The sequence below is a fragment of the Bidens hawaiensis genome, unplaced genomic scaffold, assembly GCF_021521415.1.
Source record: "Bidens hawaiensis isolate Kalapana, Puna unplaced genomic scaffold, B.hawaiensis_p1.1 tig00016121_1, whole genome shotgun sequence".
Lineage (NCBI taxonomy): Eukaryota > Viridiplantae > Streptophyta > Magnoliopsida > Asterales > Asteraceae > Bidens > Bidens hawaiensis.
The window spans coordinates 139,297-211,385 of record NW_027492466.1 but is presented as its reverse complement, the minus strand read 5'-3'; the positions used below and the strand labels follow the sequence as shown (position 1 = coordinate 211,385).

General features: G+C 36.0%; 5 protein-coding genes across 5 annotated transcripts; all 5 read left to right on the top strand.

Annotated features, from left to right (window-relative positions):
- Nucleotides 1-29,515: 29,515 nt before the first annotated feature.
- Nucleotides 29,516-30,296, top strand: LOC143550634 (non-specific lipid-transfer protein AP10-like). Its single transcript, XM_077041251.1, has 2 exons — nt 29,516-30,102; nt 30,235-30,296. The coding sequence occupies exons 1-2, from the start codon at nt 29,768-29,770 to the stop codon at nt 30,245-30,247; spliced, it is 348 nt and encodes a 115-aa protein (XP_076897366.1). The 5' UTR covers nt 29,516-29,767; the 3' UTR covers nt 30,248-30,296.
- Nucleotides 30,297-32,014: 1,718 nt separating this feature from the next.
- Nucleotides 32,015-35,009, top strand: LOC143550646 (putative F-box/LRR-repeat protein 22). The gene is made up of 2 exons (XM_077041260.1): nt 32,015-32,179; nt 34,620-35,009. The coding sequence occupies exons 1-2, from the start codon at nt 32,015-32,017 to the stop codon at nt 35,007-35,009; spliced, it is 555 nt and encodes a 184-aa protein (XP_076897375.1).
- Nucleotides 35,010-38,852: 3,843 nt separating this feature from the next.
- On the top strand, nt 38,853-40,142 carry LOC143550645 (putative F-box/LRR-repeat protein 9). The gene is made up of 2 exons (XM_077041259.1): nt 38,853-39,178; nt 39,278-40,142. The coding sequence occupies exons 1-2, from the start codon at nt 38,853-38,855 to the stop codon at nt 39,906-39,908; spliced, it is 957 nt and encodes a 318-aa protein (XP_076897374.1). The 3' UTR covers nt 39,909-40,142.
- Nucleotides 40,143-48,564: 8,422 nt separating this feature from the next.
- On the top strand, nt 48,565-49,755 carry LOC143550644 (putative F-box/LRR-repeat protein 9). The gene is made up of 2 exons (XM_077041258.1): nt 48,565-48,920; nt 49,047-49,755. The coding sequence occupies exons 1-2, from the start codon at nt 48,565-48,567 to the stop codon at nt 49,753-49,755; spliced, it is 1,065 nt and encodes a 354-aa protein (XP_076897373.1).
- A 12,492-nt stretch (nt 49,756-62,247) lies between these two features.
- Nucleotides 62,248-63,362, top strand: LOC143550633 (putative F-box/LRR-repeat protein 9). The gene is made up of 2 exons (XM_077041250.1): nt 62,248-62,714; nt 62,793-63,362. Exons 1-2 carry the CDS (start codon nt 62,272-62,274, stop codon nt 63,313-63,315), a joined length of 966 nt encoding a protein of 321 aa, XP_076897365.1. The 5' UTR covers nt 62,248-62,271; the 3' UTR covers nt 63,316-63,362.
- The last annotated feature ends 8,727 nt before the right edge of the window (nt 63,363-72,089 follow it).

The following is a 72,089-nucleotide window of genomic DNA, read 5'->3' as shown; positions in this document are numbered from 1 at the left end:
TATTATTAATATTAACCTAGAACCCTAATCTCTTTCTCTCCTCTCCCTCACAATTGACGGCAGCCCCCCTTGCTCTCCCTTGGATCGGCTCACACACACACACTTATCTCTTGGTTTTTGATCTTGTTTTTCACAATTGAAGCATCCTACACCCGATTCTAGTCATCTTCTACCTTCCCCTTGCTTATTTTTGTGCCCTTGAAGGTATAATTATAAACCCTAGAATCTGGAAATTATATATATGATGTTCATATGACTTGTTTTGATTAGATGATGATTGAAAGATGTATTGATTGTTGAATTGATAAATAGTATTGATGTTATTGCATGTTAATCGTTTGTTTCTTTGATTTTAGTTCAAGCAAAACCCTAATCATGTATGTGATGTGTAATTGATGTGCATGGATAGTGATTATGGTGTCTAGAATGTCATATGAATGAATTATGGTCCATAGATAGTTAATATGTTGAGTTTTGTTGCAAACAGTTTCTGGACAGATTGTGTTGTTGATGTTCAATTGACTGTAACGGGGTGTAAATTTGAAAATTGGTTGAGATTATTGATACTACTGTAAACTAGGTTGAGTCTAGTTTCTAAAGAATATAAATTTGCAATTTTTGGACGTGTAAAAGTTAACCTTTATGATTTTACAAAAACATTGTGCAAAGCTGAGTTGTTAGACCTGCTGTTAGGTTGTTTTGTAAATGTTATATCTCATGAACCACGAGACCAATTGGGTTGGTTCTACTTCTAGAAGTTGACTTGTTGAGTTAGGAACCTAACCCAAGTGGTCTTGAATTTGTTGGATTTTTCATTTAACGGGAATTTCAAATAACATTCTGTTGCGCATAAATTTGACTGTTGTGAGTTTACTGTGGTAAATTGGTCATTGTGAGAAATGTATATGGAATAAAAATACAACAAAATATGTTCTGGAAACCTAACACATATATGCTTTTGTGATGATTTTTGGTAAATTAATTGAGATGCTATGATCGGTGGAATAGACTAGTTTTACAAGTAGAATTCTGTCGTTAAGAAACTAGCTGCTGAATTTTGTGAAAATGCATGAAACATGATACTTGCTATATAATTGTAATGTTTTGACCAAATTGCCCCTGTGGGGAATACTTGCTAAATAGTTGTCGTGTTTTGACCAAATTGCCCTTGCGGGGATTAATTGCTAGTTATGTATATTATTAATACATGACACGTAAATAATTGTTCACACATGTATTGTATCACGAATGTACTTGTTAAAGTCACACATAATTCACAAACGAAACACGAAACACATTGTGTGCGTAGGTATTATGTGCCGAGTCTAGAGACTCGATAATAGTTCCGACACTTAGAAAAAAAATCTCTTTGTTGTTTTAGAACGCTAGAGAGAGTTTTTCTGTGACGCGCATCCTTTGGTGATTTATTTTGGGAATTCTTCGCAAACAGTGAGTTTCACTTACCCCTCTAAACTATTTTCAAACGCTTTTCACTTGGGGAGATAACATACTCCGAAAATGCATTTAAGATTTTGTTAATATAAATTATATATCACTTGTAAAGACTAAGTGACAAACGCAATAACTAAAGTCCTTCATTCACATCGAACCGTTTAGTATTGGATAATAGCAAGTCATTGTTGAGTAGTACTACTGCGTTTGACAAACCCCACCCAACGCTAAACTCGACTGGAGGTCGAGTGGGTGTAATCTTGGCTAAACACATACCATGGTCAGGATAGACCTGGTGGCAAGGCAAATGATAAACAGTCAGCTTCGGTGTCGAACACTTAGTAATACTTGTTTTATAGGCTAGCTACCTATAGATATATAATTGACATAACATTATATATCACTTGTAAGACTAAGTGACAAACGCAATAACTAAAGTCCTTCATTCATATCGAACCGTTTAGTATTGGATAATAGCGAGTCATTGTTGAGTAGTACTACTGGGTTTGACAAACCCCACCCAAAACTAAACTCGACTGGTGGTCGAGTGGGTGTAATCTTGGCTAAACACATACCATGGTCGAGATAGACCTGGTGGCAAGGCAAATGATAAACAGTCAGCTTCGGTGTCGAACACTTAGTAATACTTGTTTTATAGGCTAGCTACCTGTAGATATATAATTGACATAACATTATCTGGTAACGCAAAACGCTGAACGCAAACGCTAAACGCTTTATTTTATATAAACTTGTGAACTCACCAACCTCGTGTTGACACTTTTAGTACTTTATTCTCAGGTAGCCGAGGCGGGCGCGCGGTATAGGATCATGCATTGTTTGAAACGCTTTTGTTTATACAACCTGATTTTAAACTGTTATTATGGGGTTTTGAGTCGTCCTGCGTGACGCAACTTTTATCTTTTGGTTTTTACGCTTCCGCACTTAATTTCATTTAAACGTTTTTATGGTTTGATTATAACTAATGATTCCGATCCTGTTAGTTCACACCCTCTGACGGTAAAACTCCGTTAGTGGATTTTGAGGGTGTGACAGATTGGTATCAGAGCCAGGTTAGTTATAGCGAACTAGAAATTGCATGCATACTAGACTATAACCGCGACGACCCATTAGTTATAATGATACGCACTGCATATGTTTGTGTAGTCTTTGTTATCTTATCTCTTTACCTCTTTCACTCATACGCGCGCGCATACACGGCTTACCTGTGGGGATGTCGACGCCACCATCATCATCATCATCCGATCCGATGACTCATGCTCATGGGAAGGAACCGCAGTTACCCACCTCATCGCCACCTCGTGTAGTCCCGGAACTCGAAGCTCCCGCACCGAAGAGGTACCGCTTATCCGGAGGCATGTACGAAAACAAAGTTAGTTGGGATTGGTACCCTAATATGATCAGACGTATGGTCTACCGTGAACAAGTTCCCCCGCTACCTCACCCGAGCCATCCTGCTTACCCCAACACCCTACCACCTATAACCGAACCTGTAGAGCGTGTGCTCGCAGCTGTTGTTTCTTGTTTGGAGCGTGATGTTGGTTACATGCGCTATACGAGAGCGAACGTTTCCGGACTGTTAAAAGATGGAACCGAAACTAAGGAGGAAATTTCCCGCATGACAGCGACCATGAAGGAGATGCAAGAGGCTAGCGACCAACAGATGAAAATTATGAGAAGGATGCAAGCCGAGATGATAGAATTGCAAGAGCAACTCCAAGTAGCAAGGACCCGAACAGAAATAGCACTAGCAACGTTTTCTTATCATCCAGCCGCTTCATGATCCATACCAACCGGCGGTCACCATCATCCACCCGGTCAAGCAGTCATTGTTTCAAGATATATGAGATATCTAGGATTATGTTCCCTTTCTACTAGGTGGATGCTACTGTTTTACATGGTGTACGACTCCAAAGGCTAGTGAAGATGCTACCGATGGACTAGACTACTTTCATAAAATCTTATACACATGCAAGGTTGCAAAGATCGGTAAGCGAATCCTAGGCGACCGACAGAGGAGTTGAGTGTACTTGGAGCAGCCGGAAAGTACTCGGACAAGGAAATGGCAGGAGGAAATGCTGGACACGGACGTGGTAACATCAACTTGACTGCAGCAGAACTCCAAACTCTGCTGAACGACCATGCGGCGGCCGCTCTAGCCGCACATGTCCAGAACCAAGCTGGAGGTCCAATAGGAACGTGTACCTTCAAGAATTACCTTGACTGCAAACCCAATTCATTTAAGGGCACTGAGGGAGCTATAGGCTTCCTGCGTTGGGCTGAGAAGGCCGAATCGGCATTTGAAATGTGTAATTGCCCCCCTGCCAGTAGGGTCAAATTTGCTGCTGGAACACTTGAAGATTCTTCTCTCACTTGGTGGAATTCGAACGTACAGATTCTTGGATTGGAACTGGCTAACACGATGAACTGGGAGGAGTTCAAGAATATGATGCGTGAAGAGTATTTTCCTCGAGAGGAGATTGCAAAGTTGGAATCCGAGTTTTGGTCGTTGAAGATGGTGGGTTCCGAAATTGAAGCCTACACCACCCGTTCTCACGAGTTAGCCGTGATGTGTCCACGGATGGTAGACCCACCGAGTAAGAGGATTGAAATGTATATTGATGGGTTGGCACCGCAAATTCAGGGCATGGTGACGTCTTCCAGACCAGCCACGATTCAACAAGCGATTCGGTTAGCTCACAAACTAATGGATCAAGCAGTGACCCAAGGTGCGCTACCACCTAGGGGTTCAACCACTAAAGCCCGTGACAACCCGAACACTGACAACAACAGCAACAACAACCCGAGCAGCGGAAAGAGAAAGTTTGACAATACCAGATCCTCATCCTCGAACCCCCCACAGCAGCAACACTACCGAAAGCCCGAATTCACCCGGATCTTCAACAATCAGAGCCACAACAACAATAACAACGGTAGCGGGCAGGGTTCGAGCGGCTATGCTGGGAAATATCCGAAGAGCAACAGGTGCAACTATCATCATGCTGGGCCGTGTGACCGTTGTCAAGTGTCAGAGATGCGGAAAGATGGGTCACCAGGCAAAGGAATGTAGAGGATACCTTGCGGCAAAGGGTGCTCCTAAACCACCTATGACGACTAAGGGATGTTTTGAGTGTGGTCAAGAGGGCCATTTTAAGAAAGACTGCCCTAAGCTGAAACAGAAAGACAACAATGGAGGTAATGGAAGTGGCAGTGGTGGTGGAAAAAATGGTAAAGGAAGAGCTTTTGTTATTGGGTCGGGTCAAGCCCGCAATGATCCGTACGTGGTGACTGGTAAGTTCCCTGTGAACGATTGTTTTGCTTCTGTATTGTTTGACACTGGAGCTGATAGGAGTTTTGTGTCGAAAGTCTTTAGTCAACTCTTAGACCTAACTCCAACCCCGTTAGATGCTAAGTTTCCTGTTGAATTAGCTGACTGTAAGACTATAGTAACGACTCATGTACTTGCGGGATGTAAGTTAAAACTGTCGGGTCATATTTTTGATATCGACCTCATACCTTTTACGCTTGGTAGCTTCGATGTCGTGGTCGGCATGGACTGGTTATCCGAGAACCGAGCGGAGATTATATGTCACGACAAGATAGTCCACATTACTACCCCTTCCGGCGAGATCATTTCGATCCGAGGTGAGAGAAGCGGCATGACCACCAGCGTCATTACCCTCATGAAGGCGCAGAAATATCTACGAAAGGGTCATCCGGCAATTTTGGCGCATATTGTTGAGAAACCCGCGGAGGAGAAGCGAATTGAAGATATACCGATTGTGCGAGATTTTCCGGAAGTTTTCCCGGAGGATTTGCCTGGACTCCCTCCTATTCGTCAAGTCGAATTCCAAATCGAGTTGACACCCGGTGCAGCACCCATAGCACGAGCCCCGTATCGGCTCGCACCGGCGGAGCTTCAGGAACTGTCCACTCAGTTGCAATATTTATTGGATAAAGGTTTTATCCGACCTAGCTCATCGCCATGGGGAGCCCCCGTCTTATTTGTCCGAAAAAAGGACGGGACTTTCCGCATGTGTATCGACTACCGGGAGTTGAACAAGGTGACAATCAAAAACCGTTATCCTTTACCCCAAATTGATGATCTGTTTGACCAGCTCCAAGGATCGAGTTACTACTCGAAGATCGATCTGCGGTATGGTTACCATCAACTAAGAGTGCGTGAGGAAGATATTCCAAAGACGGCTTTCAGAACACGGTATGGTCACTACGAGTTTTCGGTTATGCCTTTTGGCCTAACCAACGCACCAGCCGTATTTATGGATCTCATGAATCGAGTATGCAAGGCGTACCTCGACAAGTTTGTGATTGTTTTCATTGATGATATTCTCGTCTACTCCAAGGACGAAGCTGACCATGAAGAACACTTGAGGATAATTCTGGAATTATTGAAGAAGGAACAACTGTACGCTAAACTCTCGAAATGCGAATTTTGGCTTCGCGAGGTTCACTTTTTAGGACATGTGATCAACGAGAACGGTATCCATGTCGATCCCGGTAAGGTAGAGGCCATCAAAAACTGGGAAGCACCTAAGACTCCGACTGAGGTGCAGCAATTCCTAGGACTGGCCGGCTACTACCGGCGTTTCATCGAAGGATTTTCAAAGATTGCTCAACCCCTCACCGCTTTGACTCACAAGGGTACTAAGTACAATTGGGGAGACGCGCAAGAATCCGCTTTCCAACTGTTGAAAACCAAACTCTGTAGCGCCCCTATTTTAGCCCTCCCCGAGGGAACAGAGAATTTTGAGGTACATTGTGACACATCGATTCAAGGTCTCGGTTGTGTGCTGATGCAACTCGAGAAGGTTATAGCCTATGCCTCTCGACAACTACGGGTTCACGAGAAGAACTACACGACCCATGATTTGGAACTCGGAGCTGTGGTGTTTGCCCTCAAGATATGGAGGCATTACTTGTACGGTACCAAGTTTACCATTTACACCGACCACAAGAGTCTCCAGCATATCTACGATCAGTAGGAGCTGAACATACGACAGCGTCGTTGGGTCGAGCTGCTTAAAGATTATGATTGTGCCATCAAGTACCACCCTGGCAAGGCCAATGTAGTGGCCGATGCCCTCAGCAGAAAAGAAACCGATAAACCCAGGCGAGTGCGAGCACTGCAACTCACGATTCATGCCAACTTACCCGATCAGATTCGCGATGCGCAACTCGAAGCCTTGAAGGATGATAACCTTCCATCAGAACTCATGCGGGGCACGAACAAGCAACTTGGAACCAAATCGGACGGGGTCCGATATTTTGAGAACCGGATTTTGGTTCCACGGTACGGAGAGTTGAGAACTCTGGTGATGGATGTAGTACACAAGTCCCGATATTCTATCCACCCTGGCTCAGATAAAATGTATCATGATTTAAAGGCACTTTACTGGTGGCCGAACATGAAAGCCGACATTGCCACCTACGTGAGCAAATGCTTGACTTGTGCCAGAGTCAAAATAGAATACCAGAAACTGTCTGGCCTGCTACAGCAACCGGAACTTCCAATGTGGAAATGGGAACACATTTCAATGGATTTTATCATGGGTTTACCTAAAACACCGACGGGATGCGATACCATCTGGGTGATCGTTGACCGGTTGACTAAGTCGGCACACTTCTTAGCGATTAAGAAATCGGACAAAATGGAAAGATTGACTCGCGTCTACATGAAAGAAGTGGTGTCTAGACACGGAGTGCCTGTCTAAATCATTTCTGATCGAGATTCCCGTTTCACTTCGCACTTTTGGAAGTCACTACAAAGCGCACTAGGCACCCGTCTTGATATGAGCACAGCATACCATCCTCATACGGATGGGCAAAGTTAACGAACTATTCAGACCTTAGAGGACATGTTGCGTGCATGTGTGTTGGATTTCGGAAAAAGTTGGGAACCTCACTTACCTTTGGTAGAGTTTTCGTATAATAACAGCTACCACGCAAGTATTAAAGCAGCGCCGTTTGAAGCACTGTACGGACGGAAGTGTCGATCACCTCTCTGCTGGGCAGAGGTGGGTGACAGCCAAATCACTGGTCCAGAACTGGTACTCGAAACCTCGGAAAAGATTGTTCAAATCCGAAACCGCATGGCAGCAGCACGAGATCGTCAAAAGAGTTACGCCGACAAGCGCCGAAAACCTCTCGAATTTCAAGTGAACGATCAAGTGTTACTCAAAGTCTCACCTTGGAAAGGTGTGGTTCGCTTTGGGAAGTGAAACAAACTCAACCCACGATACGTTGGCCCTTATCGAATAAATGAGCGCATTGGTCCGGTGGCGTACCGACTGGACCTACCAACGGAACTCAGCGGCGTACACAATGTATTCCACGTATCCAATTTGAAGAAATGCCTATCTGATGAAACCCAAGTAGTCCCTTTGGACGAACTGCAAGTTGATGAACAGCTACGCTTCATTGAAGAACCAGTTGAAGTTTTGGATTGGGAAACCAAAACACTCAAGCACAGCAAAATTCCAATCGTTAAGGTTCGTTGGAACTCAAGACGTGGACCGGAGTTCACGTGGGAACGCGAGGATCAAATGATGAAAAAGTGTCCTCACCTTTTTGAAGGGCTGACCAAACACAGAAAACCGCGAAACCCGACAAACCGTCAGAAATCACCGGAGGTATGAACTAAATTTCGGGACGAAATTTCTTTCTACTAGGGGATGATATGACAAACTGAAAATTTTTCTTACTTTTCAGACACTCATCACGACTTGACTCAAATTTTCGGGACGAAAATTCTTTAACATGGGAATGATGTGACAATCGTCAATTTCAGGTTAACTCCGTTATCTCAACTCCATCAATTCAAACTTAAAGATCATTGAATCTATAACGCACACCTCATTACATTTAAACTAGGGTTTAAATGACGCTTGACAATTACTACATGTGTAGTCTTTCGGGAATTGCACCGAAACGCAAACGAGTTGACGCAAACAATTGATGAATAAACGAAAAACGTCAAAACAATAATTATGTGATAATTATGTGTTAGACATATGTGATACTAAATTATATTATGTGTGATGCTAGACAAGAAACAAGAACTAGTTAATTAAGCTAGAAAAGTAACAATTAAAAGTTGAGGGACTAAAGTGTAACATCTTGTTATTATTAATATTAACCTAGAACCCTAATCTCTTTCTCTCCTCTCCCTCACAATTGACAGCAGCCCCCCCCCTTGCTCTCCCTTGGATCGGCTCACACACACACACACTTATCTCTTGGTTTTTGATCTTGTTTTTCACAATTGAAGCATCCTACACCCGATTCTAGTCATCTTCTACCTTCCCCTTGCTTATTTTTGTGCCCTTGAAGGTATAATTATAAACCCTAGAATCTGGAAATTATATATATGATGTTCATATGACTTGTTTTGAGTAGATGATGATTGAAAGATGTATTGATTGTTGAATTGATAACTAGTATTGATGTTATACATGTTAATCGTTTGTTTCTTTGATTTTATTTCAAGCAAAACCCTAATCATGTATGTGATGTGTAATTGATGTGCATGGATAGTGATTATGGTGTCTAGAATGTCATATGAATGAATTATGGTCCATAGATAGTTAATATGTTGAGTTTTGTTGCAAACAGTTTCTGGACAGATTGTGTTGTTGATATTCAATTGACTGTAACCGGGTGTAAATGTGAAAATTGGTTGAGATTATTGATACTACTGTAAACTAGGTTGAGTCTAGTTTCTAAAGAATATAAATTTGCAATTTTTGGACGTGTAAAAGTTAACCTTTATGATTTTACAAAAACATTGTGCAAAGCTGAGTTGTTAGACCTGCTGTTAGGTTGTTTTGTAAATGTTATATCTCATGAACCACGAGACCAATTGGGTTGGTTCCACTTCTGGAAGTTGACTTGTTGAGTTAGGAACCTAACCCAAGTGGTCTTTCATTTGTTGGATTTTTCATTTAACGGGAATTTCAAATAACATTCTGTTGCGCATAAATTTGACTGTTGTGAGTTTACTGTGGTAAATTGGTCATTGTGAGAAATGTATATGGAATAAAAATACAACAAAATATGTTCTGGAAACCTAACACATATATGCTTTTGTGATGATTTTTGGTAAATTAATTGAGATGCTATGATCGGTGGAATAGACTAGTTTTACAAGTAGAATTTTGTCGTTAAGAAACTAGCTGCTGAATTTTGTGAAAATGCATGAAACATGATACTTGCTATATAATTGTTATGTTTTGACCAAATTGCCACTGTGGGGAATACTTGCTAAATAGTTGTCGTGTTTTGACCAAATTGCCCTTGCGGGGAATAATTGCTAGTTATGTACATTATTAATACATGACACGTAAATAATTGTTCACACATGTATTGTAGCACGAATGTACTTGTTAAAGTCACACATGATTCACAAACGAAACACGAAACACATTGTGTGCGTAGGTATTATGTGCCGAGTCTAGAGACTCGATAATAGTTCCGACACTTAGAAAAAAAATCTATTTGTTGTTTTAGAACGCTAGAGAGAGTTTTTCTGTGACGCGCATCCTTTGGTGATTTATTTTGGGAATTCTTCGCAAACAGTGAGTTTCACTTACCCCTCTAAACTATTTTCAAACGCTTTTCACTTGGGGAGTTAACATACTCCGAAAACGCATTTAAGATTTTGTTAATATAAATTATATATCACTTGTAAAGACTAAGTGACAAACGCAATAACTAAAGTCCTTCATTCACATCGAACCGTTTAGTATTGGATAATAGCGAGTCATTGTTGAGTAGTACTACTGGGTTTGACAAACCCCACCCAACGCTAAACTCGACTGGAGGTCGAGTGGGTGTAATCTTGGCTAAACACATACCATGGTCGGGATAGACCTGGTGGCAAGGCAAATGATAAACAGTCAGCTTCGGTGTCGAACACTTAGTAATACTTGTTTTATAGGCTAGCTACCTATAGATATATAATTGACATAACACTATCTGTTAACGCAAAACGCTGAACGCAAAACGCTGAACGTAAACGCTAAACGCTTTATTTTATATAAACTTGTGAACTCACCAACCTCGTGTTGACACTTTTAGTACGTTATTCTCAGGTAGCCGAGGCGGGCGCGCGGTATAGGATCATGTATTGTTTGAAACGCTTTTGTTTATACATCCTGATTTTAAACTGTTATTATGGGGTTTTGAGTCGTCCTGCGTGACGCAACTTTTATCTTTTGGTTTTTACGCTTCTGCACTTAATTTCATTTAAACGTTTTTATGGTTTGATTATAACTCATGATTCTGATCCTGTTAGTTCACACCCTCTGACGGTAAAACTCCGTTAGTGGATTTTGAGGGTGTGACAAATACCATAAGTCTCAATGATTTTTTGATATTCAGACTTGTCCCACTGAACCTCCACTTCATCTATTTCAGACTGAATACTCATCATTACAGTAATATCCGATGAAATATTGAGTGGTTTCAAGAAAAAATTGGATGGTTAAATAAAAAATTTTAGAGAAAAAAGAGAGAAGATCACTACAAAAAAGTGGCTATTAGAGACTAAAATATCTGCGACTGATATATCAGTCTCGTATACATAATATCTGGGACTAAACTTTCAGCTACTAATAGCATTAGGGACTGATTTTTATGTAATGTATGTTAGTGACTCATAATCAGTCACTGATACATTGACACCGTATTTGAGACTGAATTTCAGTAACAAATATGTATATACAATATAAGTTTTAGGTGGGAAACTTATTTCTAACTGAATTTTTGTCGCAAATATGTAAGTGCAATAAAAGGTTTTGGTGGGGACTTATTTGTAACTGAATTTCAGTCACAAATATGTATGCGCAACATAGATTTTGGTGGGAAACTTATTTGTAACTGAAATTTTGTTTCAAATACATTAATAAAAAAATAAAGCAAATATACGGGTGACTGATTTTTAGTCTCTCAGAATTAGAAAGCCTATTAGAGACTAAAAATCGGTTTTTAATATTTCCAAAACAGATCTATTAAGGACTAATAACTAGTCTTGAATGCCTTCTGTATATTAATAGATCAGGGGCTGACTTTCAGTCTTCAGTTATTGGTGCGAATTCTTTCATATTAATGATAATATCTAAGGTTGAATATTTATTTTATTGTTCACATATTTCAATTTACTAAAAACCAAATATAACTAGATTTATGTTATATTTGGTTTTTAGTCAATTTATAATGTTTTGAGTATATCATTTAGACGTGCTTATTTTTTTTTCTATGTGTTCACATAAATTTTACTTAATATCGTGTCGGGTCAATATTTATTGAACATTTGATATAAATTGGCCTCGACAAGATTTTGAACGAAGTTTTTGTCAACTCATCTTAACGATATATTCGAAAAATTATATAACGCTGTATTTGAGAAATTCTAAAAGAAAAATCAAATATAAGTGAAATTAATTATTATAATATAATACTAAGGAAAAAAATAAAAGGTCAAACAAGTCACTAAAGTTGTGTTTGAAAAAAAACTGTCAAACACGCTGTGAAAATAAAAAATAGCCGACGCGACTAGTTTGTTGGTGGACGCTACCATAATTTGAAATTTTGAGGGATATTTTGGGAACTTTTTTCTTCGTGATATTTGAACCATCTTTGCCAATGACAACCAACCTCATTTATAATTTTTTTGAACGGCCAACCAATCTTCCATATGGGCTACTAACGAAATTCACCACATCGGAATGCACTCGCTTTTCAAATCGGCGAAACCCCTCACCTAAGGCCGGTGCCCGTGAACAATCGCCCAAAGGCACTACAATGCGGTGAGATAAAACTCGTTTAGTTTAATGATCGAACTAGTGATCGCCTAGTCTCCCATCTTTACCCGGTGCCACTAAAACTAAACGTTGGGAGCATGAATTAAACTTGCGTTACATGAAACACAATGTCTCTCTCCTACCACTTCACCACCATCTCATTGACAACCTTATTTTTACTATTAATTGATTGTTAGTTGAACTAATTTAATTCAAATTTTTAAATATCAAATTATCATGATATTTAATTGTATGCAGTATATGTTCATTTATGTTAAAGAATCAAAACAAAAATTAGTTCCCGCTTCAAAAAAAAAAAAAAGTCCCGCTCCCTCTATACTTCTCCCAACCTAATCAGAAGTTTTCTTTCTACAAATTAATGATCCTCGTAGAATCGATGTAGCTTCGGCGGAAATTAATCTTTACAAAATCAGGCGTTGGTGGAAATCAATCATTACATTTGATTTCCAAAATTTGTGGCCGAATTGAAGAATCTGCGAGAGTGCCGAATTTGTATAGATCTGAGGTGCAAGTTAAAATCGCAAGCAGCAGTTCGGTAGGTTTTCTCATTTGAACCTTAAATTGAAATTAAGTTTTGTTTTTTAATCGGAGTACTAGATTGGTTGAGTTTTAGGGCCACCGGGATTCCAGGAACTGTATATTCATGTTGATTCAACCGAGGAAGTGATAAGCTTCATTGTGTTTGAATTGATTTTTGATGTTTCAACACTACTGTTTGATTTAGGATAAGAAAAGATTAAACAAAGGTTGGGATATGAGTTTAAGAAATTCAGACGTTATTTTTTATGTAAACTTAAGTTCAATTTAATACAATTGCATTTTAGCTAGTGATTGGAGTCATGATTTCTACTAATGTACTATTAAGTGAAGAGAAAATAAAAAGAAAAATTTATATAGTTGTTGAATGACAATTTTCCGAGCTTCCTTTAGAAAAGGCAATACAAGGAATAACTAAAATTTTTGTGATTTCTTATGAAGTGTCGGATAAATTTAGCATATATTCATTGGTGTGGAAAAATTGAGTTATTATGTTGATTATAGTTTCACTCCATTTTACTTGTGTATTGGTAGCTCGATAGAAAGTTAAACTCCGCTATTTATACCCATCGCAATTAATGCGATGGGATATGAACAGTGGAGAGAGAAGAGATCACCCAATAGACAGGTGTCACGTCACGCGAGAAATTTGTAAAAGAGAAAAAGTTATACAGTCGGGTACAGTGACAGCCGTCATACACGTCTTGTCACTTACCCACGCGCCTGCGATAGGCCAACTTGTCCTTTTTCATAATTATCCACAGCAATAGAAGATATTTTCTACTAACTAACAAGAATAAAAAACCCCTAAATACACATTAAGTCCAACATTTCACCCGCATAAAGTACTTCACGCGGAAGAAACACTGGATTGGGGGGACTTATAGAGGTAGGGTACTAAAAAGACCCAAATACCCTTAAGTATCACCCGCGGGTCAATCAGAAGTCCTTCATAGGGCACCCGCGGGGCATATGAACCACCCGCATAATCATCTGAGGAAGAAACACCCTCACAACATATGCGGAAGCATCCTGGCACCCTCAGAAGTCATCCGCAAGATGGAATACCCGTCCGCGTAAATGACCATGAGGTAATGACTCGGGACAGCTGTCATTAACCAATAACATTCTAGAAGATCCACCAAGATGCTTTCTTGAGCAATACGTGACATCTCGGCCAATCAATAAAGGACACCTAGCAAGGCCGTTATAACCATGCACATGGCCAGGGTTGTCTATCATCCTATCCTATTAAGACACGTGTCCAGGTTGTTATACATGCACATGCAATGTAGAAATTGAACCTATTATATAAAAACACGTGTCCAGGTGGTTACGAGAGCATCTTCCAAAGGGACAGCTGGCCCAATCACCTTCTCACACCCTTCGCCTATAAATACCTTCTCAATTATCATGAGGTATTCATTCACTCCCAATGTACTTTCACTATTTACTTAAGTGCATTATCTTCATCAGAATTGTACTTATTCTCACGCCAGATGATGGTTATGGGAAGACCCCCCCCCCCCTCTTGTCCTTCCCGTAACGAGCTCACGGTGTCTATTTTGCAGGTTCACGTCACTGAACTTTGGGAATTGAGTTCATATCGTATTGGCTGTTAACCGTATCCTACCCTGTTGACTCATTGGATCTAAGACCCGTTAAGGGGAGTAGATCCGTGTTTCTTCATAATTAATTTACAATTTTTTCGTCTGTTACCAAAAAAGAGAAGTTAAATCAGTATAAAAGCATCTGCAATGGTGCCAATATGGCACTGTCTGGATCTAGCTGGCAACAAGTAAACAAACGATTAACGGAAGACAGCTAGACTTACCGATATGGCATTGGTTTTTGGCTGCAAGTTGGAGATAAATTAGTTTGCTGATACAAACGAGCGAAGGACACCACGTGGCCATTATTCTTCTTTCTCTATAATAAACTAAATATGGCAGCTTTCTATATCCACTAACCAACAAATATTAGAAAAGAATTTGTATAAATAACCATTTTTATATTGACTGGTGTTAATTTATTTTATTAAAAAAACAATTTGTTTATATACAAAATTACATAATTTAACAAAAAGGGTGCACCACTTGTTTATAAATTTTACGGTACTAGGCGAAAATCTATTCAACTAGACACAGTGGAGGACCCATTAATTATTTTTTTGAAAGAGCAACATCGGAACTTAACACTAATTTTAAGTGTGTGATCGGGTTTTCACATACAAATAACACTAATTTTTTTATTATGGTGGGCGGCCACCCTCCAACCCAACACATAGGTCCGCCTCTGCCTAGACATCTACTAATTGATGCAATAATGTACGTAATCACTAGCTAGTTCTATTGGAAAATTTTATTAGTGAAAATTGGGTTTTCACTAACTTTGGACATGAATAATATATTTATATATGTGTTGTATAAATATTGATTTGAGTGTCCAAAACGGAGCGTAGATGAATGAATATCAATGCTCGAAGTTGTATGGTTGGAATAACCAAAGAAGAGAAAATTGGATTTATCTTTGACACCGTGTCCCACGTAGGAGCGCATGAGTGTCGCGCCTGCATAACGGACTGTTGCGAACAGTTGTTTGGACCTGGTCAAATAGTTTGTTTCAACTCATGTCATGAATAAATATGATTGTTTTGATTCACCACTTAAATCTAATTAAAAGTATTTAACCATGTTAATTACAATAATTAATTTCAAGTTTATTACAAGATTAATTATCTTGTTTATGACACATTAATTTTGGTTGAGTATTTCTCATTTTGTGTAAGTATATAATGAACTTGTTGGTTCATGTTGTAATAACACTTAAAATTATATGGAGTCACTTACACACTCATGACAAAAATTAGAGAGGCGCACTCTCTATATTTATGTCAAACAACTTCAACAAATTTTCCTACATCTTGATAAACACCAATATAGCCGGTGACTTCATCGGGTTCGTGGCCATCTCCGGCAGTACACATACTGTTCCGGTTGTTGTACCTTGGGAAACAGACGCTCTTGAGAGTATGCACGAAATCTGTTTTAAGGGCCCCGTGTCTAACACGATACTCAACCAAAACCGTTACCTAATTTCAATAAACGAATTGTTGTTTTGAAGAAACATTTGTTGAAGACTCAAGTGAAGAAGACTCGTGACATGGTGATGTGCAAAACGCGGACTATAAAGACCTAACGTAACTTAGACAATCTAGTTTTAAATTTATAAATCTAGACTCTTCTAATGCTAGACCACTAAACAGGCAAGTGTACCTATCAACTGTAGTAAAGCCTAATGAAGTCCGAATATCGAACCCACAGGACACTAGCGACACCTAAACTAGACTCTGACAAATAACTTAAATAAATAAATTTAATTGATTTTTGTGTTTTTTTATTATTAACTATAAATTAAATAATGCTTAAACTAAAACTGACACAAACAAATAAGGGTAAAACTCAAATAGGGGAAACAACTACCTAGGTACGGAATCCTACTAGTCAACTCTTAAACTCTTGGAATTGGATTTATGATTGGTACCGTGTTCTAAAAATATGAAACTTAGGGAATAACTAAACTACGCTAGATCATCTCCGGGTCTCACCAACAATACCTAAGAACCCTAAATATCAAGTAAACTCAACGGTATAATGGTTCGGATCACCTCCCGGTCTCACCTTACCTAACTATGCTAAGGCACCTAAAGACTAAATTACCTTCCGGTCTCTCTAATCACAAAACACCCTAAGGCGTAAAGGGGTATTCTTATTGAATTCGATTATAATTCGTATATGCAAGAATCTAAGGGAATCTAGGGTAACTCACTCCCGTGCAATCACTACCCAAACCCGCAAATGACCAAAACAGACGACACTTAATTACCTCCCGGTCTCTCAAGTGACAGAATATAAGGTATCTATAAACTCTCAATTACCGCTCCTATGGAATACGTTAACTATATACCATAAACTAGTTACAAACACACAGTAAGCAACCTAATATGCATCCATACATGAAAGACATTCACAAAGACGCATATGGAACAATAATTTGATAATAAATTAATACCAAATACGCATATGCATCACAACCAATAAAAATAAAAACTTTACCAAAACATGAACAAATCAATAACTAATCCAAAACCAAAAGTAAAACGAGTTTAAAAAGTATTCATCCGAACCCGGGAAGTCTAATAGTTTAGCCAATTATAATAAATGATGAATCAAATATAAAATAGATAATATGGTTCATCGTAGAAAGATATAAATATGATTGAGCAACTAGCCTGGTTAAATTAATTCTCCTGCCTGTTTACTTCTTTAATTCCTTGACTTTATTGAGGTGCGAGCTTGCTTCAAAATTCCAAAACACAGCGGCAACCCTTGATTGGCGGCTGCCCAAGTTTCCACCTAAGGGGTGGCGCCCAACTTGACTTCGTCCTCCACCGTATGGTTTTTTTTTAAACCCCCCAAGATGATAATGATTATATATTGTTTTTTTAGCCAACATATCAATATAATATTAACGTCCATGCCCCTTTACTTGCGTAGCCTTCCAAAAACCTCCAATCATTGCCATCACAAATAATTGGTTTGTAACCCCAAAGTGGCCTGTCCACTAATTTTTTAACTCTTAGGCCCTCGTTAATTATTTGGCGCGACCCACAAACCAATTAATCCATGAGATTCGTTTACTTCCAATTCCTATACAAAGCAAATACACAAATCTGTAATATATATTTTTGATATTATAACTTTACTCTAACCATTCTTAAAACTAGATAAACAATATAAAAACCATATGGTGTCCTCATCAATTTATATGCTCCCATGTTATGACACAACCAATGAGAATTCAACATTCAACTTCTAAACCGATTTTGTAATTAAACATTAAATCTATTTGTACTTACAATTTCAAACTTGTAAATTAATCAGGTTAAAGAACAAGAAATCGTAAATACCAAAAATATGCTAACACAATAGTATACTATAATTATTAACCAATTAACACAGTACTTATTAATTAGATATAATATTAAGTAAGACCACTATAAAAAATAATTAAAGTGTAGGGAATACTTATATAAAAGTATGTATAATTTAGAACACATCAAATATCCAAACACTTAAACTTTTTTCGTCCCTGAAAAAGTTATTTGCAATGAAATCATAATTCAAGACCGATCTTTAAAACATATAGATTATCTTTTAAGCATAGATAAACGTAAAAACCGCAATTGCCGATATTGTTGTCCTCTTAAACCAAACCACTAGCCTATCAAGCCCCCAATTGCATTAAGTGTTTTAAGTTTAAAAAACACGGCTACACCTACCCCATCTCAGACAAAGAGAGCTAGAAAAACTAGAGTCAAAGCAGACTGGTTTGACAAATCACCATAAGCCAAGGACTCGTTGATGGTACTAAGTAGATGCACTCGGTGAAATTTGATGGATGAATGGTCATGTGGAGGCCGTACGAGCATACCCTAAATATTATTGGATTTTGTCCTATATATTCCCTAAAAAAATATTTATTGACTAAGAACCTTCGAGCCCCAATAGTGTATCCTCAGAGTCATTATTCCCTTGGTAACACGCAAACTCTAAGTCCCGTCTACTATGTGCAACTTTGGCCTCTTTTTCTATTTTTGTGAATGCTTATTTGGCATTTTACAATACATAACTTTCTCTCTCTTTTGCTTTTCGGAAAAACTCTTCGGAATACTCATAACTTTCATAACATTTTTTTTTTTTCATTTTTTTTCCAATCTTTTTTTTTCTTTTTTTTATATCACCCTAAAGTATATAACTATTTCTAAGCTCGTAAAAAAATGGACATGTGGTGGTGTGATGATTTGAGTGCATCTAAGTCTTACCATCTCAAAGTTTTTAGATTATGGTAATCCTCCCTAAGCATCGAAATTCGGTTTCACCGTTTTTCAAATTATTATATATATATATAAATACTGTTAAAGAGGACTATCAAAGCTAGTTGGGTCTACCGACACATCCCAAGCTTAGTGCATTATCTTTTATTTAATCTCATATATAATAATAGTTTTAAAAACCAATCTCAAATTTTTCTATCATTTTCCATTATTTGCAAAAAATTTCAATAAATATTCGGGACATTTTTTTAAACTTTTTTTTTAATTATTATTTTTCGGATTTTTTTATAGAATTTTTTTTAAAAAAAATTTCAAATAAAAACGTCAGTTTCCCATCCCCACACTTAAATGTCACATTGTCCTCAATGAGACAGGAAAAAGACAAAAATTAAAGCACATTCTAATATAAGTAAAATGGAACAGACTCCCCTGGTAAATATGACGATATTGCCTTGCGATTCGTGTCTAGTGCCCTCCAATTCGAACGAAAGCGGTAATCAATAAGCAAATAGCCTCCCCACACTTGAATCAAACCATGTGTCATCAATCATCCAGTAGCATCTCTGAAGCAACCTGAAAGCAAACAAAAAAAAAACAGCCAGCACAAGAAAGCAAGAAGCACCAAAAAAAATAAAATAAAAAAAATAAAAAAAAAATATACTACCGGGTTGCCTCCCGGGAAGCGCTAAGTTTACAGAAGAGTCTTCAGCCATACTCGCTCTCGAAATCTCAATCAGGAGGCTTTTCTTTTATCCAACCCCGGTCTAACCCGTTTAGTTCCACCCTTCCAACATATTTAAACAAATAGCACATAGTGAAACTTAAAAGCATTTTAAAACATTCAAACGAGTCGGACCACCAATACTTAAACTTACCTGGACTGAACCTAACACGTGACATATAATGAGGAAAACGGTAATTCTTGCATTTTAGTGCTGTTCTATAACTCTTAAAGTACCATTTTTGAACCCTCAAAGTGTGTTGATCCAAGCACTTTCGCTCCCTCTTCTGTGGCTTTGTCAATTTCGGTGGCGACCCACTATCTAGCTCTTTCACAGACCTGCTAGCATTCCTACGATGTGGCGACTCAACTACCACCATATTCTGATCCTCCTCCTTTGTGGCCACTTCATTTTCTTTTTCTTCTTCTGGTGACGTTTTGATCTCCATTGTTGGCTTCCCCATGATTAGTGTTTATAAATATATAAGATCGCCAACAGGGTCAAATTCTGCATGTTCGTCAAAAACTGGTAAACCCACCAATTCATCACCAAACTCATCCTCCCAAGATGGTGCATGCTCCTCTTCTTCGTCATCTTCCATCTGGTCAAGTGGCTCCACAACGACATCTTCTCTCAACTTCGTGTAACCAGGTAGCTCCAACTCCATCTCTTCTATCACGCCCTTATCATCACTATTCCAGAAGTCATCATCTGTTTCATAGAAGGCTTCCTGTTCCTTGTAAAAAAAACTCTCATTTTGAATCCTAGCACTTATCTCTTCTAACCTAGCTTCGAGTTCCTCTATCTTACGGAGTCTTTCTCATTCGATCAACTTATCAAGCCTGACTTCCAATTCTTTAATCTTTTGGAATCTTTCACGTTCCTCTTGTTCGGCTCTTTCCAACATCATCTCTTTCCAACATCTTCGATATAAAATACTCCTAAACTGACTCGATCTATTAAACATACTAACTAGACTCAATAAAATAAAACACAAACTAAATTATCCTAAACACGACAAGACGCGCCAAATCTATGACACGGACTCACAAGACACACCACAACTCAAGACACAAAACACCAATTAATCAATTAAGTTCAATCAACGCTAGTTTCACTATCACCTAAGTATCCCCGGCAACGGCGCCAAAAACTTGATGTGCAAAACGCGGTCTATAAAAACCTAACGTAACTTAGACAATCTAGTTTTAAATTTATAAATCTAGACTCTTCTAATGCTAGACCACTAGACATGCAAGTGTACCTATCAACTGTAGTAAAGCCTAATGAAGTCCGAATGTCGAACCCACAGGACACTAGCGACACCTAAACTAGACTCTGACTAATAACTTAAATAAATAGATTTAATTGATTTTTGTGTTTTTTTATTATTAACTATAAATTAAATAATGCTTAAACTAAAACTGACACGAACAAATAAAGGTAAAACTCAAATAGGGGAAACAACTACCTAGGTACGGAATCCTACTAGTCAACTCTTAAACTCTCGGAATTGGATTTATGATTGGTACCGTGTTCTAAAAATATGAAACTTAGGGAATCACTAAAGTACGCTAGATCACCTCCCGGTTTCACCAACAATACCTAAGAACCCTAAATATCAAGTAAACTCAACGGTTTAATGGTTTGGATCACCTCCCGGTCACACCTTACCTAACTATGCTAAGGCACCTAAAGACTAAATTACCTCCCGGTCTCTAATCACAAAACACCCTAAGGCGTAAAGGGGTATTCTTATTGAATTCGGTTATAATTCGTATATGCAAGAATCTAAGGGAATCTAGGGTAACTCACTCCCGTGCAATCACTACGCAAACCCGCAAATGACCAAAACAGACGACACTTAATTACCTCCCGGTCTCTCAAGTGACAGAATATAAGGTATCTCTAAACTCTCAATTACCGCTCCTATGGAATACGTTAACTATATACCATAAACTAGTTACAAACACACAGTAAGCAACCTAATATGCATCCATAAATGAAAGACATTCACAAAGACGCATATGGAACAATAATTTGATAATAAATTAATACCAAATACGCATATGCATCACAACCAATAAAAATAAAAACTTTACCAAAACATGAACAAATCAATAACTAATCCAAAACCAAAAGTAAAACGAGTTTAAAAAGTATTCATCCGAACCCGGGAAGTCTAATAGTATAGCCAATTATAATAAATGATGAATCAAATATAAAATAGATAATATGGTTCATCGTAGAAAGATATAAATATGATTGAGCAACTAGCCTGGTTAAATTAATTCTCCTGCCTGTTTACTTCTTTAATTCCTTGACTTTATTGAGGTGCGAGCTTGCTTCAAAATTCCAAAACACAGCGGCAACCCTTGATTGGCGGCTGCCCAAGTTTCCACCTAAGGGGTGGCGCCCAACTTGACTTCGTCCTCCACCGTATGGTTTTTTTTTAAACCCCCCAAGATGATAATGATTATATATTGTTTTTTTAGCCAACATATCAATATAATATTAACGTCCATGCCCCTTTACTTGCGTAGCCTTCCAAAAACCTCCAATCATTGCCATCACAAATAATTGGTTTGTAACCCCAAAGTGGCCTGTCCACTAATTTTTTAACTCTTAGGCCCTCGTTAATTATTTGGCGCGACCCACAAACCAATTAATCCATGAGATTCGTTTACTTCCAATTCCTATACAAAGCAAATACACAAATCTGTAATATATATTTTTGATATTATAACTTTACTCTAACCATTCTTAAAACTAGATAAACAATATAAAAACCATATGGTGTCCTCATCAATTTATATGCTCCCATGTTATGACACCACCAATGAGAATTCAACATTCAACTTCTAAACCGATTTTGTAATTAAACATTAAATCTATTTGTACTTACAATTTCAACTTGTAAATTAATCGGTTAAAGAACAAGAAATCGTAAATACCAAAAATATGCTAACACAATAGTATACTATAATTATTAACCAATTAACACAGTACTTATTAATTAGATATAATATTAAGTAAGACCACTATAAAAAATAATTAAAGTGTAGGAAATACTTATATAAAAGTATGTATAATTTAGAACACATCACATGAATGCTAGAAGAAAGCTTATAGAAGCACTCCTAGTAAGATATGGATTGAATCATTTCGGTATATAAATTTGTATTTTATATTCTTTTTATGTACTTTTGTAAACGATATTGTACTAAGTGGATTTTCCACGATTAACGAGAGTATCGTTATTATATTTTTATTATTATCTTAACTAAAAGTGAACCACTTTTCCTACAATCTTAAAACCGAATTTCGTGAAGATTGACGGTTCAATCTTAAAACTTATTGATAAGGATTTTTGGTTCACGAAAGTTTAAAATGTTAATTAGATTTTTTCTATAAAATCTTATAAATATTTTGGGAAATAATGTGATTAGTACAAAAGATATCGGATTTATTTATATTGGAGTACAATATTAAATCCTAATACCGTTACAAATCATATAAGAGTTTTTGACAATTTATTCTCATGAATTAATATGGGAGTTTGCTATTAAACTTGACACTAAACATGTCATTAATAAAATGACGGTTTTATTTTAACTCATAAAATCCATGTTGATTTTGTTTAGTACAAAACTTAATATGGAAAATAAGTTTTAAGTGGGTGATAGATGAGATGAACAAAAGTGCTCATTTAGTTGCATATATATTTGTGTGAAGAGAATCACAATATATTGAAATGATTTGAAAAACCGTTAAAATAATTTTTATAATCATTCTTCATCTAACGAGCGCGTTATAATATATATTATTTAGCGTAATAATTCTGATCTTATTGGGTTTGAAATGTTTATATATTCTAATGAGCGTATTAGAAAAGGTTGGTTTAGTAAAACCATATGTATTTATAAACACACACTGTGGGATGCGATGCACGGTTTTGTTGTTTGGGAAGTAGGTATTTCGCAGTGTACGAACAAGTTAAAATATATTATTTTGGCGAATTGATGGTTTATACCTTCTAATGAGCGTGTTAGAAATGGTGTTATTCGTATAAACTACTAAGCTTTATAACGGTTTTTACCGTTTATTTCTAAGGAAGCGTCTTAAAACCGATTTTGTAAGCTTTATAAACTACTTACCGTTTATTTCTAACGAGCGTCTTAGAACCGATTTTGTATTTATAAACCATAACCTCTAAAACAGTTTTTTTTAATTGCTTATTTCTAAGGAGCGTCTTAGAACCGCTTTAAATCTTATAAATTAATAAGCTTTATAATCAAGTCTATTCTTTTTATTGTCTAAGGAGTGTCTTAGACGTGGTTCATAAGAATCACAAGTATTAAAAACGATGTAAAATTGGTTATTTCTAACAAGAAGTTAGGAATGGCTTATGTTAATAAGAACCAACATTTTATCGTTTAGTAAAAATTTGTTTATAATGAGCGTATTAGAATCGTTTTATCTTATAAACCATCTACTTCAACGATGTGCAATCGTTTATTTTTCTAACGAGCGTGTTAGAATCGGTTTAGTGTGATAAAACTATATTTTGGTGAACAAACGATTTGTAATCGTTTTAATTTTCTAACGAGCGGGTTAGATAACGTTTTATTTAATAAACATATTTTGGAGTTTATTGTCTTGATTGGTTATCAAAACATAAAACATAAAGTTTATTATTAAAACAATTGCAAACTTAAGATATGACTTGAACGAATAAATCACGTCTTTTGCAATTAATATTGGTTCGTTGCTAGAAAGATAATTAACACATCTTGAACCATATATTAGCTAGTATCGAGTAAATTATTTTGTTAAAACAATTTGTTATTGTTGTGAACATAATTTATTGTTCAACTACTTGTGAGTAGTCTGTCATGTAAACAACTTTATTGTTTTGGACTAGATTTGTCATTGCTCAAGTTTGGAGTTTCAAGATGAAACAACTAACTTGTCTTTATGAATACTTGACAATTTATCATGATATGTCGAAAGACACGATATCAAATGTTTAACTAAATCGTGAGAGTATCATGATAAAAACTATACGTATATTGAAAGGATATACACAAGAATGAAATATATCATTAAGCGTTGAGAGTATCAACATGAGAATTTCACAAAGTGTGAATTCTAATTTGATTACAACATATGAAAAAATATATGTTATTATTATTATTACTATTATTAACATTTATAATAAATCGTTTGAGATTTGTTATAAGAGTTTTACTAATGATGGACTCGTAAATGCTTCTACCACCATCAATTTTGTTTGAACTATGTGGAGGACGTGTCCTTCATTTTGGGAGAGTATCCTAATACATGGTTTCAAGAAAATAAGGTCTTCACCAAAATTGACTTGGATTAAGACTTATGTGTAAGCCCACATAAGTCAAATGTTAAAGCCTTGAAGATCAAGGGAAAAAGAGTTGTGTTCTTGAACTGAATGATAAAGTCATGTGATATACATATGCATGCGCGTCACGTTCAGTTAGTTTTGTTACTTAATTTTTATGCATAAGTTAATTAATTTGCATGTAGTTTTCATTTTGTTTGTTTTTAGTTTGTTTGTGTAAGTTTATACCATGATTAGAGATCATGAGGTAGTGGGTAGTTTTTATTTTCTTGTAACCATAACTATATAAAAATCATGGATGTGAAATACAAGGCAGATGTTTATGGTTTAAAGGTTTTCTTGGTTAATTTTATCTTAATGGATTTTGAGTAAAATTGATTGTCTATGCTAGCTCGATTTTGGCATCTCGAGTGGTGTTGTTAGACACGATTTCTTATCCGGAGTGGTGTGTCTGTATCTTCGGTTAAAAATCGCAGCCCGACTGTTTGTTTCGGTGGTGAATCTGTATCCGAAACGAGCCGTTGATCTATCTCTTAAATATTCATTTTAATTCCTACACGTTACCGGTGATTTTGCTATCATTTGGTATCAGAGCCGAACGTTCCGTTTCGACTCGTCTATCTTCTATCCATAAAAAAATCCGGCAAAAAAAAGGGTGCTAGCAATGGCTTATGAGAAGAGCACGATTGAACATCAATTAAGAGACCTACAAGATCAGTTTCATGAGTTTACTCTTCGTTTACAAAGACAGAAGTTAAAGTCCATTGAAGATCAGATTTGGGATGTAACTCTCACGATCCACAAACATGACAGACGTTATATAAAGCATAAGATGGAATCCATTCAAGAAGAAATTCGGGAGTTATCCATGTTGGTGCATAAATTTAACAACCAACGGGGAAGCAATGGTTTGAGTTCCAAACCTGATGTAACTACAAAGTTCAGCACTTCACAGTGCTTAAACAAGACCGGCATGTTTGTTGGCTTTGAAGTGTCCGAGAATCCTTGGGGGTGACAATGAATCAAAGGAAGAAAATGCCTCAGATCAAGAACGCTTATCCGATGACGGACCTCGATATGATGAAGAAGAAGTTGTTCCCGATGAAAAGGAATGTCAATTTTTGGAGCGAGTTTTATATGAGATCACCGATCCAGGAGACGTAGAAGTCATATTCGATGATGGTACCAATAGTTCAGAAATTTTACGTCCCAACAACACATAATTTAAAGAGGGAAGGGACAAGGAATTAAAGCCACGGCACACGGAAACAAAGTTGCATCAAAATATTGGTTTCTATGTGACCATGATCTTCATTCAAATTATGCAGCACCCATTGAGGATTTCGTTCCGGTTACCGTCTCGTTTCAAATTATGCACCAATGGATACCCACCGGAAATACCTCCGGAGCCGCCACCTGATTTTAGTGTTCAAAGTTTGAGGTCAAAATTTTTCCAAGAATGGGAGGATGATATACATATGCATGCGCGTCACGTTCAAATAGTTTTGTTACTTAATTTTTATGCATAAGTTAATTAATTTGCATGTAATTTTCATTTTGTTTGTTTTAAGTTTGTTTGTGTAAATTTATACCATGATTAGAGATCATGAGGTAGTGGGTAGTTTTTATTTTCTTGTAACCATAACTATTTAAAGATCATGGATGTGAAATACAAGGCAGATGTTTATGGTTTAAAGGTTTTCTTGGTTAATTTTATCTCAATGGATTTTGAGTAAAATTGATTGTCTATGCTAGCTCGATTTTGGCATCTTGAGTGGTGTTCTTAGACACGATTTCTTATCCGAAGTGGTGTGTCTGTATCTTCGGTTAAAAATCGCAGCCCGACTGTTTGTTTCGGTGGTGAATCTGTATCCGAAACGAGCCGTAGATCTATCTCTTAAATATTCATTTTAATTCCTACACGTTACCGGTGATTTTGCTATCATCATGTTTTGTAACATGAAATAATCTAAAGATTTTTTCTAAACATTGAAGTTTGTGGTGTGTCTAAGTGAATGTGAACAAGGTATATATGGTGTTATACCTTGAGGCTGTGAAGGATCAGAATGATGGATCTTCTGTTCACATGCTAAAGTATTGTAGTCTAAAGCATGCTAGACTAGTACTTAGTTAATTATGGTACTCCTCGGAGACTAATTAACTTTATATATTCAAAACGTATATATTGACACACAACGAATTCGTGTGTAGAGAAAGTTGAAAGATACTTTCATTCATTATAAGGAAGTGCATTAAACTCATTGGTTTGATGACAAACTTATGACAATGACATATGTTGGTTGGTCAACTCAAAAGCTATTGAGTACCAAAATAAACATTGATGAACTCGGTGATACAATGAGACAACTCTTGTTCAAATCATGGGTATCTAAATGTCGTTATAAACATTTTTTGTCATAAGTAAGGTTATACAAATAGTAGTTCAAATGGCAAGAAATGTGGGGGGTGAGAGATTTAAGAACCGACCATTTGGGTATGTAAAATTGGTTGTATGAGAAGATTCTCAAACACGTAGAAAGGGAGAACCTTTCATTACCCCATTTGGATTCTATCCAATGACACTTAAATGTGGGAGTAACTTGCATTTGAATATTGGGCATATATTTGGTTGCTAATGTTTGTCAATAAGAATTTTGTGATCCAAATAGATATTGCAAACACGTGTTCGCCTAAAACATAATATTTATGTTCTTCTAAGACATTTATTATAACAAGGTTTAAGGTGATACCTGTTGTTATAGTCATGGAAGCTTGTATATAGGCAAATTAACTTACAAGTTAAGAACACATCATAACAACTCATCTCAAACTAAAATTATCTACAAATGACTTGACAAAGTCATAGATAATATTTTGGATCCAACAACACGAGGGTTGACGAGAGATGAAGTTGTGGAATGAGACTAAAGCCCTTGGGAAAAAGGAAGTATGAGGGAAATCTAACTTAGCAGACTGGAGATCCCAAGAGCTAAGTTCAATAGGACAACTTAATCATATAACCGAAGGGTAGTCACTGTGGGGGCGTCGCTAATGTATATGTTTACATACAAGCTAATATATATATATATATATATATATATATATATATATATATATATATATATATATATATATATCCTCCAAAAACAAAAAATAAAAGGAGTTTAATTACTTCCTAGTCCATTCCAATTAACAACGGTGACATGTTGTGAGGTTAAGCATAATGTATGGTTGATGATTTTGTGTAAATCGTGTTAACCTTAATGTTTTTAATGATTTAAGATAAAATCACCTATGTGAAAGAGAAGTGGGGTCGCTTCGAATGAAACTGTGCGGTGCGCAATTCTTAGAGCTTTCACAGAACCAAGCTAGTGTTCCATGACCATAACGGACACGACAGTGAAGGGATGTGCACAGCTAAGGAGAATATTGTGTGAAGCATATTGTCGTTTCCACAAATGGGGGTCTGTTCAAAGACATCGCGTCTACAAACCGCAAGGAGGCTAAGTATGCTTCACAAAGGAAGGTTCAAAGGGTAACACCTACCTATCCTGCAATACTCAACTGTCGAGGTTTTCATTGGAAATTTTGTGTGTTTTGATTGATCTCCATTCATGTGGGCGATTGTTGGAAAAATTTATTAGTGAAAATGGGTTTTTCACTAACTTTGGACACAAATAATATATTTATATATGTGTTGTATAAATATTGATTTGAGTGTCCAAAACGGAGCGTAGATGAATGAATATCAATGCTCGAAGTTGTATGGTTGGAATAACCAAAGAAGAGAAAATTGGATTTATCTTTGACATCGTGTCCCACGTAGGAGCGCATGATTGTCGCGCCTGCATAACGGACTGTTGCGAACAGTTTTTTGGACCTGGTCAAATAGTTTGTTTCAACTCATGTCATGAATAAATATGATGGTTTTGATTCACCACTTAAATCTAATTAAAAGTATTTAACCATGTTAATTACAATAATTAATTTCAAGTTTATTACAAGATTAATTATCTTGTTTATGACTAAATTAATTTTATTGTTTATGACACATTAATTTTGGTTGAGTATTTCTCATTTTGTGTAAGTATATAATGAACTTGTTGGTTCATGTTGTAATAACACTTAAATATATTTTGGAGTCACTTACACACACTCATGACAAAATTTAGAGATGAGCACTCTCTATATTTATGTCAAACAACTTCAACAAATTTTCCTACATCTTGATAAACACCAATATAGCCGGTGACTTCATCGGGTTAGTGGCCATCTCCGGCAGTACACATACTGTTCCGGTTGTTGTACCCTGGGAAATAGACGCGCTTGAGAGTAGGCAAGAAATCTGTTTTAAGGGCCCCGTGTCTAACACGATCCTCAACCAAAACCGTTACCCAATTTCAATAAACGAATTGTTGTTTTGAAGAAACATTTGATGAAGACTCAAGTGAAGAAGACTCGTGACATGGATGCTAGAAGAAAGCTTATGGAAGCACTCCTAGTAAGATATGGATTGAATCATTTCGGTGTATAAATTTGTATTTTATATTCTTTTTATGTACTTTTGTAAACGGTATTGTACTAAGTGAATTTCTCACGATTAACGAGAGTATCGTTATTATATTTTTATTATTATCTTAACTAAAAGTGAACCACTTTTCCTACAAGTTCACTACTTTTAGACAAGGTACACATGTCACGCGCACACTATATATACAACTTCAATACTTCATATTGAATTAACATTAAACTTATCGCGATCGTGCCACGTTTCCATGACTAAAACACTTGAATGTAATGTCACACCGTTTATTGAATCCTTATCTTCGTGTATTGCAACCTAATTTCACCCCAACCACCTGCTATAACTTTAATAGCATATACAACATATATCCCGAGACTCGAGTGTGGTGTACCATCAAAGATGAAAGGACTTGTGATAGTTGTGTTGGCAATGCTAGTCATAGCTGAGTTCATGGTGCAGCCAAACGAAGCCATTACTTGTACTGCTGTTAACAAGTTGCTTGGATCATGCTTAAACTTCCTAAAGGAAGGTGGGACTCCACCGCTCAGTTGCTGCGACGATTTGCAGAGGATTCAAAACGCGACCCCGACTAAGGCTGATAGGCAAACCGCATGCTGTTGTGCGAAAGAAACAGCAATTGCGTATGCATTTAACGAGACTTTCGCTAGGGACATTGCTGCTAAATGTAGAATTACTTTGAGCGTACCAATTAGTCCTACTGTTGACTGTTCCACGTGAGTACTAAATTAGTAAATTTAATTAAACCTAAGTTTATATAAACTGTTAATTAATGTTTGCATGTGAATTGTGATGTATGTGAATTTTCTTAAGTGCTAATTAATTCATTTTAACTTTTGATGATGCAGTGTTTCATTATGAGAGTTATACAAATGGCGTGGCAGTACTGAATTAAGTTAGAATAATTACGTGTAATATGACGTTGTGTTTGGCAGTTCATGGCCTTAGTGAGCTTGGTGTATTGAATAAACTATAAATATATGTGATACTGTGATTGATGCCGTTTGTTTGGTCAAAAATATGTATCAATACGTAGTAAATGAAATTTGAATCGTCTCCACAAGGAAACTTGTGGTTATCTTTAGTTTGAACGCTTTTTACTTAAATATTAAAAAGCAAATAATTTTAATTTAGTTTTGAAAACGATAATGAAAAAAAAAACAATATTCTCCAAGGTTCACGTTCGTTAATCACAATTGATCCTACTAAGTAGTGGGGAGCCATTAACAACGACCAAGTACCAGCCCCATAAATTGATAACACGAAACAGACTGAATCATTAGCGATCGGTCCAGTCCTCGAGTTTCATTTTCCAATGTATTTGGTTTCCATTTCACGCTTGGTTTTGTGCTACAAAGCCGTGTTAAACACATACTTGAAATACAAATCACATCATACATTCATTAACTAGTATCAACTATTTATAAATATTACGTACGTTATTATAAAACGTCTTAAGGAAAATTTAATGTGTACTTTTAACCTTCTAGACATCTATATCTATAATATATATAAACGAAGATCTAAAAATCATATGTGTCGTGATATGGTCGCTCCCTCCTTTTATGAAAGCCACTAGATTGCTTGATTTTTAAATGGAGGCTTCTCATGCATTTGATCCGAATTCACGGGTATGAGTCTTACCAAACCCATATATACCTTAAACGGGTTATAACATCTCATTAAATCTCATTACATTAAAGTTTAATCTCACCAAATATTTGATGTAAAATCCCTATAAAATAGGGATACATTAAAAATTAATATATGATATTTTTAAAATATATTATTATAAATAAGAAACAATTTTATGGTAAAAAAATAAACGGGTATTGGATCTCACCAAACTCATATAATTTTAAACTGAGTTATAACATCTCATTTATTTGTGAAACCTTTTATCATCAAACCATAAGTATATTCTTAACTTACATACAATAAATAAAATTAAAATTCAAAAAATATATAAATACTAAAAACAAATAATATAAAACAACCCCCGTAACACGGAGGGGGGGGATAAAAACTAGTATATAATAATGACTATTTTAAAACTTTCAATGCAATTCAGTTACTAAAAAAACAAATTAAATTAGTGTAACGTCCAAATTTCTTTTTCTATAATAAAAGAAAATATCGAAATAAATGGGCGGTTGAGATATATATATATATATATATATATATATATATATATATAGTGTTAGTATCATTTAAGAACTCTAAAAAAGTTAAGAACTCTTAGGAACTCTATACAACCAAACATTTATTTAATTTTTTTATATATTAACATTATTTAAGAGTAGTTTTATCATATTTTATATAAAAAATTTTGATTACATATATATATATATAAATAACAAGTTACATATGTATAAAATTTATGTACTAACAAATTTACATAGGTGTAAAACAAAACATAGATATGTATACAAACAAATTTTGAAAATTTTAATCGTAAATATAGATATAAAAAATGTTAAAGTTACACACAACTAACATTAACATACAAAAATTTTAATAAAAAACATTAGTTTTCAAGAGTTCTTTCAAGTTCTTAAATAATTTAACAGTTCTGAATGATACTCCTATATATATATATATATATATATATTTCAAAGAAACTCACAAATGTGCTCTCAGGTCAACATTCGCCTCCAAAGGTTGCTTGGGTACACCACTGCTGACTATTTCAGCATTGTGATGGAAGTCCCGGGAATTGAGGTGGCGCACATTGAGTTGAACTCCGTGAAGGACTTCAAGGCTGTGTCCCTTTATGGGGCATTCCATACTCAGGTCAACGTTCGCCTCCAAAGGCTTAAGGACTCCACCTACACCTTGGACGGCATGTGGGAGAGGATCATGCCCTCTCACACTCCAGAAGAGAATCCGGATGTAGATTCAGATACGAAATCTGATGGTAGGACTCCAGAAGCTGAGAATCCGATGGATGTAGATTCAGATATGGAATCTGATGCTAGGAATAAGTTTTTTGTAATTAGTTTTTCTATATTAATGTAATGTAATTATTATATTTTGGTATTAACTGTAACCATTTTGACAGGTAGTATGCAGTTATACACTCAACAACCAACTATAAAACAATAGAGACTTTAACTACTGTAATAAAACTGGTGACTGAAATTTATTAGTTTTATTGCAATAAAAGCCTAATAAATTTCAGTCACCAGTTTTATTGTAGTCATTAAAGTCTCTGTTGTTTTATAGTTGGTTGTTGAGTGTATAACTGCATACTACCTGTCAAAATGGTTTCCACACGCTTTGGAAACGCTCACAAGATAATATATCTTGGAAATATACATCACGCTAGTAGTACGCTTTAAATAAACTATATCTTACTAGATATGCTACAAATCAACTTAACTACATTAAATTACTGTCTCAATTAACAAAAATTAAATTTTATGTCTATTTTTTTATTCACTCACACTAACATCTATTTTAAAGTTAATTAAAAAAACTACATCCAATACGCTTTACATACGCTTAAACCAAAATATAATAATAACATTTACAGTTAATACCAAAATATAATAATTACATTACATTAGTATAGAAAAACTAATTCCTAACATCAGATTTCATATCTGGATCTACATCCATCGGATTCTCAGCTTCTGGAGTCCTACTATCAGATTCTGTATCTGAATCTGCATCCGGATTCTCTTCTGGAGTATGAGAGGGCATGATCCTCTCCCACATGCCGTCTGAGGTGTAGGTGGAGTCCTTAAGCCTTTGGAGGCGAATGTTGACCTGAGTATGGAATGCCCCAAAAAGGGACACAGCCTTGAAGTCCTTCACGGAATTCAACTCAATGTGCGCCACCTTAATTCCCGGGACTTCCATCACAATGCTGAAATAGTCAGCAGTGGTGTACCCAAGCAACCTAACCATTCGGTTAAGTTGTTGGTACGTGAAGGTTTGAGGGTGGACATAGTCCACAAACCTCACCCTTTGATTCTTCCGGACGGCGCCGTAAGAAAAGTGGAAAACAATGGTGAAAAAGGTGGGGTCGTAGTAGATGGGGGCATGAGTACGCGGTTCACGTACGATCCATGTTGAAGCCACTTATCGAAAATTAATCGGAAGAAGGTGATTGTGGATTGTGATTGTGATTTGCTGGATTGTGATTATGATTGTGGATTGTGACTGGTATTTAAACACCATCGGAACCCGGCGGTACATCTCCCTGACAATTTGAAATTGGCGGCACAAGAAACTGAAAAGACAATGATGACGTAGCCACTCGTCAAATCAACGTGTGGCCATTAATTACGTTTGGACACACTTAAAAATATTTTAGTGTGATCCTTTATCACTTATAGCCACACATAATAAGTGTATATGTGACAATAAAAACTTAGAAAAAATAAAACTAAGATACTCTTTGGTCACACAACTTCGTATAAGTGGCCATTAATTACATTTGGACACACTTAAAAATATTTAAGTGTGACCATTTATCACTTATATCCACACATAATAAGTGTATCCGTGACAATAAAAAAATTAAGAAAAATAAAAGTAAACTACTCTTTGGTCACACAACCTCGTATAAGTGGCCATATATTTTAAGCGTTTTAACCACATTACTGATAAATACAATGGTTGTTCGTCATATTTCGCCACTTTATTAAAAATGTGGCTAACAAATGTGACATTAGGTCACACAACGTAATATAAGTGGCTATATCTTTTACCTTTTAGACACATCTCTTATCAATACAGTAGCCATTCGTCACATTTGGCCACACTATTAAAACATGTGGCTAGTTAAATGTCACAGTTTGTGGCTAATGCATGTGTTTTTGGTCACATGTATCAAAGATCAAACAAACTATGACTGTAGGTCACATTTCGCCACACGTTTTTATAATGTGGCTAGCTTTTGTCACAGTTTTTTTCAAAGTGTGGTGAAAAGTACCTGAGTAGGTATAGAATGGTCACATGAAAAATAACATGTGTGGCCAAAACATTCTAAAAGGTTTTTAAACATGGTCAAAGACCTTTTAGCCACACATTTAATGTGGCAAATCGCCCAGACCACATGTGTGGCTAAAAGGCGATATTAACGTAGTGAACGGAAATTTGGGAACAAAATATTGAAGATGTTGCCCACTATTGCCCGTTGTTGAAAACACTCAAACTGAACCAAAAAGCTGATAGATTATCGTATGGCAGTGATAATGACATAGATTACATTCTTAGTATGCAGGATGATAGCGCTTTGGCAATTGGGAGGCACTTACGTGCGTTAACTCACCTGGAACTCATTGGGAACATCATGACAAACCACGGGTTGCAATACATTCTGAGAAGTTGCTGTCACCTTGAATCACTTGACATGCGTCGTTGCCGGAACATGTGGGGTCTACGCGAAGACTTGGGGAAAAAATGTTCACAACAGATTAAGAATGTAAAATTTCCTTGTGATGATCTTAAGGGGCATCCATATGCTCGTGATGTTTTATATGAACCTGAATATGAATCTGATTATCTACCTTGGGAAGTATATGATCCATATGATCACCTATATGATGATGACTACACACTCACAACCAATAATAATGATAACTTTGACGACTTGGATGCTGTGGAGCCTTGAGAGGTGAATTGTTGTGTGGTTTTATGAACGTAATATCATGTTTGGATACTAATTGTGTTTGATGTTTTTCTTTTGAATGTGTAGTAGAACAGTCTTCTGTTTGCTCAAGCATGGTAAATCAGGGTATCTATATTCTGATGATGTTATCTCCAGTTAATGAAACTTGTTACTTTGGTAGATTCTAGAGTTGTTTGTTTTGGAGTATTCGTTTCTTGGAGTTTAAAAGCATTTTCTTTATGGTTGTAGAACCTGTTTGTTTTGGAATATTATTGATTGTTGGAGTTAAAATGCATTTCGTTTACGGTTGCGGAACCTGTTTGTGTTGGAGTTAATGTTTGTTGGAGTTTTAATGCATTTCCTTTATGGTTGTAGAACCTGTTTCAGATTGTTGAAATGACTAATGTGTACAATTTCCCATATACCTTTTTTCTTTTGGTCCCCACTTGACACATGTCAATTATTTATGGCTTCTCACACTTCTTATTTTTGTCACCCTTTGTAGAATAACTTGACCCTAATAATATATATAATAATATATATAGGGGAGGGTTATCCTAAAAATAATTACTTTCCTAAAAAGACTAAGAATAAATCATAGCCATTGGATCATGTTAATCAATGTTTCAGATTTAAAATTACCAATAATCGACATAGTTTCCTAGAATTGTTCTTTCACCATCATTTGTAATGCCAAGTGTCAAAAATTTGTTGATTCTTACCATTCATAGGAAACTTCTTATTCTTATTTGAACCCTTTTCTATATATATATATATATATATATCATCATCATCATCGTACTCAGTATATCCCACCAATAGCAAAGCTATGGTAGGGTCTGAGGAGGGTAAGATGTAGACAGCCTTACCTCTACCTCATGGGGATAGAGAGGCTGCTTCCGGTGAGACCCCCGGCTCGATAGTAGTTTTGCATCAAGCCTTGGACATATTATATAAGGCACATAGCACTCAATCATCGGGACGCCGGCTGATTGGTGCATGTACCCTTGTCTTTCGGCTATCAACGCCACCACATGATGCATGATTAACCTTCCATCACTTTTAACGTTATTTTCACAAAATTAGTAAAATAACGTCAAAATTAGTGCAATTTTACTTTTGCCCACCCGAGGGTTCACACATATATACATTATATGCGCGCACCGCAAGCAGGGCACTATATATATATAACACATATCCATACATGCCGGCCCCACCACCTGAAATTGGCCTCTTCTTCCAGGCGACGAGAAGAGCTCGCCCCCGGCCCTTTTCACCTAAAAATCGCCGCGGGGTGGGGGTGGGGGGGCGGTGTTTGCGCTCAAAATCGCCTAAAGTGTAGCCCCATTACATATGGCCTAGACGTGAAAGAGCTACACATGCATAGTATGGATTATGGAAGCAGTCTACAAATGCAATTAATGTTTTCTCTTTTTTGTGTTATTTATTCTTTTTGTTTTGATGTGACAGAATGAATATTATGACATGTTATTAATTAAAAAAAATATAACACCAATGGTGAGCATTTTCTATGTATAGTGAAACGGATGCCCAACACATTGCCGTGTAGGCATCTAACGTATCCAATTCAATGTAACGCTCGCTTAATAGAGACGGAACACATAAACTATACAACATATATATTACATTATGTTTGGATTGAGTTTGGAAAATGTTTATTGACTTTTTTAAAAAGTTAGAATTTGAGGCTTTTGAAAAACTGTTTTTTAACCCTCTCAAACAGCTAAAATAAAAATTATTTTTATGATTGCCAAACATATTTTAACTTATTGGTTTTTTGAAAACACCAATAAGCCAATAAACCTTTTTCAAACTAAATTCCAAACATGCTCTGACTAAAATGGTTACTTGAAAACCCCAATAGTAGCACCTGGACCATCAAATAAAAGCAACCATTACAACCAATCCGACCTAAGAGCATTCTCAACTAATCTCTCATCTCTATCTCTATAATTATACGAAAAAACACTATATTTCTCTCTTATGTTCAATTAAATAATGTTTTTTATACTTTTATCATTTTGGTTTTCTTTCTCCAATTCAACAAATATTAAACCTAGTTATAACATTTTGAAAATAAATAGTATCCTTTAGCAAAGTGTAAAAAACATTATTAAACCTGGTTATAGCATCATTACAGTTTTCTACTCACAACCAATTTAACAAATATTTAAAAATAAATAGGGATAAACAATGGTTATGCTAAACGTACCCTACTCGTGTACTTGTCATACCCCTTCATCTATACTTTCAATTCCTTTAACAATTTTATTTGATATATTATCACCCTATAATATTTTTAGTCATTTCAAGTTTCTCTTATTAAATCAAATACTATAAGGTTTATTTTTCCTTTTTTTTGTTTTCTCTCTTTTTGTGTTTCTCATTATTTATCATAAAAGTTAATATTTATTATCATTATAAAACGTATTTACAGAATAATGATATAACGCCTTTATAAGACTTTTTGTATATATTTATCTTTTAATATGCCTCTCGTCCGACAAAAAGGAAATCATTAAAAAAATTTTTGATATGTCCAAATGTATGAGATTAATGTCACATGAGAATAAAACTAACTTGTTGATCAAGTTGTAGGTTATTTAATCTATTATATTAATGAAAAACATTTGTTTCTTTTTTAAAATAATCTATCTTTAAAAATTATATAAAAAGAATGAAAAACTCTCTAAAAATATTAAAACACTTACAGAAAATTTTTTTTCTTTGTAATTTAAAAAACGTTTTTTTTACGTAAACATTTTTTTGTTATTAAAAAAATGTTTTATAGTATGAAAAAAAGGAAAAGAAAAACAATTTAAACAAAAATAATTTTTTTTAAATAATAATGATAATAAAAGATTACAAAATGATAAAGAAACAATATATATGTTTAAATCGTATTAACGTAAAACTTGAGGGAGAGGATACATTTAGTAAAAATGAAGGGAAATAAAGTATGTTTAGCAATACCCTAAACAAAGTTTTCTAAAAAAAAAGATCACTACATTTTCTCCCTCCACCCTATAATTTACATTCACAACTCAAAACTTCACCCTATAATTTGCAAACTTGTCTCACATAATTTTGGGAGATATGATGAGCATGCTCTAAGAAAAATTAATTGACTAGGCAATAGACATATAGGCAGATATTACCTGGTTTACAGATTTACCGCGACATGCCAAAATCAGTTAATCATGCTATCAGGATCCTAATTAGAGACAACTAGACCCCATAATCGTGATAACATGAAACGGACCGAATCATTAGCAGTCGGTTCAGTCTTGAGTTTGATTTTCCAATGTATTCGACTATTCGGTTTCCATTTTACGCATGGTCGGTTTTGTTTACCAGGGCGGTGTTAAACACACACTTGTAATAAAAATCACATCATACATTAACTATTTATAAATATTACGTTATTTTAAAAACGTCTTAAGGAAAATTTAATGTGCACTTTTAACCTTCTAGACTAATAATAACTAATTTAAAATTTTCAATTCGTCAGTTACTAAAAAAATTTTTTGAATTAGTGTAACGTCCAAACATTTATGCGCTTTTTCTAAAATAAAATATCTAAATAAATGGGCGGTTGATATATATATGTTTCAAAGCAACGCACAAACGTGTTCTTCATAACCGCCTCCATCAGCCGATTCTCTCAGTGTAATGTGAGTTAAATTTCTCTAATTTCTTCATGTGTAATGTGACTTAAATTTCTCTAATTTCTTCATGAATCGATGCATGCATGTTTTCATTGTTTCAGTTGTTCAATGGTTTCAATTTTTTTTTTCTCTCTTTTTTTTCCTATATATAGTGGCAATGGCTTCAAAATCAAAGTTAAAATGTGAACAACCAACAAGGAACTGGTCGGAGCTTCCGTCAGATTTAACCATCAATATTCTCCAAAGACTTGGTGCGGTTGACCCACTTGAGAATGCCCAAAAAGTGTGCACCGCTTTGCGTAAAGTCTGCAAGGATCCTGCCATGTGGAGGGTCGTTCGTATGGAAGCATGTCTAGATGATCCAGTTAGAAGGGCCGCATACAAGGAGATGTGTAAGCAGGCTGTAGACAGAAGCCAAGGTCAATTGCTTGATTTAACAGTCCGCTATGGTGATTATGAGCTTCTTCTCTTCATTGCTGACAGGTATGCACGACTGATTATTAATTATATGCAATCTGCGTTTGTATCTTTTTTTAACGATTGAATTTCTTATATATTATTTGGATTTGCTTTCATTTACAGATCAAGTCAGCTTAGACGTTTGGAACTTGTGAAGTTCCGCCATATCTTTAACGAAGAATGGGGTGAAGCTTTCAAGAAACTACCACTACTGGAGGAACTCGGCTTTATTGAAACGAAAATTTGGGAACACAATATTGAAGATGTTGCCCGCTATTGCCCTTTGTTGAAAACACTCAAATTGAACCAAAAAGCTGATAGATTATCGTATGGTAGTGATGATGACATAGATTACATTCTTAGTATGCAGGATGATAGCGCTTTGGCAATTGGGAGGCACTTACGTGCGTTAACTCACCTGGAACTCATTGGGAACAGCATGACAAACAACGGGTTGCAATACATTCTGAGAAGTTGCTGTCACCTTGAATCACTTGACCTGCGTCGGTGCCGGAACATGTGGGGTCTACGCGAAGACTTGGGGAAAAAATGTTCACAACAGATTAAGAATGTAAAATTTCCTTGTGATGATCTTAAGGGGCATCCATATGCTCGTGATGTTTTATATGAACCTGAATATGATTCTGATTATGTATCTTGGGAAGTATATGATCCATATGATCACCTATATGATGATGACTACACGGCCAATAATAATGATAACTTTGACAACTTGAATGATGTGGAGCCTTGAGGTGAGTTGTTGTGTGGTTTTGTGAATGTAATATGATGTTTGGATACTAATTGTGTTTGATATTTTTTATTTTGAAGGTGTAGTAGAACAGTCTTCTGTTTGCTCAAGAATGGTAAATCGGGGTATCTATATTCTGCTGATGCTATCTCCAGTTTTATGAAACTTGTTACTTTGGTAGATTTTAAAGTTGTTCGTTTTGGAGTTTTAGTTTTTTGGAGTTTAAATGCAGTTCCTTTATGGTTGTAGAACCTGTTTGTTTTGGAGTTATTGTTTGTTTGAGTAAAAATGCATTTTCGTTTATGGTTGTAGAACCTGTTTTAGATTGTTGAAATGACTAATTTTCAGATTTTAATAGTTACAAATTAGTGTTGCTTATGACTCAAACCATCTCGACCGAACCCATCCTGACACGTTATCCATTCTGCTTGTTTTGTTGGGTATAGTTGAAAGTTTTAATAAAATATAGAGTTAATGGCCATTTTCGTCCCTGTGGTTTACTACTTTCGCCACTTCAGTCCAAAATTTTTAATTTTGTCAATTTAGTCCTCATAGTTTTAAATATTAGCCAATTACGTCCCATCCGTCTAACGGCATCCAGCTATGCCGTTAGTTTAAGGGTATTTTTGTCTTTCTCCTTTTAATTTTGAGTTAATGGTCATTTTAGTCCCTGTGGTTTGATATCTTTGCCAATTCAGTCCAAAGTTTAAAAATTTGTCAATTTAATGTTCAGTTTAATTCAGTTTTTTTTATTTTTTATGTTTTTTGTTTATAACCCTGAAGAGCATAATTCAAGCCCAAAACCATCGAGCAACCTCAAATAATGGTATGCGTTTACTCTGTTGACAACAGTAATCATACCCCCCCCCCTTATATTTAGTTTCTAGACATTTCCTAAAATCTTCTCCATGGTGGAATTCAATGGTAAAGTGGTCAAGGTAATTCCCTGAAACCGAATTATACAGAAAAAACTAAAAATTGTTTTGTTGATTAATGTATAATAGTTGATTACGACCCAGATTTTCGTTATGATATGTTAATCTCTAAACCCTAAATATTATGCATTCATCAAAGAAACGATTTTTAGTTTTTTCCGTACAATTCGGTTTCACAGAATTGCTTTGACCACTTTACCATTGAATTCCACCATGGGGGAGAGTTTAGGAACCGTCTAGAAACTAAATACGAGAGGAGGGGGTATGATTACTGTTGTCGACAGAGTAAATGCAGACTTGTTTTGGGCTTGGATAATGCTCTCTAGGGTTATAGAAAAAAAACTGACTTAAATTGACAAAATTTCAAACTTTGGACTGAATTGGCAAAAGTATCAAACCACAGGGACGAAAATGACCAATAACTCAAAATAAAAAGGAGAAAGACAAAAATACCCTTGAACTAACGGCATAGCTGGATGCCGTTAGACGGATAGGACGTAATTGGCTAATATTTAAAACTATGAGGACTAAATTGACAAAAATACAAATTTTGGACTGAAGTGGCGAAAGTAGCAAACCACAGGGACGAAAATGGCTATTAACTCTAAAATATAAACCCTCAATTCCCACAATCTGTAAACAAACACCCTCTCAAGTAACTTGGGTTCACCAGCCAAAGTCTATGCTCGAGCTCGAAATTAAACCACTCAAGCTAGTGAGCCATTGCTGTATGCAACCATGCACTCCAATTTATGATAAAATAAAAATCATAAGCTACAAAAATGCATAAATTTAATTTCAAAAAAACATTCTGGCACTATCATAGCTTATCTATATTAACCTTTCCTGTTCATTATTTTCCTTTCACAATCAAAGATTTTTGGTTTGATTTTAAATGACTATTATTAATGCTTCGAAATTTGATAGATGATAGTAACTGATTTTAAGAATTAGTGAACTCTACTACCAATTCTAAGTAACAAATGATATTCTCAAATGTTTAATGTTTCCGAAATAAAAACTAACGGTGGAAAAAATAAAGGATGATGTTCTTGTTTTATTTTTGCTGTAAGTTCTTGTGACTGAATGTGTGGTTGTTTGTTGCCCAGTGGCTAATTTGGTCTTGGGCTGTTTGTGTTAATCAAGATAGCTGTTAAAAAAAAGTTTCTTCAGTATAAATCAATTATCTACATTCATAACTTCATTTATTACTTTTATCGATAATGGGAATATGGGATATTGGTCTTACATATGAGACGGTTATGTTATTTTAAATTTTTAATTTTTAAGTTAGAATGAGCTGTCCAGCTGCCTTGTCATTTTATCAACTCATAAGACGGTTTTGTCATTTTAGCATGAACATATCTTTGTTTCGTGTAGTTTCGCTCAAGCAATTTGACAACAAATATCCCAATGGTGTAAGGTTCTTTTCTTTTTTTCCTTTTAGCTTTCGAGACTTGCTGGAGATGCATAGATAGGTTCCCAAAGAAGAAAGCAAAGGTTTTTCAAGTGGTTTGTCTTATGACAATATGGAGTCTTTGAAAAGCTAGAAATGATATGATAGGATTTGTGAAGGCTTAGAGATCTTGGGCCCGGTTTTGGCCCATGTTAGGTTTCTTAGGGCCTAAGCTGAAAACCCTAATCGATTATCTATACATACCAACGTGATGTAATTGTAATCTTTACACCTAATCAATGAAATAACCTAGTTGTAGCCCGTGGGTGTAGGTCCCGCGCTGGGACCGAACCACGTAAAATTCTTGTGTCGTTTATTGTTTATATTTCCGTTTATGCGTGTTTATCGTTGTGCATATGTGTGTTGTTTCGCTTCCGCGCGCCGCTTTGTTCATAACAAGTGGTATCAGAGCTTTGGCTCGTTGAACACACGGAAGTGCACGAGAATGATTCGTAGTGGTTTAGACCGTTTCATGTCTGGTTTGTGATTCTAGTTTTAGGGTCGGAAATGTAGCCGATAAAACCTTTGATATCGTCAGTGAATTTTTTTTGTTGTTTGCGCCATTCAAGAAAGAAATAAATATTTTGGAATATTTGGTTTGTGCTTTGGGAGTGGCGTCAATGGTTCAACCAAAAGGTGAAGGTTCGTCTGCATTATTATTATTCTTTTTGCAACAATTGAAACAATACTTTGGTTTTTCATCGGTGGACGTGAAAGAGGAAATAGCCATATTTTTTTTGTTTGTCTTACGTTTATATTGAAACAAAGAAAAGGGGTTTATTTTATTTTTGTGTTTGATCGAGTAGTACCAACTCTTTGGAGCCGGTGATTAGAGTTTGGTTAAAAACTCTTGGATTCGTCGATTTTTAATTAGGGTTTGTGGATTGAATTGTTTTGGGATTGCTACGAGGCATAGCGTTGGCAAGAATTAGTGGTTGGTGTTTGCGAACTAAATTGCGACGGGACCTAGAAGGTTGAAACGAGGAGTACCTAAATTAAATCCTGGGTTCTTGTTTGTTTTGCATTTATATATTCTTTTGGAATATATTTTGTCGATTAGGGTTCTTGGTGAAAGTGCTCTTGGATTCGACCGAGTTAACAAGAGCAAGTCGGTTTATTTGACAGTGTTCGATAGAACAACTGTCAAGTTTAACCCATGCCATTGATGCATCTGTTCATTTTTTCCGATTTGTTCTCGTTTGTTATTTTTATAACTGAAGACGGGATGGTTATGATTGGAATGTTTGTCGGTTATGGATTTTGGTTGATTGGTTTGTTAAAGGGAACTTGGATGTGGTACTAGTGATTAATAAACATGGAGAAAATGGAACCATTGGGTGCGATAGTAACGACATAAGTGAAAAAAGGTTGGTGACAAGTCATGTGATCTATCGCTCGTTTGAATGATCTTTCGGTTAGGGTTTGCGTTAACTATACGGTCATAGAACCCTTGGTACCGCTTGCTTTCCGTTGAAAGTTCGACTGTTGTTATAACTGTTTGCCTATTAGCTGGTCTGGAACTATGAAGTTATTCTTGTTCGATGGTGATTAGTGGTTTGACATTTGAGAGGGATCCTTCGTTCTGGTACAATGTGAAGGTTTTCGCTAGGGAAGTACAGGTGGAGATTTGATTCATGAGTGTTGTTTTGGCATGGTTTTGGGATAACAGAGACAGTGGGAGCTGAGCATAGTTTGACTTAGTGGTGCTGCATGAAGGTGTGTGACATTTTTTTAGAGTCTATGTCCATAGAAGGTAAATTTTTTGCGCCTGAGAATGTGTCGATCAGTGAAGACTCTTGTATTTGAGATTTTGTTTTGCTTCATTTTCTTGTTACCTACTTCAATGAAGCATCGGTGAATCTATTATTGAAGACTTTTCTAGAGTTGTAAAAGTCTTGGTTCGCTACATCGGATACAGCTAAGTGAGTTCATATTTCAAGCATGAATCCTGGAGCCACGAGGATGTCGACTTGAGCGTCTTCAGAGGTTTTAACTTTGACGGGGATTTGGTAACAGTGGGAGCACGGGGTGTTCAGGTTTAGTTACACAGTGATGTTGGGGTTTTGAGACCGGTAACCCGAATGGAAATTCTCTCCTTGGTGCTTGCTGTATTAGGAGAGTGTTATTTCTTCTGGAAGTCTCTGGAGCCGGTTGTGTGAGTAAGTAGGTGTCGGTTGAGATTGAAGATGAGTCATTGGCAGGTTTTGCCATGATTGAGTCTGTGATGATCGTATTGGAGCTGGGGTGCTTCAATGGGCCTTTCGGGTAACTGATGCAAAGGTCGGGCGCTGCAACTAGGTGGATTAGATTGTTGAAATCTTAGCATGTTCACGGGGAACCGAAATCTTGGAGAACTTTCGTTGTTGAAGTTTTAGCTGGTTCTTGGAACTGGAGGCTTGGTAGATTTCTATTATTAAAGATTACCGGAGTTACTAGGTACATGGTGTTGTTTGGATGGTTGTTGCGGTTTGTGCAAAGCCTTCAAGTGGGAGATTGTTAGGATTTGTGAAGGCTTAGAGATCATGGGCCCGGTTTTGGCCCATGTTAGGTTTCTGGGGCCTAAGCTGAAAATCCTAATCGATTATCTATATATACCAATGTGATGTAATTGTAATCTTTGCACCTAATCAATGAAATAACCTAGTTGTAGCCCGTGGATGTAGGTCCCCTGTTGGGACCGAACCGCATAAAATTCTTGTGTCTTTTATCGTTTATATTTTCGTTCATGCGTGTTTATCGTTGTGCATATGTGTGTTGTTTCGTTTCCGCGCGCCGCTTTGTTCCTAACAGTTCAATGGTAAGTCGGCACATTTAACAACGTGGTGGGTGTCACACCCTGGTTTAGGGCCTAGGCGTGTGACCACAAGTTGATACCTGTTTTGTAAATATATCAGAGTTGCAGGTTATTTTAGCGGAAGACTTTAGTTGAATAAATTATTAATTTATTTGAAAACTTCTCAGATAATAAATACCCGGTGTTTGATTTATAAAGCTTGTAGAAATACATTTTGCAATATTTTAATAATTAAAAACTGAGCCATCATTACCCTGCGAGCATCTATCTCCATGAATGTCTTGCTACCTGTACTAATCTGTATTCCCTGAAACGTGGGAAAAATACGTCAGCTATATGCTGGTGAACACGTATGACTCTATAAAACATTTGAATGACATTATAATACAAACATAGTTTTCTTGACAACCTCAGCGGAAGCATTACTACTTCCGGTATAGGTACCACTGCCCTACACACATAACGGTATTCCCCGAGCCAAATGGCCCTAAACTGAGAACTGGTCATGACCGTTTAAGCTCGCGGCTTCATTGCCTTTGATTGATTGAGCTTTAACAGTTATGTTTGGATCCAGACACATGCGTATTCGGTCTGAGTTGATTTTATTCTCTACTTTGTATTATAACGTTTTAGAGATTTCATGATCTCATGTAAGCATTGATTGACCCGTTCGTCTCATTGAGCATAATATGTTTTGACTGATTGAAAAGGTTAACGTATTCACGTTATAAAAGGTTTGAACGTATTCACGTTATCAAAGGTTTGAACGTATTCACCTGTGATTGTCTGTTCTGAATGATATGGTGATTTCGTTTAAAACCTTGACTTTGAATGAATGATTGATTGACCTATAATAAAATAGGTATATAAATATCCGGATCGTCTCTTGATCCGGCTATAGACCTTTAGTCTGGTTTAAATAGCTTTAAACCTTGATTGATCATTTGTTTGAATAAAATATTTAGACCTGTAGTCTTTCTGTTTATTTACCAAATCATATGATGAGTTTCTTTTTTATGAAGAAACATCTATAATCTGTTTCTTCTTCAAGAAGAAACATTCATTGACTACTATGTATGTTAAATCTTATGTTTTTTACACATGAAGAAACAATGTTTTAATTACAATCTTTGTATAAGAATGCTATGTTTCTTAATCGTGAAGAAATTATATTTCTTATGAATGTAAAACTGATATTTCTTAGTTGTAAAGAAACACTATTATAATCCTTTGTATGTTCAAAGCTTATGTAAACATAATTATGATCAAGGTTTGGGCTATACCCCTGACTATGGTCTAAGCCATGTAATAATAATAATACCATAATGACTTAGGTCAGAACCCTTACCTTACACGGGTATTCGAAGTTAGATACCTAAGTTTGTACGAGCAGCACTTCTACTCTATGTCGCGTACTGGTGCTTAGATTGTCAGAACTTCGGGGCTTAGCACGAACTTCGAGGTTGGCACGCAAAACAAGGCAACATATGGTGGTCGTCATGACATGCACGTACTTCGAGATAGAATGTCGGGTTATTTTCGGATGACACACACTTCGAGGTACCGTCGGTATGTGGCACGGATTACGAGGTAACGATTGTCGGGCCGGGGCACGGGAACCAAGGTAGAGAGAGAGTGATTTCTAGAGAGAGAATTTTTGGTGTAAGAATGAATGAGCCGTGACCCCTCCCATTTATAGCTGATTTTGTAACCCATCGCGTATCGCGGTACGCGATGGGTCTTGGTGATCCCGTCGCGTATTGCGGCACCACAATTCCTCCGCCTCCATACCACAAGCTGCCACGTGTCCGCTGACTCACCAAGGTCCATCGTGATATGCGATGACCTGAGTTCTGGGCTCGTCGCGTAGCGCGATGGGTCCCTGAACTTAATTTTTCACTTTTAGTCCTTTGTTTTTGATAGCTTGTCACTTCTAGGCCTAACTCCCATTATCCAAAAATACTAAGGCGGCTCGCGGCGATGCGAGCGTGCGAAGTGCAAAGTGCGCCATCAAAGCGCCACATTGCGCCCAACGCCCGAGCCCGTGCGCGTCGGGTGCTTCGCACCCTCCGCTAGGACCACTTGGTGCATGCTAGGCATATAAGAATACTATTATGGAAATTCTCTTCCTTATAAAGAGCTTCCATTTCTTTACCACTTTCCATGTGGGATGGGTTTTAATTTCCTTATTTATACCCATATGGAATGCTTTCACTTTCTTACATCTTTCAATGTGAAATGGAATTTCTTTATTTCATATCCCTAACATAATGTGACTTTATTTATGAGATATTTTATTTCCTTACAGAATGATCTTGTTTTCTTTAAATTTTCCCAACACTTATTTTAGGGAATAATTTTGTTCCTTCAACTTTACTTGGTTGTCAAATTTGGATCGAAATTTTAGAGATGTTACAGTGGGAGGTATAAAAGCGTTGGGTTTTTTGTGAGTATGCAATAGATTGAATTCAGAGTCGATTACATGGAAAAAGTGGAGAACTTTTAATTTGCAATTTTTAGTTGTTGACTTTGGTTGTGTTTGTACTCCATTTTGTACTAGCGCCTAGCGGACCTGTATAGCAACCGTTTGGCTCTTTTTTATAAAGTATTGTTTGGTCGTAAAAAATAATTAACATTTTAATTTCTACCCAAACAAACACCAATTTATTGGTACCAATTCAAAATGACGCCTACGACTTGAGTATAATAATAATAATAATAATAATAATAATGTGAGTTCATCTTCATTAGGAGTGGCAAATGGGTTGGGTTGGGCTGAAACGGGTCATGAGTTTGAACGGGGTAGGGTCAGAATTGGTCAGCTAAAAAAAGGTTTGTTTTGGTTCGGGTCGGATAAGGTTAGGGTTAACAGGTTCGTGTCAGATTAGGTTCGGGTAGGAATGAGTCCAAGTCGGAACGGGTCAAAACGGGTTTTGGGCCGTTTTTTTTTTAATGAGGACAACGGAAGAAACATTTAAGTTTTTTTACTTTTTTTTTGTTTTTGTTTTACATTTTGAGTTGTGATTTTTATTAAGTTTTTAAGTGTTTTTATTAAGACACTAATCCACATCTACCCATATATTTAAATGGTAGATATATTTAAATTTGTCTACTCATTTTAACCCGAAAATAAGAATGTGAAATTTCAAGTGACCCATTTAATTAAAACCTATTGCCTAAACCAAACCACATGCATTTTAAAACAACTCAAATTGACTCATTTAAATACCAACTAATTCCCAAGAGTTTTATTTTCAAGAAGCCACAAACGATTCTTCTTGTTCAGTGAGTTACTCGATCTTTTGCTAAATTTTCCCAAATTAATTATAGATTTAGTACGAACTTCTTTACTATTTGAAGTTCTAGGGTTTATCAGTTTGTTCAGTGTACGCAATTTAAGTTCAAATTTACTTTAATTTCATGCAGCTACAATTAATACCCCTGGTTTAACATATTTGATTTGCTTTGTGAATAATGTTTATAGTGACAATAACAAAAAAATCAAAATCAACTCAACGAAAGAAAAAGAAATCCAAGTTTGTTCAGAAACAGAAACAGCGAAGGCGAGTGAGCAAACAAACAAGGAACTGGCTGGAGCTTCCATCAGATTTAATGCTCAATATCCTCCAAAGAGTTGGCGTGGCTGACCGACTCCAGATTGCCCAATTAGTGTGCACCGCTTGGCGTGAAGAATGTTCAGAAGATCCAGTTGATAGGGCTGCGTGCAAGGAGATGTGCAAGCTTGCTGTGGATAGAAGCCAAGGTCAATTGCTTGATTTAACTGTCGCCCGGTTTTGTGATTATGAGCTTCTTCGTTATGTTGCTGATAGGTATGAGTGTTTTTATTTTCTGTTGACCCGTTGCATTAATTGGCTATAAATAAAGGGTGAAGAAATATGTGGGTTAATTTATATTCTGTTCTATTAATTTTGGGTATTTGATTCTTCTATAAATAGATCAAGTAAGCTTAGACGTCTCGAAATCGTAAATTATTTTGGAGGAAGGTATGGCGGACTCTGGAGTGAACCTTTCAAGAAGTTATCATTATTGGAAGAACTCAGCCTTGTCAGAATAAAACTTGAGGTTGAATATATCGAAGCTGCAGGCCGCTATTGCCCCTTGCTAAAAACACTCAAAGTGAACCGAAGAGCACTTTCATTATCGACTATTACTGATATCTACGATGACTACGTCAGTATTTCAAACAAGATAGCCTTAGCAATTGGGAAAAACTTACCTGAGTTAACTCACCTTGAACTCATTGGAAGCGGCCTGGAAAACATTGGGTTGCAGGCGATTTTGGATGGTTGTTGTCACCTTGAATCACTCGACTTGCGTCGGTGCTTGGGTCTTGATCTAAATGGGGACTTAGGGAAGAGATGTTCACAACATATTAAATCTCTAAAACTTCCTCATCATTTTGTTGAAGGGTATCTAAGTACTTGTTATATTTTCGATGGCTATTCTGGTGATGAATACGATGAAAACTATGACTATGATGATGAAAAGCCCATTCTCGATGATTTTGATTTTGACACATCTGAGACGTCCTATGATGATGATGTTGATGAAGACGTTGATGACGATTTTGACTATGGTGATGATGACTATGATGATGATGGTGGTGGTGGTGGTGGTGGTGAGTCGGACTTGGTGAGGTCATGACTTTCGTTGACATGTTTGGATAACTTGCTATGCAAAAAGGTAAGTTGTTTGGATGTTATCTTAAGATTTATAAATGCATCATTTTGTATAAATATAATCACAAGATACTAACTGCAGTTGATACTTCTCTTTTGAAGGTGTAATTTGTTGCAAGAACAATCTTCTTTTTGGCCCTTCCCCGTAAAGATATTCTGCTGATGACTTTTTTAGGTTTGGTAGGGTATCATTACTTGAGAATAGTTGCCTGGTATATGCATAGGATCTGGGTACCCTTTAAAAATGTGGCGCTTGATTTGTTATAGCTAGGTATGATAACTGAAGTAAAAGTTTAGGTGGCAATTATGACTCACTTTTCAAAGAATTTGTTGATTTGGGCAAATATAAATTGAAATACGAGTTCATTTGGGTCATCTCAATTAAGTCAATTTGGGTCTACTTGAAAACAGGTAAGTATTAAATAACTTATTAACTTAAATGGATCTAAATAGATCAGCATCACCTCTGACCATTGTTTGTCCCTCCGCGTATTCATTGTTGACACATCATCATCAGCGCCGATGCCAATACCTCCATGGAGACCTATGCCACTCCACCGCTGCAGCCGCCAATATACATCCAACAGTCCATCACCTCGTAGTCGTTCCCATAACAGCCACTAGCCACCATAAGAAAAGATAGCGAGTGAGACTATTTAGATCTTTTTTTTTTCTAAATTGACTCATTTCAATCCAACTCTATTTTGGCAGAGATAACCCGTTTTGACCCGGACCAATTTATAATTTTTAAAATGACCTGTTTTGAATCCGTCGGACCCACCCAGTTTTCCAATCCTACTACAAAGTAAACCCAAGTTTCAATATTTATAAAAGATAAAAACTGTCATTGGTGTTTGATGAGCCGAAACCATCAAAACACGCGGATTTTGTTTTAGGTTTGTGTCGTCTTTAATTTGGCTTCTATCTAGGGCATGCCTCTTTGGTGTTTAATTGTCATGTTAGCATGCTGAGAGCAAAAGAAAATTCAAAATGTCATAATTTTAACAAATCAAATGACTTTTTTTTTACCCAGGTCCATTTTTGGTCCGAGTCCTTTTTTAACCTAATTCATTTTAGCTAAAACTAGTTTTCGTCTGAAATTCTGAACCCCATTTTCAGGCAGAGAAGGAACCTAAATGATCAAAAGCCCTAAAAATTATACAATAACAAGTATAATAACGATCTTTCATTATATAGAAACATAGATATTACATCAACATAGCAAGTAGGCGGGCAACAAGCTGCGCCGCCACCCCTTTCTGAATTGCAAACCCTAACTTGCTAAAGACATACCCCTGCCCCTTTGGAGTCGACAAATTGCTATGCACAACCCGTTGGACCCTGGTTAGGAAACGGATAGCTTCCGGTGCCAAGGAGCCAAAGGTATCAAAAGCCAGAGAAACAAAAACATGTTGGTTCTCTTCGCAGGCTTTAACATGTTTCTCCACCTTCTTCATTTCAGCATTTTTCATTGCTTGCCCAGCTACAAACCCATTATCCCTTAAACCAGCTAAGGGAGATACCCCTGTGAGGTCAACACAAGCGTGTTTTCCCCTGGCAAATGTTTTTGTTGCAATGGGCAAATGTTTGGTTTTTGTACGAAGGGCATTGTGAAAGATCACTGAAGAATAGGGGAAGGAAATATATAAATACTGAAAATAAGGGGTATGATCAGTATTAATTTTGAAGAAATGTGTAATTATGATCTTTTTGAAACTGTGGATTTATTGGTCAAAATTATGGAATTAGCCAATTGGGCAATGCTGAATTTGTTGGCAGTGTTGACTTTCTGGTCAACACTAACTAAAAAAAAGTCAAACGAAAGCTTACGGATTTTTAAGTCAAAGTCTGAATGGAATTGAGGAGAAATTCCTAAAATGGGCCTTTTTGAAGTGAGAAATTCATTTTGTTTCTTCTGTTTTAAAGGTTCTATACTTCTATTAATATCCTTTAGAACTCATCGTCCGAAACCAATTTTGAAATTCATGACATGTATTGCCTCAAACTCGTCTTTGACGACATGCTTTGCCTCAAACTCGTATTTGACGACATGCTTTTCCTCAAACTCGTCTTTCACATCCCGTTTGACCACAAACTTGTTTTTCATGATGGTCTTTTATTTGTTTTTTTAATACATTATATTTTTATAATTAATTTTACTCACAATTTTTTTCTTTAAAAACCTATTATATATATAAAATTTTATAAAATTCGAATATGCCGTTGAGGCATGCTTAATTTTATATATGTGTTGATATAAATTCTACTTTGAAACCGAGCCGCGTAAAATTTTATTAAAAATTTCGATATAAATTTGGCCCGGTTTGGGTGGGAGAATATTTCCGCGATAATGGAATGCACGCATTAATAATCTATGATGATCTGAGTAAGCAGGCGGTGGCATATCGACAAATGTCATTATTGTTACGCCGACCACCAAGCCGTGAGGCTTTCCCATGGGATCTTTTCTATTTACATTCTCGTCTCTTAGAAAAAGTCGCTAAACGATCGGACCAGACAAGCGCAGGTAGCTTGACCGCCTTACCCGTCATTGAAACACAAGCTGGATTTTAAACAAAGTTTATGTCGGCATTTGGATTAAAATAAGCACGTCTCAACTGTATATTTGGAATTTTGTAAAACTTTGTATTTTAAGAGTTATAAAAGAAAAACTAAATAAAAGTAAAATTTAATTATAATAATATAATATATAGAAAACAAATAAAAGACCAAATAGGTCGTGAAAGACGAGTTTGAGGCCAAGCAGGTTGTCAAAGATGCATTTGAGGTAGAACATGTTGCCAGAGACGAGTTTGAGTCAAAACATATCGTGAATTTCAAAATTAGTCTTAGGGCGACGAGTTTATAAAAGATTATTGAAATCTATAAAAAATGAAAAGACAAAATGAGTTTCTGTCTCCTAAAAATGCCCATTTTAAAATTAAAAATGACATTTAGTGGTGGGCTACAAAGGTGGTTATAATTCTTAGAATTAAGAAATTTATTTGGGCTTACAATGAGCCCATAAGAAAAGATAGTGTTGGTATTGGTACTCGGTTGTTGGATTCGGATTAGGGATCTCTAAAAATCTTACGACAATGTTACGATTTGAAGGACAATGGACTTTTATAGAAGTCCACTTCCTGTCCGCCCATGCTTAAAGCCAACTCCGAAGCTACATTGGAAACCTAAATAGTTAGGATATCAAAGGAAGAAAAAGAACAGAATTTGCATCTACTAAGTATTTTATTCTAAAACCTTGCATTTCATCATTGGGTGATAGACACAATGTGAGCAAGAGAATGAGTTTCATGGTTTTTTCCATTTAGGGGGTTTATTATTAAAATAATCAAAGTACTAGTGTTATTTAAGTGTTTAAACTACTATTTAAAATAAGCTTTGTATTTTCAAATGATATGATGGAAAAATAAAATAAAATAAAATAAAGCGATGTTTGAGGTGGTGTCGTGGTAGGAAGTATGAGTTTTTAGATGAAGACTTAAGTTCAATCTTCACTTACAACACTTTTGCGGGGACATGAGTGGTTCAATGAAGGAAGAATGAGATCTTTGTAATCTCCCGCTCGATCCTAAGGGCGTTCGGGTTTTACCACCAGTGAGTATTCGGACGGGTGAGTTTTTTCCAGGGCTGGATATAATTTGTGTCACACCCCGACCAAAGACGGCGGAAAATGCCTGGGCGTAACGTATTTATTGGACAATAGCTCAAAATACATTAATTAAAGCGACAATGAATATTTAATTTCATTAACATTAAACACGTACACAAATTCAATAATTATAACAATTACATCATATTCTTGTATGTTGAATAATATCCTAAGGTCAAACTATTGTCTTCCAATTTGAATAATATCAACTACTTGTACCTGTAACATGTATGAAAATAGAGTTTGTCAACAAAAATGTTTGTGAGAATGCAAAAGTTTCAGTTATATATATATATATAGATAAATCACAATTCATATGTAAATGATGAGTATTATAATTCTTATGAAAATGTAAACAACTAAATAGATGGGGACTTTTTCTTATTGATACGAAATCAAAGTACTTGGGTAAATGTATGATCATACTAGATGAGGATAGATGAGGATAAGATACCAACCACCAAACATAAAATAAACAATTAAGCACATAGAGCATTATCATAGAGCATGCAATAATCACACATAAACATATTGAATTGTGTTATGAATAGATAAGTAAATAAAAATGAGTAATTTAAATAGGGTATACATGCCACCCCCAAAATTTAAAAGATGAAAAAGGAGGATATGTAAACTCACCTTTGAGAGTAAAGCCAAACTTGAAATGACAACCGAAAGCACGTTAAAGAAAATGAACGATCGAACCTCACAAACTATAAATAAACAAAATATAATATTTAAAGACTAACTAATAGGATTGGAAATTTTAAAGAATACTAGATCTAATGTATAAATATTAAGATAAAATCAAGGAAAAGATCAAAAGGGAAGATGAAATACAAAATCAGTTTTTGGACAGCAAACTGTTCTGTTTTGATCAAGTTATTTAAAATATCAAACAATTTTATTATAAATCAAGACCTTGCAGCATACTAAATTATAATGTTTTGAACAACTTTCATTTAGAAAAGTTTTGCAAATTCGTAACCTAAATAGGCCAAAGCAGCCATGTAAATCAGAGGGTACGAATCTGCGCACTGTTTTTAAAATATTTATTCTGAATTCATAGGAATGAATTAAAATGCGTAAAAATAGTTTTCAGAACCGTATTTCATTGAAGTATATCGTAGAATTTGGTGTTGAACTTTCAGTTTGCTATAAACAAGGTATGCCTCTTTCTTTGACGGCTATATCTAATGTCAAAACTGAAATATTGCTAAAAGCAATATTCTATCGATTTCGAAAAGGATTTTGATGAAATAAAATTATGGAACTTTTTGGATATGATTATATAACATTTATTAGCATATATCATAAAAAATCCTTGGGTCCTTTGAACAAAACAGTAATGATCCAAAACAGAAAAATAAAGATGTAAGAACATTTCAAGTGTGACCTTCGTGTAATCGATCATCTCTTTGTGTTCTTTGTCTCATCCACCCTATACACCATGGTGTATTGATTATGTGGATTCCTAGACATGATTGTGTTATGTTCATATGACCATTTGATTAACTAGTATGAACAAAAATTTAAAATAAATAGAAATAAGATGAAGAATACTTGAATAATTAAAACCCTACATTTGAAATGGAAAAAAAATAATCTCTTGAACTTGTCAAAGAGTGGTGCAAGAATGAAAGGGGTGGAAGTGAGTTCTTATTTATACTAAAATAAGGAGGTTATTCTTTAGAATGTTTTAATAATAAAAATTGATTAGGAGAGTGATTTGGGGGAGGAGGTTTGACCAAAATTTGAATGGTGTAGGAATATATTTTTCATCTTTTAAAAATAAATAACTTTAGGTAAAAATAAATGTGACAAAAATAATTGTGACATAACTAGATTAAAATGATGTACTTTGGTTATGCATCAATAATGTTATTTATATGATATTTGAATAAAGAAAAAATCATGAGTGTTATAATTTTTATTTATATACATATTAGTAATGATTAATATTATTAAATAACTTCAGAAAAGAAAAACTATTACGTATGAAATATTTAACATATGGGTATATGTATTATTAACTGAATCACATCGAAAATTTTAAACGAGTCGGGTTTTCGGGTCCGAAAATTGACGAATGTTATAGTATTCACAACTTTTTGAGAACTTCATCTCGAAATTATATAAAAACCATAACATAAAGAAAGAAAGTAAGAGTCTAAGAATAATTTTTTTTAAATATAACGCAGACCTTCAAATGAACCGAATAACGCTACAAATGAAAAATTATGATAAGCACACTTATATATAGGATGTACCGGCGGCGTATCCACCATACCCTTATCACAACGACATTTGTATCGTTACCCAAAGTCACCCTCGGTTATGAGTTATGACAAACAACCGTATTCACTATGAGTTCCATGCGAGGATTTCGATAATTATGCGTGCACTCATAATTATTTAGGTCATCGCATGATGCACATGATTCGTCCCGTTGTGCGGTTTGAAAATAAAGGTAAAAGAAAACTTTTTTTTTAAATCGATATCATTTGATCAAGAGCAATGAACTAAAAATTGAATAAAAACTGATGAACATAATTAACTAGTAAAATAATAAAAAAAATGACGAAATTATTGAAATTAACCATCAAAGGTAATAACATCAAAATGAAATAAACAGATAGAGGAAAATTTTGAAATTATATAAGTAGCTTACACATACGATGTAGAGAAAATACTTGAGATGACAAGAAAATTCACGTAATAATAAATAGGTTCACACAACAAACAAATCACATGACTTATGAGTATAATAATATATAAGGTTTGAAACCAAGATTAATAAAATCGATAAGATGAGGTAAGAGTACCATGAGGATGAGGTGAGTTAGGAGAGTTTGGGTAGCCATGTATTAAAATATCAAAATAAAATTTGTACATGTGACTCCTATTAGATAACTATGTACAACACATGTTCATAGTCTCAATTTCTAACACGTTTGTAGGAAATCGGTCATAAGTAGTTTATGATACAAATACGGTACTATTAGATAACTATGCACATCACCGTGCACATATTCCCGGTAATTAACCGGTTATAGACCACTTAAATCATGATAATAAATTGTGTAATAATAAATAGTGCACTAAACGACAAAATAGGAATAAATGAGTGATTGAACACCATTATAAATAACCATAATTCTCATTCATAACAAAACTGGAGATTTAATGAAGTCAATACATTAGATTTAAATGAAAAGAACTAAATAAAAGAAACGTCTTTTGCGTAGCATGTCTTCATAAAGGTTAGGCTTAAACTTGGGAACCGTTGATGTAACACACTTGTCCTTGAGTAGCTTGGTCACTTGAGGTTGGTTGGTTGATTGGGATTTGGTTGACTTGAATTGGTTGAATGGGTTGGGCTTGAATTGCTTGGACGGGTTGAGCTTGGATTGGTTGAAGTTGATTTACTTGAGCTTGGTAAGCTTGATATTGAGCGGTTTGGGTCGGGTAGGATTGAATTTGGTTCATGTGTGCGAGTCTGGGGCACGCATTGCGATAATGGTTAGGGTCTCCATAATTGTAGCAAGCTCTAATAGTTGAGGGTGATTGAGTAAACGGTTGAGCATAGGGTAAAGTTTGGGGTTGGGTAAGAGGTGAGGTAAATGGTTGCATCAAAAGTTGGTTGCGTTCACGACATGTGGTAAAGAGGTGACCAAATCGATTGCAATGGGTGCATTGTCGACACTTGAGGTTAGGAGAATGGTAAAAGTTACACGTATCACATAATGGGTGGGGTCCTGTGTAGGGCTTCTTGGTGGGTTGGGCTTGCGATTGAACCAAGACATAGTTTTGGGAATTGGACTTTCTTTTATTGTTGCGGTCCTGGGGGGAGTTGTTGTGCTTGAAAGATTCGGGCTTAGAAGACTCGGGTTTAGAAGATTCGGGCTTAGGTTCTTCGGTGGGCTAGGATGCAGGCTTATCATTGGGCTTATTGAAATTTTTCCGCGTCAAGGTCCCGACCTTAACGTGGTTTTCGGTGAGGGTACCGGCTAAGGTGATGACATCAGGGAGGGTTTGAGGGTCACGACTTAGTACGAAATCTCGGATTTGCATAGGCAAACCCGAGATGTACTTGTCGATTGAACGCTCAAGGGGAGTGACCATGTGGGGATGAGAAGGCTCAGTTCAAGGAAATGATCGTTGTAGATGGTGTCATTACCACTTTCTTGTTTCAAATTCCAAAACTCCTCTTCCAACTTCCGAAGCTCATGTTTCGGGCAAAACTTCTTGAGCATGAGTTTCTTGAGCTCATCCATGGCAAGACCATGGCAACCTCATCGCCAAGCGTGCGCTTCTCACCGTTCTACCAATTGAGGGCATTCTTCTTGAGTATGCTAGATGCGTAAGTGGTTTTCTTGTCATCGGGACATTCACAATGGAGGAATACGCTCTCCATTTCTTCGAACCATTTGAGGAGAATAGTATCACCGTCGATACTGAAGTATTCAGGCGGGTTGGCACTCTTGAATTGTTTGATGGAGCAAGCAATTGGGTTCGGGGTTGTGGTTGATGTAGGGGCATTCACAGTTTGGAGTTGAGAAATGATTGTTGGGAGGGCTTCCACGATTCCCTTAGCGATGCGGGATGACATGCTACGGCCCGAGTTGCCGGTGCGACGGTTACAGTTGATAAGGCGGGAAGAAGACATGCTACAATGACGACATGTGAAATATTAATTATCTTTTGGAAAAAGAAAAAAATTGTATAACTATTTGAAATTTCTAGTTTTGTGAAAATTCATGAGAATACAAGATAAAATTTTAATAACCTTAACTTAGAGTATTGATGAAATTGATAATTTGATAAAATATTCATTCTTAACAACATAAAAAAATTTAGACAAAACCTCATCGTTGATTTAAGAGTGTGATCGTCATATGACCACATTTGATACAATGAGGGTAGTAGATTCGGTTTCGTTTGGTGTGATATGCTTTGGCTTAATAAGTTCCACACCATTACTAAACACTCCAGGAGGCATAGCCTCGGATAAAGTGTGTGCTTTTGTGTACAAGAATAATATTAAATCATTAAATAGTATTTAAGCTACTGCAATCAATAATATAATTCAGGGTGCAAACATGTAAATGCATATCACGTATATGGACCCTAAGCATGCTATTAGGCCGTTATATCTAACCACCTATCTTATAGCTTTCGGCTCTGATACCAATATGTCACACCCCGACCAAAGGCGGCGGAACATACCGGGGCCTAACGTATTGATTGGACAGTATCTCAAAAGACACTAATTAAAGCGACAATGAATATTTAATTTCATTAACATTAAACACGTACACAAATTCAATAATTATAACAATTACATCATATTCTTGTATGTTGAATAATATCCTAGGGTCAAACTATTGTCTTCCAACTTGAATAATATCAACTACTTGTACCTGTAACATGTACGAAAATAGAGTTTAACACGAATGTTGGTGAGAATGCATAAGTTTTAGTTATATATATAGATAAATTACAATTCATATGTAAATAGAGTATTACAATTCCTATGAAAATGTAAACAACTAAATAGATGTGGACTCGTTCTTATTGATACGGAATCAAAGTACTTGGGTAAATATATGATCATACTAGATGACGATAGATGAGGATGAGATACCAACCACCAAGCATAAAATAAACAATTAAGCACATAGAGCATTATCATAGAGCTTGCAATAATCACACATAAACATATATTGAATTGTGTTATGAATAGATAAGTAAATAAAAATGATTATTTAAATAAGGTATACATGTCACCCACAAAATTTAAAAGATGAAAAAGGGGGATATGTAAACTCATTTTTTTAAGGAATTTCCCATTTTTTTACTAAAGTTTGAAAACAATTTTGAGAGTGAGGCATAGCCTCGGATAAAGTGTGTGCTTTTGTGTACAAGAATAATATTAAATCATTAAATAGTATTTAAGCTACTGCAATCAATAATATAATTCAGGGTACAAACATGTAAAGGCATATCACGTATAGGGACCCTAAGCATGCTACTAGGCCGTTATATCTAACCACCTATCTTATAGCTTTCCGCTCTGATACCAATATGTCACACCCCGACCAAAGGCGGCGGAACATACCAGGGCGTAACGTAGTGATTGGATAGTAGCTCAAAAGACACTAATTAAAGCGACAATGAATATTTAATTTCATTAACATTAAACACGTACACAAATTCAATAATTATAACAATTACATCATATTCTTGTATGTTGAATAATATCCTAAGGTCAAATTATTGTCTTCCAACTTGAATAATATCAACTACTTGTACCTGTAACATGTACGAAAATAGAGTATCAACACGAATGTTGGTGAGAATGCATAATTTTTAGTATATATATATATATATATAAATCACAATTCATATGTAAATGATGAGTATTACAATTCCTATGAAAATCTAAACAACTAAATAGATGTGGACCCGTTCTAATTGATACGAAATCAAAGTATTTGGGTAAATATATGATCATACTAGATGACGATAGATGAGGATATATGAGGATGAGATACCAACCACCAAACATATAATAAATAATTAAGCACATAGAGCATTATCATAGAACATGCAATAATCACACATAAATATATATTGAATTGTGTTATGAATAGATAAGTAAATAAAAATGATTATTTAAATAGGGTATACATGTCACCCCCAAAATTTAGAAGATGAAAAAGGGGGATATGTAAACTCACCTTTGAGATTAAAGCCAAACTTGAAATGACAACCGAAAGCACGTTAAAGAAAATGAACGATCGAACCAAACAAACTATAAATAAACAAAATAAAATAATTAAAGACTAACTAATGGGATTGGAAAATTTAAAGAATATTAGGATCTAATGTATAAATATTAAAGATAAAAACAAGGAAAAGATCAAAAAAGAAGATGAAATACAAAATCAGTTTTTGGACAACAAACTATTCTGATTTGATTAAGATATTTAAAATATCAAAAATTTTATTATAAATCAAGCCCTTCCAGTATACTAAATTAGAATATTTTGAACAACTTTTATTTAGAAAAGATTTGCAAATTCGTAACCAAAATAGGCCAAAACAGCCATGTAAATCAGAGGGTACGAATCTGCACACTGTTTTTAAAATATTTATTTCGAATTCATAGGATTGAATTAAAATGTGTAAAAATAGTTTTTAGAACTGTATTTCATTGAAGTATATCATAGAATTTGGTGTTACACTTTTCCAGTTTGTTATAAACAAGATATGCCTCTTTCTTTGATGACAATATCTAATGTCAAAACTGAAATATTGCTAAAAGCAATATTCTAACGATTTCGAAAAGGATTTTGATGAAATAAAACTATGGACTTTTTTTTGATATGATTATATAACATTTATTAGCATATATAATCAAAAATTCTTGGGTCATTTGAACAAACAAATAACGATTCAATACAGAAAAATAAAGATGTAAGAACGTTTCAAGTGTGGCCTTCGTGTAATCGATCATCTCCTTGTGTTCTTTGTCTCATCGACCCTATACACCATGGTGTATGGATTATGTGGATTTCTAGACATGATTGTGTTATGTTCATATGACCTTTTGATTAACTAGTATGAACAAGAATTTAAAATAAACAGAAATAAGATGAAGAAGACTTGAATAGTTAAAACCCTACATTTGAAATGAAAAAAAAAATAATCTTTTGAACTTGTCAAAGAGTGGTGCAAGAATGAAAGGGGTGGGAGTGAGTTCTTATTTATACTAGAATAAAGAAGTTATTCTTTAGAATGTTTTAATAATAAAAATTGATTAGGAGAGTGATTTGGGGGATGAGGTTTGACCAAAAATTGAATGGTGTAGAAAGATATTTTTCATCTTTTAAAAATAAATAACTTTAGGTAAAAATAAATGTGACAAATATAAATGTGACATAACTAGATTAAAATGATGTACTTTGATTATGTATCAGTAATGTTATTTATGTGATATTTGAATAAAGAAAAAATCATGAGTGTTATAATTTTTATTTCTATACATATCAGTAATGATTAATATTATTAAATAACTTCAGGAAAGAAAAACTAAAACGTATGAAATATGTAAAATATGAGTATTTGTATAATTAACTGAATCACATCGAAAATTTTAAACGAGTCGGGTTTCGGGTCCGAAAATTGACGAATGTTACAATTTGAAGACGCTTAAGACTCTGTACGACTGGGTTGTGCTAGTTAGCGAAGATCGTTTGCCATTAGGTCACCCCATGTTTGTTGAGAAAAAATAATATAAAATAAAATAAAACAATAATAAAATCGAGGGGTGTGCAGTTATAAATTATAAAAGTCGGTCGGACACCAATATCTCAAACCAATTTCTACTTTTTTTTTATTGTATAGCAAACACCGGCAATTCCATCTTTTGATACATGTTCGAAATTCTAGGGTTTTGATTCTCCTGCCTATGTAATGTGTGTTCATCGTTCCCAACCAAATTACTTGACGAATTGATGATACATGTTTATAGTTTGTTCATTTTTAGGGCATTTGATAATAATAATAATAATAATAATAATAAGTTTATTTAAATCAAATACTTATGCATTTGTTTTAGACGATTCTTCTGTTGTTTGTTTAACTAAATAACATATATAGATAAATTAAATTTGAAGTTTCAGTAGTTCTAGGGTTTCTTTCTTTCCTACTTATTTCTAATATGATACTGTTTGCTTTATTTATTTTAACATTTAATTTCATGTATTTGTTAGGGCATCTGATTATTATTATTATTAGTTTATTATGATTGTAATAATTATAACATCATATTTTTTATGCATACAAAATGTTGGATTGATTAAACTTTTGATTTGCTTTATGAATGGTAAAGCGACCATGCCACCAAAATCAAATCGACGAAGAAACAGGGAATGGCGAGTGAAGAAACCAACAAGGAACTGGTTGAATCTTCCGTCCGATTTAATGCTCAATATTCTTCAAAGAGTTGGTGTCATTGACCGACTTGAGAACGCCCAGTTAGTGTGCACTGCTTGGCGTGAAATCTACAAGGACCCTGCCTTGTGGAGGGTCGTTTATATGGACAGAATTGCAGGTCACTATGGATATGGAAGTAAGAAAATCCAGGACATATGTAAGCATGCTGTGAATAGAAGCCAAGGCCAATTGGTTGATTTAACCACCGTTGGTTTTTGTGATTACAATCTTCTTCGCTATGTTGCTGATAGGTATGAGTTTTGTTTTTTGGATGGGTATAATAACAGCATTAATATGTATTTAATCAATCAATCAATATATATTAACAGATGCAGCCAGCTTAGACGTGTAGAACTCGTTCTCTACTTTTTTGAATTCAGTAAAATCTGGAGTAAAGTTTTCAAGAAACTTCCATTATTGGAGGAGCTCAATCTTGTGGCTACAACTATTAGGAAAAAAGATATTGAGGCTGCTGGAAGATATTGCCCCTTGTTAAAAACATTCAAACTGAACAAAGGGGCACATAGAGCATGGGGTGGTCCTCATGGTCCGGAGTCCAGGATTCTTAGCATGCAGAATGAGATAGCCGTATCGATTGGGAAAAACTTACCCGGGTTAACTCACCTTGAACTCGTTGGGAACAGCATGACAAACATTGGGTTGCAGGCCATTCTGGACGGTTGTTGTCACCTTGAATTGCTTGACCTGCGTCGGTGTTTGTACCTTGATCTAAAAGGTGACTTGGGGAAAAGATGTTTACAACAGATTAAATATCTCAAGCTCCCTCATGATTCTCTTCAAGGGTTACCATATAATAGTTATGGTTTATATGAAACATATTCTGACTATTAGTGGATACTTGGACTAATGATGATTACACAGTCTATGGCAATGATGATCGTTTGTGAAAAACTTGGTTAGATGTTTGTTTGGGACTCTTATCATTTGTCTGGGATTTGAAATGCATTACTTTTACTTTGTTTTGTCATAATAATTCTTACAAAATTTGTGTGATTATTATTTGAATTTTGATAGTATACGAGTAGATGCAATTACTTGAAAACTGCTCTGATGTGGAGTCAAGAGACTTTCATACAGTCCATCCTGTGACTAACATTCTTAGTTGTAGTGAACTAAATTTTCACATTTCCATAATCAATAACCAAACACCCATTAAGTAACAAGAGTTGTTTACGGCGCAGGGTCTATTCGGACTTGAGGTCGAAGTCATACGAGCTGAAAAGTTACGCTCAAACTCGGGTTGTTTACAACTCAAGCAAGCCTGTGGCTTTAAATCTTCTATAAACCTGAACTTTCATACACCCTAATTTATTTTTATTTTTGTTAGGTTTTTTTAATCAAGGGTTTACTGTTTCAATATAGTTATGAAAGCAAAAAAATATATTTTACCGTATTGCATCTAAGTTAGTTTAGTCGTTTATAAATTCAATCATTTATATGTATGTCAACTGAACCTGTGAGGCGCAAAGCAGAGATAGCTTACCCTTTGGGGCACAACTTTCAAAGGATATATAGCAGGGTGTTTGCACTTACTGCTCCTTATGTCTAGTAAAATGGGCGGGCTGGATCGAGCCTGTAAACGGTCGAGTTAGAATTAGTTCGGGTCGACAGGTCCAAAACACTAAAGTTTTACCCAATTATTTATAGCGATCAGTGGTGGTGTCTGGGTGCTGCCAGCAGGTGGTGTTTTAAACCAAATAAACCATTAAAATATATAATAAACACAATAGTTTTTTTTAATAAACACAATAGTTTTTTTTAATAAACTGTTATAAATTTACAATTTTGTCAACACCAGTCTAATAGTTCATCCCGATAAGGTTTTTAATGAAACCCTCAATTAAATTAAATGCACTTAATACAGACATTACGTTCATTATAGAGTCAGTTTCAATATCTATATCACTATATATATTGTATGTAAAGCCCGTACACATGAATGAAATGTCTTTTTCCCTCTATTCTCTCTTATTTCTGTCACGTTGTTAATATACTTTTCATCTTCTATAAATTTGTAACAAAATATTTTTGATGTTTTAATCCTAACACTTTGTAACTAATTTCAACTTTTATCAATACTTTCCAACTTTTATAAATTTTTTGTTTAACGCGTCAATCTAAATTTAGCAAGTTAACACGCTGCAACGCGTGTGTGAGGTTTATCATTTCTATAACTGTTTTTCTTTTTGCTCTGAAAAACCAACATATTCTTATATTAATTTGACCTACTGTATTGGCGCTCGAATAAGAATTGACCGTCATTTCAAATTCTTTATTGCCTCCTGCAGATGATTCTCCAGTAACGTGAGTTCATGTTTCGCTAGAATTAGTAGACGGTTTGTTTGAATTTCGTAGTTCTAGCGTTTATCAGAAACCTTGACGAAGATCATCTTTGCGATCACAATCAGAAATGATGGTCAAAGGAATACCATGGCGGCATACAATCTCACGAACATAGATTTGAGCGAGTTGTTCAACGGAGTACTTCTCGCAGATCGGGATGAAGTGAGCCGATTTGGTTAATCGATCAAAAATGACCAAAATGCTATCATTTTGCTTTTGAGTGGGAGGCAATTTGGTGATAAAGTTCATAGCGATGCCTTCCCATTTCCAAACGGGGATAGGAGGTTGCTCGAGTAAACCAAAAGGTTTTTAATGCTCGGCTTTAACCTTTGAGCAAGTAAGACATTTCGAGACATAAAGTGCTATGTCCTTTTTCATACCCGGCCACCAATAAATAGATCGAAGATCGAAGTACATTTTATCCGCACCGGGATGTACGTAATATCGCGACATATGAGCTTCGTCGAGAATGAAAGTACGAAGTTCATCACGATCGGGAACCCACAAACGATTGAGGAAATAAAGCAAGTAATCGGGTTTGGTTTCAAGTTGAAGTTCAGCTCCACATGACATTTCATAATACATATTGCCTTCATCAATAGAGGTGCATTGGGCTCGATAGATGCGGTCTTGGAGATCGGTTTGGATGATGATGCTATGAAGCAGAATGGATTTGACATTAACTTTACGACTAAGGGCGTCGGCTACAACATTCGCTTTACCGGGGTGGTAGCGAATTTCGCAATCGTAATCACTAAGTAATTCGGCCCATCGACGTTGTCTCATGTTGAGATCTTTTTGATCAGAGATGTGTTGTAGACTTTTGTGATCGGTGAATACAACACATTTTGTGCCATAAAGATAATGTCTCCAGATTTTGAGAGCGAAAACGACGGCACCAAGTTCGAGATCATGAGTCGTATAATTCTTTTCGTGAACCTTGAGTTGCCTTGAGGCATACGCGATATCTTGACCTCGTTGCATGAGAACGCAACCGAGACCTTGGTTGGATGCATCACAAAATACCACAAAGTCGTTGTTTCCATCGGGAAGGGTTAGAACGGGAGCGTTGCAAAGCATATGCTTTAGAGTTTGGAAAGCTTCTTCTTGTTTCGGTCCCCATTCATAAGGTTGTCCTTTATGAGTTAGTACGATGAGGGGTAACACGATTTTAGAGAAGTTTAGAATAAATCACCGATAATACCCGGCCAAACCAAGGAAAGATCGGATTTTCGTGGGTGTGGATGGAGTTTTCCAATCTTTTACGGCCTCGATTTTGACGGGATCAACATGAATACCTTTATCGTTGACGACATGACCCAAATATTGAACCTCTTTTAACCAAAATTCACATTTGGAGAACTTGGCCTAAAGTTTTTCTTTTCTTAGGAGATCGAGAATGGAACGTAAATGATGTTCATGTTCGGCTTGGGTCTTGGAGAAGATAAGAATGTCATCGATAAAAACAATTACGAATTTGTCCAAGAATGGTTTGCAAACACGGTTCATGAGATCCATGAATACCGCGGGTGCATTGGTTAGTACGAAAGGCATAACTAAGAATTCGTAATGTCCATACCGAGTCGAAAAGCGGTTTTAGGAATGTCGTCTTCATGAACACGCAATTGATGATAACCCGATTGAAGATCGATTTTGGAAAAGCAAGTTGCGCCTTGAAGTTGATCGAATAGGTCGTCGATGCGAGGCAAAGGGTAACGATTTTTAATGGTGAGTTTATTGAGTTCACGGTAATCGATACACATGCGAAATGAGCCAAATTTCTTTTTCACGAAGAGGACGGGAACGCCCCAAGGAGAAGAGCTTGGATGGATATAGCCCTTATCGGAGAGTTCTTGAAGTTGGTTCGATAACTCTTGCAATTCCGAAGGAGCTAAGCGGTAAGGAGCCTTGGCTACAGGAGTCGCGCCGGGCACAAGGTCGATTCGAAATTCTACAGGACGAACGGGTGGAAGACCAGAGACGTCTTCGGGAAAAACGCCGGGAAATTCACAAACAACGGGAATGTCTTGAATTTTCTTTTCTTTTGGATCTTTCACCACCACTTGGGCTAGGAATGAAACGTACTTTTGGCGCAAGTACTTACGAGATTGAGAGCAAGACATGAGGTTGAGTTTCTTGGGGATCGTTTTGCCAAAGACTTTGAGAATTTTGCCATTGACGAGCGGGATACGAATGAATTTGTCAAAACAAACGACTTCGGCACGTGCAAAGCTAACCAATCCATGCCTACTATGATGTCGAAGCTTCCCATTTGCATCGGGATGAGGTCGATCGAGAACTCGTGCTTGCAAAGTGTGAGGATACAATCGCGAATGGCCGAATCGATGATGATGGAACTACCATTGGCGACTTCGACAGAAAAAGGGCGAGAAAGTTTAGCGCGAGGTACGGCAAGAATTGATTCAAATTTAAAAAAAACAAAACTCCTATCAGCTCCGGTATCAAATAAAATTGAAGCTATATGCTCAATTACTAAAAACGTACCGTTCACCACATCGTTGGCAACTTGAGCTTGGTTGGCGTTCATCATAAAGGCACGCCCTTGGTTGCCGTGGTTGACTTGTTGAGCTGGAGGAGGTGGGAGAGCTTGCATGGCTTGCAGATGTGGTGGAGGAGGAAGGGCTTGCATGGCTTGGATCGGTTGAGCGGGAGGAGCCAAGAGTTGCGGGATTTGGGGTTGGTAAGTTTAAACTTGGTAGGCTTGGGTTTGGTAGTAGGGTGTGGGTATGATTTGGGCTTGGTTAACAAGGGAAAGTCGAGGACAAGCATTGCGGAAGTGGTTCGGGTCTCCACAATTGAAACAAGCCCTAGGTGGGGATGGAGGGTTTTGAGCAAAAGGAGCGTGACAATTTTGGTTGGATGGGGCAAACCTTGGTGGAGCGGGTTGCCCACGAGAGGCTTCTCGACACACGTTGTTAGTGTGACCATAGCGATTGCACTTGGTGCAGTGGCGACAAGCAGAGTAGGAGGGATGATGACGTTGACAAGTGTTACATAGTGGGTGCGGACCGGAATACGGTTTTCAGTTTTGGGGTGCCCGGGGTTGAGATTGAGGTTTTGATGGGTGGGTGATAGGATAGTTTCGGTAGTTTGGTTTGGTTTTCTTTTTGGTTTGGTGGGTGGAATTGGAGTAGTTGATGGCTTGAGGTTGTGGGTCGGCTTTAGTTTGAGGGGTTGGTTCGGGCTTACTCTTGTCACTCGTTTTCTTGATGGAGAGGGTACCGGCTTTGACATGGTTTTCAGAAAGAGCACCGGCGAAGGTAATAGCATCATGAATGGTTTTCGGGTTGCGACTCATCACCGATTCGCGGATTTGGATAGGCAAACCGCCAACATACTTGTCAATAGCCCTTTCGATGGGAGTGACCAAGTGAGGAACCAAGAGACTAAGCTTGTGAAAGCGGTTGGAGTAGGCGGAGTTGTCACCACTCTCTTGCTTGAGTTCCCAAAATTCGGATTCGAGTTTTTGAAGTTCATATTTTGGGCAAAACTTTTTCATCATGACTTCTTTGAGCTTGGTCCATGAGTAGGCCATAGCTACCTCCGCTCCATGGGTGAAAATCTCGCAATTCCACCAAGTGCGGGCGGTATTCTCAAACATGCTAGAGGCATACGTGGTCTTTTTGAGTTCGGGGCACTCACAAAGAGTAAACACACTTTCCATTTTATCGAACCATCGCAACAAAGTGGTGGCACAACTCGTACCAAAGAACTGAGATGGGTTGGCACTAGTGAAGTTTTTCAAAGCGAACGGTACGGGGTTGGGTGTGGTTTGAGTAACGGTGGGTTGGGTGGCTTGGATTTGAGTTATGAGTCCGGGAATCACAACGGCGATTTCTTTAGCTACCATTGCGGCCATCCGACGACCGGAGCTCGGCTTGCGTAGTTGGTGACGGATTGGAGGCATTCTAAAATAATAAGAGAAAAATGGTATAAGTTTGGGATAATTGATATAAGTATGAGGGAAAATGAGTAAATGTAGGGTTTTAATGATTGTGAATATTAGAATTATGAGGATGAGAATGTTAGTAAAAGCTATTTTATACTTGCATCAAAAGATAAAATGTATATATATTTATAAGTTTCAAACTTTTGCCATTCAAAAATTGGAGGTTTTGAGATTTTGAAATTTATATATGTGTTCGGGAAAATCGTACATGAAATCACCAAAATTTGATATCCCGACAAATAAAGCTTGTATAAAATAATAGGTGGAGTCGAACATGTGCACGTACCATCGCGTCTAATTATGTTGTTGTGACTCAAATAACGATAATAACATATAATAAAAACGGAGATACAACGAGATGTTAAAAACAACTTGTATTTTTAACACAAAAAATATAAGGAGGCAACCGGAACGCTTGCATTCGACAACTTAAATTATTGACATGTATAACACGATTCGTAGGCCTAGAAAACGCACACTATAATTCAACCATCCTAGGTAAGTATATCACCTTCGATTCTTGGAATATCTTTGTCAAATGGTCGTTTCATAGTGTTTCGCTTTCCATGATGACTACAAACCCGATATAAATGCAACCTTTAAGGAGATATTAAATAACGGGATATAAATTAAGTTTGTGATCCATAAAACATAATATAAAAACTAATGTTTTTGCGTTTTAAGGTAAGGATACCTTGGAATACTATGAGAGTGTGTGCATGTGTATATTTTTGAAGATTAAATGAAATAAATAAGCAATTAAATGTATAAGCGTAATGAACAATCAAGTAGGGTAACACGTATAAGCAACACATGTAAGGACCCTAAAGCAAAACTATACTAGGCCGTTACGTCTAACCACCTATCTTATAGTCTTGGCTCTGATACCAATCTGTAACACCCCGACCAAAGGCGGCGGAACATGCCGGGGTGAAACGGATTGCCTAAGAACACAAGACACTATTAAAGTGACAATATTAAATCAACTCATTAATTTCATTCAATCACCAAAGTAACACATATTGTTCATACAAATAAAACCAAAATATAAGACATAAATATTGTTCATTCTTCTAATAACCTAACGGTATCAAAATAGAATGACGTCTTCAAACTCCAACTCAAGTAATAATCAAACCTGTAACAATGCATAAAATAACATTTGTCAACACGTATGTTGGTGAGCAATTTCATAGTTTTGAGTATATATAATATGAGCGAAATCCACAAACGTATATGAGACTATAAATAAAAGCATCAATCATGGTATATAAAATATATGTAAATGAGGATCCTTTCTAATCGGTAACAACCGACATACTTGGATAATGAGGACCTATTCTACTAGCACAAAGCTAAGTAGTTAGGGGAGCGTATGATCATACTTAATGAGGCTCAACAACAATATAAAAATAAACACTCGCACACGTAAAGCATATGAAACATATAACACACAATAGAGCAAGTATTCTAGAATCATACACCCTAAAGTTTGTGGTTTGAGAAATGAGTATAATATAAATCATTTTTGTTTGAATAAGTATGCATGTTACCCCCAAAATATAAAAGTGAAAACGGGGGATGAAATGTACTCACATTAACTAAGTAACTTGAAAGATTGATTCGTGAATAATCGGAGATCGGGTTAACGAACAAGACCTAGATTGAATGGGTCTTAAGTTAGTAGGTAGCCTTGTAAGGGTTTAAAGTAAAGTATGACAAGTAAAGTAAATAAATGAAGTTTATGGTTTAAAAATGTAAATATTTTGGAAATTAAAGACATGTTCTAAAAAAGTAAGTTTACTCAAAACCGGGTCTTGGTTTTTCATTCATAATTATTACTCAACCTATGTTAAGTAACTTATGTGGGTTATAATGCACTAATGCAAGACCCTTTGGGTATATGAACACCAAAACAAGGTTTTAATCGAGTGTTAGGATTTGTTAATTTGGGTCTAGATAATTAACTAAACTCAAAGTTAACTTTCCAAAATGTTTTGAGATAACTCAATAAAATCGAAAGACTTAACCAAGTATATAGTTCTATTATGAAGAACCTTAACGTCCGTTAAGTGTGTATTTGGTTTCACCGGTCCAAGCTTGTTATAAGATCAATTTGGATTCCGACACACCAAGTAAGTTGATAAAATACTTAAAATTAGTTTAAAATACATTCTTGAAGAAAAGATGAGTTTCGATGGCCAAAAACACACTTGTGTGTCTTAGGCAAGTGAACTCGGTTTAGTTCGGTTTTGGTTCGGTCCTTGACTCGGAATGATACCGAGGATGGTTGCCACATACCCAAATACCATAGAACTATCAAATTGGTTTTAGAAGTAACAAGGTTCAAATCTTTCATAAACATATTTATTTAACTATTTTAAACAAAACTAGTAAACAAAACTATTTAAAACAAAAGCTAGTAAACAAGAGTTCGGTCTTGGTTCGGTCTTGATTCGGGTCTAATCTCGGGAAAAAACCGTGACTAGTGACTTCATACCCAAAACCATGAAACCCTTTAAACATGAATTAAAACTAAACTACTTATAATATAAACAAGACTAGTAAAACATTAAAGGAAAATAGTATAATCAAGAACTACAAAGAGTTCTCCATGAAGCCTTGCCTTGTAGCATATCACCTCCCAAAGAAGATGAAAGTCGAAGGAAATAAGGGGTGCATGTTATATATATGTTGTGCCACAAGATATGAATTAGTAAGTAATAAACAAGAATTAAAGAAGGTTGTTGCTTGATTATTAATAACCTTGAAAGTTAGAGATAGTGTTATTAGTTTGAGAGAGAAAGAAGATGAATGAGCAAGAGATAATGAAGAGGATGGACTTGTATATATAAGGCAAGAGTGAGGGGTGGGTTATGAAGGGTTTCTTTTGAGGTTTGCATGAGAAAGGTTAAGTTAAAGTGGTCAAACAAGACACAAATAAACAAGAAAATCCGAATATGTGTGCAGGTGAAGCTTGGCGTCGCGCGACCGGCTCCTCCCCTTGGTCGGCGCGGCGCCTTCAGGGGGGGGGGCTGGTCCAGTTTGGTTCTCGAGTCGTTTCGAGCGTTTTTCGCATTTTAAAGACCGTTAAAAAGTGTTTTCAAAAACCGACAAGTGTGAGATGATTATGAAACATAAAAGTCCAATATTTTATATTTTTGAAAGATTCGGTTTACAAACGGGTCGGGTTTTGATACAAATACAAATACAATCATAACCGAAAAAGACGAATGTTACATGGGTCAACTAAAAAAAGGGTTATTTTGATTCGGGTCGGAACGAGTTAGGG

Coding starts and splice junctions, on each gene's coding strand:
- LOC143550634 (XM_077041251.1), top strand. CDS start 29,768: ATGAAAGGACTTGTGATAGTTGTGTTGGCAATGCTAGTCATAGCTGAG.
- LOC143550645 (XM_077041259.1), top strand. CDS start 38,853: ATGGCTTCAAAATCAAAGTTAAAATGTGAACAACCAACAAGGAACTGG. Junction 39,179..39,277: donor CTTCTCTTCATTGCTGACAG/GTATGCACGACT, acceptor TTTCATTTACAG/ATCAAGTCAGCTTAGACGTT.
- LOC143550644 (XM_077041258.1), top strand. CDS start 48,565: ATGTTTATAGTGACAATAACAAAAAAATCAAAATCAACTCAACGAAAG. Junction 48,921..49,046: donor CTTCGTTATGTTGCTGATAG/GTATGAGTGTTT, acceptor TTCTATAAATAG/ATCAAGTAAGCTTAGACGTC.
- LOC143550646 (XM_077041260.1), top strand. CDS start 32,015: ATGTGCTCTCAGGTCAACATTCGCCTCCAAAGGTTGCTTGGGTACACC. Junction 32,180..34,619: donor ATGGGGCATTCCATACTCAG/GTCAACGTTCGC, acceptor CTTAGTATGCAG/GATGATAGCGCTTTGGCAAT.
- LOC143550633 (XM_077041250.1), top strand. CDS start 62,272: ATGATTGTAATAATTATAACATCATATTTTTTATGCATACAAAATGTT. Junction 62,715..62,792: donor CTTCGCTATGTTGCTGATAG/GTATGAGTTTTG, acceptor ATATATTAACAG/ATGCAGCCAGCTTAGACGTG.